The sequence below is a fragment of the Hippopotamus amphibius genome, chromosome 1 (genome assembly GCF_030028045.1).
Source record: "Hippopotamus amphibius kiboko isolate mHipAmp2 chromosome 1, mHipAmp2.hap2, whole genome shotgun sequence".
NCBI classification, from domain to species: Eukaryota; Metazoa; Chordata; class Mammalia; order Artiodactyla; family Hippopotamidae; genus Hippopotamus; species Hippopotamus amphibius.
The window spans coordinates 112548361-112620449 of record NC_080186.1 but is presented as its reverse complement, the minus strand read 5'-3'; the positions used below and the strand labels follow the sequence as shown (position 1 = coordinate 112620449).

The 72089-nt window shown below is 43.7% G+C and overlaps 1 protein-coding gene and 2 non-coding genes across 3 annotated transcripts; 2 read left to right on the top strand and 1 right to left on the bottom strand.

The window, feature by feature from the left end:
* Positions 1-25404: 25404 nt before the first annotated feature.
* LOC130835810 (putative neuroblastoma breakpoint family member 5) lies at positions 25405-46388 on the top strand. The gene is made up of 3 exons (XM_057707701.1): positions 25405-25536; positions 27613-27811; positions 46321-46388. The coding sequence occupies exons 1-3, from the start codon at positions 25405-25407 to the stop codon at positions 46386-46388; spliced, it is 399 nt and encodes a 132-aa protein (XP_057563684.1).
* Positions 46389-46769: 381 nt separating this feature from the next.
* TRNAQ-CUG (transfer RNA glutamine (anticodon CUG)) lies at positions 46770-46841 on the bottom strand. Its single transcript has one exon. It is a non-coding gene; the product is annotated as a tRNA-Gln (tRNA).
* A 10053-nt stretch (positions 46842-56894) lies between these two features.
* TRNAQ-CUG (transfer RNA glutamine (anticodon CUG)) lies at positions 56895-56966 on the top strand. The gene has a single exon. It is a non-coding gene; the product is annotated as a tRNA-Gln (tRNA).
* Positions 56967-72089: the final 15123 nt, after the last annotated feature.

Below are 72089 nucleotides of genomic sequence, written 5' to 3'. Positions count from 1 at the left end.
AGAAGGGATGACAAAATAGGACAGCATATTTAGAGTAAGGTCAGTACACTATTTGGAGATCATAATAGAATAGAAATAGGAGATCTAGGCTAAGCATGAGATGGCATCTGGAAATCATCCCTTTCACCATGTGGATTCAAAGCTCTCAGGTGCTGCCGTGTAGACTGACCCCCGGTGTAACTGTGACCCAGCTGTACTGACCCAGGTCAGGTTGTCAGGCCCCTGCCATCACTCTTCTGCAGGGCACTGCTGCTCAGTGCTGTGCTTTTAGATCTGCCATGGAGCTCCAGTGTCGGGACCACATGCTCCACTGCTGGGGAGCAGGGCCCATCTCCCCTGAGTTGGCCCTCTGGGGGTAGGTGATGAGGGGTGAGAAACGTGCTGTTGCTGGTTCCCATGCCCCTGGGGTGCTCACAGGCAGTGTCACAAGGTCCTTACACACTGTGCCTGTTTTGCTTCGTGCTGGGCCCAGTGGTCCTTGGCTGGTTATTCCTCAGCCGCAGGAAAGCCCCTCTGCCTTTCACCCTGCCCCAGCAGGCCACATCTGTGACTCCTTCCAGACCTTCCAGCAGGTGTGGAGGAGGGGGGCCCAGATCCTCCTCAGCAGACAGGGAGCTGTGAAGAAGGGGGGCAGGCCCCTCCTCCTGCTGTTTGAAGGACCTCCGGTGGCTTCGCTTCTTGCCTGGCTCCTGGAAGGCAAGGGTCACAGGGCTGGAGTGCGTGGCAGAGCCCTTAGGGATTTCACCTGGAGGCCAAAAGAACACAATCAAATTAAGAGTCCACTATCAGGCCCTGCTGGTGGCTGAGGCTGGAGCGAGCGCTGAGTGGTGACAGCAGCCAGGAGCACGGTGAGAGCCTGTCAAGAGGATGAGCTGAGGGGTGGGCTGAGGTCTGGAGGAGCAACTGGTGCCACCAGGTTAGAGGACAAGCTTCCCACCACCTCCTGTGGTCATATCTCTGCTCAAAGCCACTGCCCACCAGGTGGCCAGATCCTACCTCACCCTCTTCAGGGGCCAGTTCACTCCAATTCCCTTTGGAGTAAAAGGATGGCTTTGTGATTTCCAAGAAAAGAAGTGCTTAGTATGAAACAGGCACATATAGACATCCTGTTGTAGGAAGGAGAGGACATCTTGCATGGCGCTCCCGCTGTTACATTCCCGTTCTGTTTACCTGATGAGGAGAGGGAAGGGCCCGGTCAGCAGGGACCTCAGAGATCATCTAAGACTAGTGCCCCGTCTTACAGATGAGGGTCTGAGGGCTCATAGAGACTGGGTCCGGCCAAAGTCACACAGCCAGTTACTGAGAAGCCTGGGATTAGAACTCAGGCCTTGGGCCGTTTCCAACCACCTAGGGGAAGTGGGAAGGATACTTCCAAAGTGGGGAAGCCAGCGGGTACCAGAGGCTTTTGGGTTACCTTCGCTGAGGCAGGAATAAGGTTTTACAGAGGCAATCTTGTAAGTACTCTAAAAGGGCTCAGGAAAGAAAGGCATCATCAGAGGAGAAAAAGGAATTCAAAAAAAAAAGGAAAGAAAAGAAAAGAAAAAAGAGAAACAGAGTTAAATCATGGTCCAACCCATTTTCACACTGTGGGCTCAACATTGTCTTATGATACAATTTAGGAACAGTCCTACGAAAATGCTCAATTGCTGATGGCAAAGCCTTAAAGTCCAAGGTAAAAGGTTTAGTTTCTTTGTTTTTTAAAAGTTAATTAATTAATTAATTGGCTGCGTTGGGTCTTCATGGCTGCACGTGGGCTTTCTTTAGTTGCAGAGAGCGGGGCTGCTCTTTGTTGAGATGCGCGGGCTTATGGCAGTGGCTTCTCTTGTTGCAGAGCACAGGCTCTAGGCACAGGGGCTTCAGTAGTTGTGGCACATGGGCTCAATAGTTGTGGCTCTCGGGCTCTAGAGCACAGGCTCATTAGTTGTGGGTGCAGTAGCTCCACTGGCATGTGGGATCTTCCCAGACCAGGGCTGAAACCCATGTCCCCTGCATTGGCAGGCAGATTCTTAACCACTGTGCTACCAGGGAAGCCCAAAGGTTTAGTTTAGTTTCTGATCTTTGAGCCATTCTAACACCAAGTTTTCTCCAAAGTGCTTGCTAGAAGATGTGTTAGTGTTTTAAATAAACATAAAGAATATCTGCCATATAGAGAAAATCTTTCCCTTTAAGCTTCAGTTTTTTACCAAATCCTCTTTTAGATCAATAAGACCTAACAAACACTTTTGTGCTGTTGCTTGAAGAAAAAGATATATAAAATCAAATTGCAATTCTCAGTCCAATAGCATGCAGTGAAATCATTTTATTAGGCCATTTCTTGCTATGATTTTTTCGTAAAGTGGTATAGGAAACCACAGAACACATGACCTTCTTAGGATCCCTTCACTGAAATCTCATTCAGAGGCAGACCCCGTCTGTCCTCTGACCCTGAGAATCAACTGAACTGCATTTCTCCCCACTCCTGACCTGGCATAAAGGAAAGAGAACTGGGGTAAAGAGAGAAGATTCTGGCAAAGTGAGAGTCAACTGAGAGGTCAGGGGACATTGCCGATTGGAGTGGGAGGGCTGATGGGGATGTGATCTAGAGGGATGCACATTGAGGACCTGTGCTCCTACAGATGGACCAGGAATCTCCTCCTGGAAGGTCAGAGCAGGTCAAGGATCACCTGCATGCTCTGATGACAGATGGTGATGGTTTGCTCTGACTGGTGTAGTGGTTTCCTTACCTGCAAATTAGTCTTTGCCTGCTTCAAAACATCATGTGTCCTGGTCACTGGAACAACAAAACAGTCCCCAAAGGCAGAAATTACCAGTGGGGCCCATACCTGCCTTGGCTGTGTTTTCTAAAGCTTGTCGTTCTGGCCACTCAGCTCAGGGTCTCCTGCTGCCCCCACCCCCTCCTCTGCTTCCATGTTTACTGATGGCACAGGAGGTTCAGGGACATCACATCAGTCTCCCCCAGCCCCTAGCCTCTCTGGTCACTGTCCATTCAGAGCACAAGTGGGGAGCCTGGAAGGCCCCTCCATTCCCTGTCCCATTCCCTGGCCGGGGGGCACCTACACTGGCTGAAGATGAACTGCTCCAAGCTCTCCTTCTGCTGGTTGGTGGTCTTTAGATGTTCAGCTGTGCTCTGAAGGAGACTCTTCTGTTTGGATAGTTTGGTTCTCAGTTCCAGAAGCTCCCCTTTCGTGGACTCTCCCTGGGAAGAAAAACAGGCTCTCTGTCAGAAGGCCTAAGCACCCTGTGTTTCGTGGCTCTTTACAACTCTAAATAGGATTCTACAATCTTCTTAACTATTTCTGGATCAGATTCCCCTCGTTAAAGCCTCTCAAACCCTCCAGCTGGTGATGGCTCAGGATGGGCCATGAGGTGGGAACACAGAACCTGGAAGCCCCCGTACAGATTAGCACAGGCTACACTCCTGTTGCTGCAGAGAACCTGACTCCAGGCCACACTGAAACTGCCAGCTGTGAACAAGAGCTCCGATTTAATGCTGACATGGTTATATCACTTGGGCATCACAAGTAAGACTAGGTCATTAGGAATATTATTAAAGAAACAGTACACTTATGGGTTACCAGGGCTCTCATGTCTCTGCCTCCTCCATGTCCTTTCCTTTTCCTCTTTGATTACTTCTCCTGGGGGTCAGAGGTGGGAGGAGAGGGGATGGAGTCAGAGCTGCACTGAAAGCAGCCACTGCGAAGGAGAGGTCTTCCTCCATCCTGACAAAAGAACCAAGGCAGAAGGAAAGCCAGCTTATGCTGCCAGGGGAGGCAAAGTGAGAGTCTGCTCACTATATGCTCACACTCTGGGGAACGGGAACCTCTATCTCTGTGATGCCCTTGATCCTCTGATTTAATGTGGTCCACCTTGGTTTTAGGGAAAACACTCTGCTTTGTAAGGCCCACTCTTTTCTAAGTGCTCACACATCCTCTATGTGATAATCCATTCTTGACTTTTGCCAAAGAGCAACATCAAGATTTCTTGTCTACTGTTTTTAGTGTATATTATTTTCATCATTGCAAAAATTGGGACATCTGTTCTTTCCTGGTCTGGCAGTGTCTCTCTAATCTTCAGGATTTCTCAAAGGCTGTGGCCAGGGACTCTGAGAACAGGGCTCTGGTGCTGTCAGTCGTCTGGGGTGGAATCACCTGGGCCTGGCAGCCTGAGCTCATTTAAATCTTACTATCTTCTCACCTGTGAGGTCTGTCCTGGTCTTTCCAGGCACACAGTGGTAGTTTAGTAGTTCTGCCTTCTCGCTCATCTATGGCTTTTGTTATCTTCCCAAGCAGTGATCACTCCTCTCACGCCTTGTTGCTCTGAGGAAGCTAATTAAAAATTTCTTGATGTCTCTTTCCTTTTCCACAAGCATTCTTTGATTCTGGGCTTAATCATTTTGGCCATTATTGTCTGTCATAGCTATTCAATACATATTTGTAAATAAAAATAACTTGTTCTTGATGTTTGGATTTGATCAAGTCAACTAACACTATGGTCAGCTGCCCCCCAGGCCACACAGGAAATGATGGCCACATGTAGATGTCCACAGACTAGTGTTGGGAAAGCTCTGGAGGATGTTTTACTAGCACCTCCAGACACAGAGTCATGAGGACTAGGAACCAAAGAGAAGCCCTGAGTGTATGAGTAGGGAGGCAGTGAGGAGATAGGGAGGTAGCAGATCAGCACTGGGAGGGACACAGAGAGCTGTAGCAAAATCTGGAGAAACCTGAGAGAGCACATAGGCTTCATGTTCTTTCCTTTCCTGGGTCCAAACTAGCTATGAGTTGTGTGCAGGTAGAACAGGCACTAACTGGTATCCAGTTGGATAGCTAATGACTGAATATCTGCACTGGATTTACTAGAGCTTCTCATCCTTGGAGCCGAGGTATCTGAGGGCCCATGGTTGGGAATTGTCAGGAAGTAGCCCTTTCGAGGCTGGTAATAGCTCTGGGAGTTTGGGGTTGGTGGGTCTGGGTAGCTCTGTTCTCTCCACCTTCTCTCTTTGCCTCTCAAATTGGTGATTGGTGTGGCCAGGGAGGAAAGGGGACCAGGAGTGACCGCCCACCTCTGGAAACATGACTGAGCTGAGCCTGAAGGCTCTGGTCTTCTTCCCTAAGGACTTTGTTCTCATTGCAGAGCCGAGGTGTGGACTCCATGCCCGGCTCATAGAAAGTAGAGGTGGGTCCTGTCCCAGGACGTGCAAGCAGGCAAGTTGCATTTGTGTAACAGAGCCTCTCTGTGTTGCTCACTCTGTATCTCCAGATACTGCTTCTGCGTGTAACCTGAGAAAACCCTGAGGACTCGAGCCCTGGGCCTAAAGCCTGTTGGGCCGAATGCCTGGCCTTCGAGTGGCTCCTCTGCATGGGTTCTTTCCATGCATTTCACGTGCCCTGGCTGCAGCTGTTCAGGAGACTCTTTTCCCTAAATAGCTGCTGCTATGGTGTGGGCAGAGCAAGGTGTGTGGAAGGGAAAGCCTCGAAGTGTCAGCAGCCTGGGGAGAGTGCGGGGAGGAAGGCCACCTCGGTAAGCAGCTGGGGGAGGCCCTGCAGACCTGGCTCTACCACTTGCCAATCACAGGACAAGGGCATAGAAGTCGGAAGGCAGATATGAGCAGATTAAGGATGGATGAGAAGTCAGAGGATTCTGGGGACCGTAGCTGGTTAGATGTGCAGTGAGGAAAGCTACTCTCCGTGCTCAGATGCAGCTACAAAGGGAGGAGAATAGTACTTACCATCCCTGCCTTGTTGACTGTAAGGAGCAAGTGGAGGGAAGCAGACCAAGGTGCTTTGAAAATTTCGAAGCTCTGCCCAAGGGTAACTTTCAGATTCTTGCTAATTTATGACCAGGAAGAGGAAGCAAACGGCCTCTCCTACTGCTTCCGAGGACTGTGGAGCTGAGCCTCTGTTCCAGCTGCTCCTGCAGGTGGTCGTTAATGCAGATGGACTCCTCCAGGCGCTGACACAGATTCTGGATTTCACCAAGATGCTCTTCTAGCAGGTCAGTCCCTGCAGCCACCCAGCAGTACTGGAGGAGCTAGGAGATGGAGAATCTTGACATCCTGACTGTGGTGCCGACATGTGGGAGATGGGAGTCGGTGGGGGGGTGGGACAGGTCAGCCAGCAAGATCCCTAAACATAATGTCCTCTCACAGGGGCATCCAGGAGCTCAGGTGACTTGTTTAATATGTAAATTGTCTTCAAACCAGGACAGCTGATGCTAAGCAAGCCCCATGGGCCTCTTCCCATAGAGGGGTGTGTGTAAAGGACGTATAACTGTACATGCACAGTTACCAGGGTAACTGGTAAGTGTAAGGGGTTTCACATGCTTTCAAAAATAACTGAAGGCTATGGACCTTGGCCTCGCACCTGGAAAGGTGTGGCCATTTCCTGAGCTGACTTCGAGTGTCATAGGGAAAGCCTCATTCTACCCTAATACCTTTTCTTTTACTGAGCCTTGACTGAACATTTGTTGGCAAGAGACAAGGCCCTTTCTCCACCCTTAGAGAGAAGGCATAAGGTAAAAGTTAGTACCTCACGTCAACTCATCCTACATAGTCAGTGACTGGTATTCAATGCTTCCCTCAAATCCCTTTTAACATGGAAGGAAGAAAGCCCACTTAACTGTTTCCACAGGGACATGTTGGGTGGTCTTCATTGCAGAGGAGCAGGAGTGATTGTACTACTGCCTCTCTTAGTGTTTCAACGAACCATTCCATTGCCTCATCAAGGCCAGTGCCTTTGGTGGCTGAAGTTTTCAATACTTGCCATTCTTAGTCCTCCAAGCTGGTAACCCAAGTGAATATGCCATCTCCAAGGGAGACATGGCCTGGCCCATGTCTTTTTTACTAGCAAACAGCTCTAAAATGGCTTTTCTCTGCTCTTCTTCCTCCAACACAGAAACTAACTCTGATTTAGAAAAGCCAGTTAGGTCTCGGTGACAACTGTCCACCACACAAATGGCTGCATCTGTGTTTGCCTAATAACATCTCCAGTAGGGCCTGCTCCTTGTCAGTAGGGCACCGATCCAGGGGTCTGAAAGCTGATTAGAGAGTTGGGAAAAACACCCCCAAGAAAAGAAAAAGGATGCAGAAAAGAGCAGTGGGAGGGGTGCCAATGACAGACTACGTCAACTGCCTCATTTTGCTTTAGACACAGCCTTTTTCTGAAGATCACAGTTCTCTTGCTGTTGGCACTGAGCTGCATCCCAGCGTTCTCCCGTACAGCTACACCTGTCCAGATGGTGAGATGCCTCTTGGACCTGACCAGGGGAGCTAGGAGTGAGAGGGAGAGTTTGAATTGGGTTTTCTCCACAAGACATGTTTATGGGGTGGGGATCTGTGTAGAAACGCCTCCCTTTCTGTACAACTCCTGACTGATGGAAGAATGTTCTGTGACTGTGGGTGCCTGGCATTCTGGAAGGGTCTGAGAGTGGGCTGCGAGGGGCCCAGGCTGCAGGGACAGAGAAGGACATGAATGTGAGAGCACAGAGGTGGCCGCGGACTTGCTCCTACCCCTGCTCAGCACCGAGGCCCTGGGCAGGGAGGATAACGGATGCACTCAGGAAGGACTAAGCACTGAAAGGGCCCTTTCCTTTTATCCCCACGCCGTGAGCCAGACACCAGAGGAGAAATGGAAGAGCCGCCCAGGTAGGAAAGGGGTGGCTCCTCAACGAGATTTCACTTCACAGACTGAGCTGCTCGGCTTTGTGCTTTACCTGTGGGTTTGGATCTGGGCTGATACCCGCAGGAGCCCGGGTAGAGGTCCCCACATATGCTCTCTGCCGGAGGCCACATCCTGTCCCATGGCCACTGCTGCCCAGCACTGTGCTGCCCCTGGAGGAGAGTGGGGCTGGGCGGGGTTGGGCCCCCATCCTGGGAAAGGAGACACTTCTCCTTGAGAGGCCACCTTGCCGAGGGACGTGCTGTACTTAAGCTGCGTCATCCTTGTTGCCACTGGGGATTCCTAGGCTGTTTCTTTAATGGTTCGGCCTTTCCTTGCACGAGAATCTCCTTCAGATTTTTGTTTGAAATGCAGTTTCTTGTGCCTTCTCCCCAGAATTTTTTAACGGGATCATACTGACCGTGATGTAGTATTCTATAGGGTGCAGCTAGTGCCCAGGGATTGGAGCCTGTCTGCTGCATGATATCACAGTTACTCATCCAAGGTTAATACTGCTTTCTCTGTTTTACTCTGTACAGTGTTCTCTATTAAACTTGTGGTCCATATGTTCAAAGAGGGTAATGAAATCACCATGTAAAGCAAGCTAGGTGCATGGTGGAGTTGGTATTTGCATCTTGGACTGCTTTTCCTAGGACTGTGCTTTCATTGCTTTCACGTAGACTTAGAGAAGAATCTGATTGGAATTAGGGTAGAGAGTAGAGGACATTGGTAAAAGTTAGTAACTCCTGGTAACTAGCAGTACATAAATACGACTTGACAAGTATTTACTGAATGTTCTATGTGGCAGGCTCTTGAGCAGGCACTGGGGAGGAGGGGTGAAAAAGGCACACAGAGCACCTGCTCTCAGGAAGATGACCTCTAACACAGGAGCCAGATGTTTATAGAGAATCACATATATATTGTTTTTTTTTTATTAATGACTGTGATGTATTTAATACTCATGTGTGCCTTGGTCCCATTGTGTCAGCCAGGATTGATAACTGAGTATCAACAGAAGACTATTGAACAGCCATAAAATTGTTTTTGGAGAGTGTCCTTCAGTTTGTTTTTAGTTACTTAACTTATTTTGTGGCTGCATTGGGTCTTTGTTGCTACTCACGGGCTTTATTTCTAGTTGTGGCTAGCGGGGCTACTTCATTGCAGTGCGCGGGCTTCCCATTGCTGTGGCTTCACTTGCCGCAGAGCACAGGCTCTAGACGTATGGGCTTCAGTAGATGTGGCTCGAGGGCTCTAGAGCAGAGCCTTAGGAGTTGTGGCGCACCGGCTTAGTTGCTCTGCAGCATGTGGTATCTTCCCCACCCAGGGATCGAACCCGTGTTTCCTGCATTGGCAGGTGGATTCGTAACCACTGTGTAATCAGGGAAGTCCCCCTTCAGATATTTTTGTCTTACTAATGGAAATACGTATGTTTGATCTAATGTCCCCTGAAATTCAACCATGGGTTCCTGGTGCTTTTGGACAGAAAGGCTTATGGTCAAGGTTTGTGTGGTGACTCTGCTGCCACCAAGTGGTGTGGGCATGTAGGGAACATCTCCATACAGATCGCAGCTTCCTTGTCAGTAAGATAAGGTTATTCAGGTTCTCCAAATTCCCTTCTTGCTGAATTTTTTTCCGAGTGCACAAGAGACTGAGATGCATGTTAAATGTGTGCTGGGATCCGCAGCCAAGAGCTGACTTTGGTCCCTTCTCTGTGTGTCTCCTACAGGAGCCTCAACTGAGTTCACACACCAAAAACACAGAAATGAGGGAGGAGATGGAAGAAAGAAAATCAACAGGTTTGAAGGATGAGAAAAACCCAGAGAAAAGCAAGGCAATGGTATGGGAGGTGGTAGCCAAGGGAGGTGAGAATAAGGACAAGCTGAGTCCAGAAACATCAAGGGATAGTGAGGCGTGCACAGAGCATCATCCAGGTCCTCAAGGAGCACCTCAGCTGAGCAGGGAGGACTGGGAGAGTAAGTTACTCCACAGTGAACTTGTGCACCTGCCGAGGAGATCCACAGGATGGTTCAGGGTTGGCTTATACTTCTGGGAAGCACCAACTCCAGGGGGAAGAGGATGGAACCTCGATGCTCTGTCCTAGACCCCCCAAACTCAAACTTGGAGCTTCCCAGTGGTGGATGCCCTCCCAAGTAAGTGTTCACTAAGACGGATAAACAATGTGTGTAGAAGAATTCGAGATATTCATTCTTCCCAGGGACCAGGCTAATGGGACCCTTGTTTCTGAAGCAGAGATAGTAATAATATTCTTCTGCATTTACCGTTTCAAAGGCTTTACATACAACATCTCTGAACTATATGTTGAGTGCTTAATTTGCCTTATGTTGTGTTAACAATTTGGAGTTGGAGTTCCTATATGAGTAATATTTCCATGAGGAGATTAAAGCAGTGAGAGGAAGAATACAAGTGCATAGTTTCAACAAAATGTGGTGGCCCTCAGTTGGGATTTTGTGGCAGCCCAGAGGATGGGAGGGGAGGCCAAGGACTTCTCTTCCTAATGACAGAGTGAACCATTGAGAGGAATCCCTGAGGACAGTTGTGTCTTCATCAGAGTCACCACAGGCAGGTGTCCTAGGATGAGGATAGCGTAGGGAAGGCTCCTATTAAGGAAAGGGATGCTACATCCTGGGAGAAAGCAGAGCATCCCTGACAGGACAGTTGGACAGAAATGTCATTAAGATGAGTGAAGACTTGCAAGCATGTTTATTCAGTCAGTGAACAAATATTGCCAAGAGCCTCCTCGGTTCTTGACTCAGTGCCAGGAGTCATGCACACAGATGAATCAAATGTTGTCCCAAACTTCATGGAGCTCTCCATCGAGTAACAACAAAATCATGAGAGGTGTAGTGGTGGTGGGCTCATTGGAAGAGATGATCAGCGCTGCTTAGGGATGACCTCATGGGTGGTCCTGGTCCCCCTTCTCTTTTTTCCAACAGCTACATGGTCTCTCCTGGCCCAAGAACCCTGGTTCTCAGCCAGATTTCAGCCTCTCAGGATACAACTCACACCTGGGCTCCATGTTGGCTCAAGGCATTCAACACTGTCATGGTCTTCAGAGATAACTGCTAATATCTTAGCTACTGACTATGTCCTGGGCAGCTGGAGAGACAACGAGGCAAGTTCGATTTGTCTTATAGGTTCATCCTTGTCATCATGATGCATGATTAGCTGTTTTCTCTCAAAGTTAAATACTCTCCAGTCTTCAAGATTCTCTCTCCATATCAAAAATCATTTAAATATCAGCCATATTTCTAGACTTGTAGAATTTGGTGTTTTATCTCTAATTTTAGATCAAATAACTAAAGTGAAAAGGAGTAAAGCAAACTCCAAGTTTGCAGTGAGATGTAGGATGGTCTGGGACTGAAATCCTGGCTTTTGCTATTCAGATGGTTGATAAACCCAATGACGTTTGCTTTCTTAAAAACAGAATTACCTAACACTCCCGAATTCCCTCCTCTTCTTTGTCCTATCAAGTTCTATGAAATATAACATTTCTGCTCGTCTGGATAACGTGGATTCTCAATTAGTTGAGCTCCATGAAAACATTACTGAGCCCTTGTGAGTAAATCACTATGGTCATTCCACTGGAGGATACAAAAGGAGGGTACATAAATCTTTACTGAAAGGAGTTTAAAGGTGATGGTTCCCAGCTCAGCCTGGGAGTCTGTAGGTGAGAACATCAATAGCAGACAGCAATAGCCTCATCCTGATCAAAGGGAAGATATGAACAGGGGCAATGACAGCACCTGGCTTTCTACCTCCTAAAAAGTCAGGTCACAAAGCACCTAGAGAGTCTCCTCCAGAAAGTTTCCTGGGTACCAACTGTCATATTTGACTGTCACAAATTCTTGGCATGGGCTCCCTCACTGTGTTTCCTTTCCCAGATTCTGTTTAGATGGTAGCAAATTCAAGAGAAAAAGCAGAGGGTTGGACTTGAAAAGAATGAACAATGTGTGGTTGGGCAATGAATCTTTAAAAAGATCAAGATCCCACTCAGAAAGTGAGGTTTTAGGGAATGCAATGCATGAGTGGGGTTTAGTGTCATATAGTGAGAGAAAATTTATTGCCTTTAGAAGCATCTAATGACTTGCGAAGGCAACACATTCCTCAAATAACCCAAATGATGACCCTTCCTACCAAATAACAAAGAGAGCCTTTCACTTCCACTGGTCTTATGGAAATAAGGGGCCCTTAATGCACTTAAATTAAATAAGCTTGAAAATGGCTCTTCCTCTAGGGCCATGGAATAAAACAGATCCCATGGTCGGTGACCTAGGAAGAGGCAGAGCAGGTTTTATGACAATGGCCACAGGTGGTGGAGAAAAATGCCTTGAGCTTTTGGAGCTGCAAATGAGTTCGCTCAGAAGAACCTTCCATGTAACAAAAACATGTTTAGCAAAATTTTGTATCCCATGGACACTAACTGTTTAGCCCATTATCTGCAATCATCCTGTACATAAATAATCTGTATTGTCTTGGACCACCAAGGACCTTTGAGAGGAGTTCAGGAACCTGCACATCAGCACAAATACCTGAAATGGAAATGGAATATTTTTTTCACAAGCTAAAAATAATAAAGTTATTTCTCATTTTCAAATTATAGTCTTTGACCTAACTGAAGAGTTGACTACCAAAATATTAACGGGTAATCATGCTCACTAATATGCAGCTTTACACACAGCTTATGATGATTTTGATAAACAACAATGTAAAGCAATTGTTTGTACAGATTGCCACAATGTCATCCTGGAATGTCAATGGAAGTAGTGAGTGACATTATACCACCTGTCAGACACCCAACAGGAAACAGGTAAAAAGGACGGGGTCGGCCAGCCGAGTGTATACAATGGTATGTAATGTACATAACTATCAAATTGGTTGATCATAAACCAATGAGAATAAATCTATGTTTATACTGAGTTTTGGGTCCAGTCAAATAGGCAGAACATTCAGAAACAACTGTTTGGACTGTGAAAAGAATGGAAATAAATTCTTTGTTCACGAGTTAGAAGACTCACTATTTTTGAGGTGTCAATTTTCCCCAGTTTGATTTGGTGCAATCCAACTAATAAACACAGTGAGCACCTTTGATGGTAACTGATCAGCTGATTTTAAAATGAATTTGTAAATGCACAAGACATAGCAGAGTCAAAACACTTTCTATAAAATGAGGAACAAAGTTGGATGGCTAACTCTACCTGGTTTCAAGAACTATTTTCAAGTTGTAGTAATCAAATCACTATGGTATTCTGTAGTGATCAGTCAACAGATTAATGGAAGAGAATAAAGAGTCCCCAAATAAACCCATATTTATGAAGAGCCTGACCTTTTTTGACCAATGAAAAAAGGTAATCCAGAAAAGATACTCTTTTCAACAAATGGTGAAGAAATCTTTCAAATGGTGATGATCTCTTTCAACCTTTTCAGCTAGTGGATATCTATATCCATGTGAAAAGTAGTTAACTAAATGAGCAGAATCCATATCTCACGCCATGTACAATAAGTAACTCAAGATAGATCATAGATCTAAATATAAACCTGAAAACTGTAAAACTTGTAGAAGAAAACATCGAGGAAAGTAGTTGTGACTGTAGCTTAGACAGAGATTTCTTAGCTCAATACCAAAGATATAATCAATAGAACAATACATTGATAAAAAAGACTTCATAACCATTGAAAACTTTTGGTCTTTAAAAGGCACTACGGGGCTTCTCTGGTGGCCCAGTGGTGAAGAATCTGCCTTCCAATGCATGGGACACAAGTTCAATCCCTGGTCCAGGAACTAAGATCCCACATACCATGGGACAACGAAGCCCACGAGCTGCAACTACTGAGCATGCAAGCCACAACTAGAGAGCCAGTGTGCCACAACTACAGAGCCCACGTGCCATAACTACTGAGCCCACACACCACAACTAGAGAGAGAAGCCCACATGCCACAACAAAGAACCTGTGCACCACAACAAAAGATCCTGTATGCCACAGTAAAGATCCTGTAGCCCCAGCTAAGATCCAATGCAACTAAATCAATAAATATTTAAAAGTCACTGACAAGTAATGGCAAGTCAAGCCACAGTTAGTAGAAAATATTTATAAATTGCATATCTTATAGAGGGCTTATACCCAGACTATACAGAAACTCTTAAAACTGAAAAAGAAGACAAAGAGATCAACTTTACATTGGGGAAAAGATTTGTATAGTAATTCTGGAAACAGGCAATGTAAGTCATCCACCTATACTCTTCTTTTGTAAAACTGCTTTGATGAATCAAGAACATTCAAATTTCTGTATATCTTTTAGAATTAGCTTATAAATGCCTACCAGAATATTTTCTGGAAGTTTGATTGGGTTTGTAGAGATCTGTTCATTAATTTGGTGAGAATTGACATTTAAAACATTGTCATCTAATCTACAAGTTTTCCATTTATTTATTCTCCATTTATTTAGTTCTTTAATTTGTCAAAGTAATGTTCTGGGTTTTCATTGTACTGTTCTTACACCTGTTTTGTACGATAAGACAGTGCAATAAAAAAATTGGTCAGGGGTTGGGGTGGGATGAATTGGAAGACTGAGATTGCCATATATACATTACTAATAAGAAAAAAATTATCAAATTGTACACTTTAAATATATGCAGTTTATTGTGTGTCTATTGTACCTCAATAAATGTTCTAAAAAAAATTAAAAACATTAAAATAAAAAAAAAAAGAATTGGTCAAAAGACCTGGTGAAAAATGAAGTTTTTGCTGAGTGTCGACAGTGTGGGCAGAAATGTGCAGACGTGCATTGTCATGCAAGATTACCATGCCCTCGGATAGCAGTCCTCTGCATTTAATCTGAAGTTTAGGCTTCAGCTCTTCAATAAGCATCTCACTGTAATGAGCACTGTTGATTGTTGAACCTTTTTCCTGGTAATGTTCCAATATTGGCCCTTGAGAATCCCAGGAAATTGTAAGCATCAATTTTCCAGCTGATGGTTGAGTTTTGAACTTTTTCTTGGTCAGTGGTTGAGGGTGTTTTCATTCCATACCCTTCCAGTTACTCTGAAGCTCAAAATGATGAATCCACAGCTCATCACCAGTAATGATTCTCTTTAAGAAACTTTCACCTTCCTTAGAGTATCAGTTCAAATTTGGTTCGCAGATATCCAAACACTTCTGTTTATGCTGTTCCATGAGTTGTTTTGGGTACCCATCTCACAGACACTTTTTTTTTTTTTTTTTTGAAGATCTACTACGAAGCTTCTCTTCCATGTTCAAGGCTCTGTGTAAGGATGCTTTATACATTTTGTATATAATTCTTACAACAACTCTGTGGAGTATGCCATTAATCACAGACACTTTTTGAAACCTAAGTCTATCATGGATTACTTTGTTTTGAGGTGTTAAAGTGGCCTCCCTATAGTTCTGATCTTGTTCCATTGAACTTTCACCTGTTTGGTCCCCTGAAAACATCCCTATGAGGATGAAGATTCACTTCTGATGAAGAAGTGAAGACAGTGGTGCATTCGTAGCTCACAGCTCAGCCTAAAACATTTTTTAATGAGGGAATATGAAAGCTTGTTAACACACGGACAAAGTGTATTGAAAAGCAAAGAGATTATGTTGGAAAATGATGTATTTGTCTTTTCTAAAAGTTAAACTAAATTCTACAGCCAGAACGTGGATAATTTTTGACTCACCTTCTTGATGACTCTACAAAGCTACAGTAGTCAAGACAGTATGGTACTGGCACAAAAACAGAAATATAGATCAATGGAACAGGACAGAAAACCCAGAGGTAAACGCACGCACATACGGGCACCTTATCTTTGACAAAGGAGGCAAGAATAAGCAATGGAGAAAAGAGAGCCTCTTCAATAAGTGGTGCTGGGAAAACTGGACAGCTACATGTAAAAGAATGAAATGAGAACACCAAACACAGAAATAAATTCGAAATGGACTAAAGACCCAAATATGAGGCCAGACACTATAAAACTCTTAGAGGAAAACATAGGCAGAACACTCTATGACATAAATGACAGGAAGATCCTTTTTGACCCACCTCCTAAGAGGAATGGAAATAAAAACAAAAATAAACAAATGGGATCTAATGAAACTTGAAAGTTAACAAGATGAAAAGACAACCCTCAGAACGGGAGAAAAAATTTGCAAATGAAGCAACTAACAAAGGATTAACCTCCAAAATATACAAGCAGCTCATGCAGCTCAATATCAGAAAAACAAACAACCCAATCCAAAAATGGGCAAAAAAACTAAATAGACATTTCTCCAAAGAAGACCTACAGATAGCCAAGAGGAACATGAAAAGATGCCCATCATTTATCATTAGAGAAATGCAAATCAAACCTGCTGTATCACCTCACACTGGTCAGAATAGGCATCATCAAAAACCCTAGGAACAACACATGCTGGAGAGGGTGTGGAGAAAAGGGAAAGTAAACTGTTGGTGGGAATGTAAATAGATACAGCTACTGTGGAAAGCAGTATGGAGATTCCTTAAAAAACTAAAAATAGAACTACCATATGACCCAGCAATCCCATTACTTGGCATATACCCTGAGAAAACCATAATTCAAAAAGATACATGTACCACAGTGTTCATTGCAGTACTGTTTACAATAGCCAGTACGTGGAAACATTAGCACTGTTTACAATAGCCAGGACATGTGTCATGTCCATTGACACATGAATGGATAAAGAAGATGTGGCACATATATACAATGGAATATTACTCAGCCATAAAAAGGAATGAAATTGAGTTATTTGTAGTGAGGTGGATGGACCTAGAGATTGTCATACAGAGTGAAGTAAGTCACAAAGAGAGAAACAAATACCGTATGCTAACGTATATATATGGAATCTAGAAAAATAATGCTGGTGAATAGCGTGGCAGAGTGGGAATAAAGATGCAGGTGTAGAGAATGGACTAGAGAACACAGAAGGAAAAGGGAAAAATGAGGTGTAGTGAGAGAGTAGCACTGACATATATACACAACCAAAGGTAAAATAGATAGCTGGTGGGAAGCTACTGCATACACAGGGAGATAAGCACGGTCCTCTGTGACAATCTAGAGGGATGGGATAGGGAGGGTGGGAGGGAGGCTGAAGAGGGAGGAGATATGGGAATATATGTATACATATAGGTGAGTCATTTAGTTGTATAGCAGAAATTAGCACAACATTGTAAAGCAATTATACTCCAATAAAGGTGTATAAAAAATAACCAATAAAAAGAAAAGATGCATGTATAAACAGAGCTGATATATTCATGCAAATGGAATACTACTTAGCAATAAAAAGAACGAACTGTTGATGCATATAGTAAGATGGATATACTTTAATCATTATGCTGCATGAAGGAAAGCAGAAAAGGGTACGTATATGGATCCACTTATATAAAGTTGTTAAAAAGGCAGATTCATCTATTCTGGCAGTGGTTGCCTGTGGCTGAGTTGAGGGAGTGCTGGACTGCAAAGGGGCACAGGAAAGTTGTGACAGAAGGGAAATACCCTGGATCTTGATTGTAGCTGTAGATTTAATAGTATATACATCTATCAAAATGCATTGAATTGTATACTTTATTTTTTTCAGCATCTACCCAGAAGTGAAGCATGTCACTTCCATGCATATTGCTTTGGCCAAAGTAAGTCATGCAGCTGTTCCAAACTTTTTTTTTTTGGCAAAAATTTATTTATTTATTTATTTACTTATTGGTTGTGTTGGGTCTTCGTCGCTGCACACGGGCTTTCTGTAGTTTTGGTGTGTGCGGGATACTCTTCATTGTGGTGTGCAGGCTCCTCATTGTGGTGGCTTCTCTTGTTGTGGAGCACAGCTCTAGGTGCGCGGGCTTCAGTAATTGTGGGACACAGGCTCAACAGTTGTGTTGTACAGCCTTAGTTGTTCCACAGTATGTGGGATGTTATTGGGACAGGGATCGAACCCGTGTCCCCTGCAATGGCAGGCAGATTTGTCACCACTGCGCCACCTACGAAGTCCCTTATTGTATACTTTAAAGTGGTGCAGTCTCTTCTACCTGTATCATATCTCAAGAGGATCCATATAAAAATCTACTGCAATTCTTTCTTCATACTAGCAGTGTTTAGAAAATGAAATTTGGTGAAACATAATAGAGATTAACATCTATAATCATTAAATGCTTAAGAACACATATACTGAAGACTCCTGAAAACCATTGCTGAGAGAAATTAAAGACCTAAATAAATAAAAACATATATTATATTCATAAATTAGAGTCAATATTTTTAGAATGTCAAATCAATGTTATTCCGAATAATATTGCAGCAGGCATTTTGTGGGGGAATTTGCAGGCTAATTATGAAATGTATATGAAGTCAAAGTATGTAGATTGGCCAAGACACACTGAAGAAAAATTAAGTTGGAAGACTTACTCTACTGGATTTCAAAATTCAAGTGAAAACTATAGTAATTAAGACACTATACTATTGGTGTATGTAAACACAACACAATTATATCAATGTGAAAGAGTAGAGAGTAAAAAATTTACCCACATCCGTATGCAATTATTTGATTTTTTAAATAAAGTCACCAATATGCATAGCGGAGTAATGAAAAGCTTTTCTGCAAAATATGATAAAACAAATGACTATTCATTTAGAAATAATTTAATATTAAAAATCACTTCTCTCCATATACTAAAGTTAATTGGAGATGTTCTTTTTAAAATTGCAATGCTTTTTAAAGATTGACGGAATGTTTTCTTGACTAATGCATAGACAAAAATTTCTTACACAAAATGCCAAGGCACTCACCACAGATTAAAAAATTGAATAAACTGGATTTCATAAATTATTAAATCTTTAACTTATCATAATTTACCATTTAAGAAGTGAAAAGGCAACCCATAGACCCGCAGTTATTACTTGCAATACATATATCTGACAAGAGACTTCTGTAAAATACATAAAGAACTTTTATATATCACAAAGAAAATTACAAACAATGTAGTACATTTTTGAGCAGGAGATTTGAAGCAGCATTTCTCAGTAGAAGATAGCCAAATGACCAATCAGCTTTTGGAAACCGAAATGGGAAGCCACTATAGACATCAGAATGGCTAAAATTTAAAAGACTGAATATATAAAGTATGTGGGAACATACAGGAACTGGAACAGCTCTATATTGGGGGGAGAAATGTAAAATGACGCAACTATTTTGCAACCTCTGTGTCAGTTTCCATTCATTGACCAAGCAATTTTCTTCTTAGGTGTATGTACCTAGGAGAAACACGTGGATATGTGGACAAAATAATTTGTGCACCATTATTCATACTTACTTTGTGCAGAGTACCCAAAAACAAATCTGTTTATTACCTGAAAAATGAATAATCCGGTTGTGCTATAATCATAAAACAGAATATTTCTTAGCATAAAAATAAAGCCAAATTATCGACGTGGCCAATTAAGATTGAACCTCAAAACCAGATATCGTGTGAAAGAACCCAGAAAGAAGAGAACCTACTGCATCATTCCATTCATATGAAGTGCAAGAGTAAACAAAATTATCTATGATGAGGAGATCGAAACATGTGTGTCTTTGGCAGAAGGGGATGGACTGGCAAGTAATGCAACAGAACTTTGGGGAATGGTGGGGAATGTTCTATACCTTGATCTGGATGGTGATGATACAATGCATCCATATGTTAAATTCACTGATCTGTACTCTTAGGTTTTGTGCATTTTGTTCTAGGCAAATTATACCTCAATATAGAACTGAAGGCATTGAAAAGAGGGCTGACAAAGGGTAAAACAAGTGATAAATGACAGAAAATAGATAAGAGATATTCAACATGTAAATAACAGGCTCCCTTGAGAAGAAACCCAAAGCAATTGAACAAAACAAACACTCAAAAGTATACTTAATGAGAAAAGTAATAAAACTTAAAAGTCCAAATGATATTGAAATGACACACTGCCCCCTTGGGAAAAATCACCCTAGAACAACAAATACAGATGTAGTCTTGTAAAAGTACTGCCATTCAGTTTAATATAAAGGTACAGGGTTGCCTTTGAAGGACAAATTGAAATGGTTTCTAATGATCAAACCTCTCCTTGCCAAATTTTGATGTCAGGAAGTTTTATAACCATTCTGAGCTTTTCTGTCATGAGGAAAAGAACAACACCTGACTTATAAGATTGTTCAGAGGATTAAATATGATCACTTGAACTATAACAAGTGCTAAGAACATACTTGACTTTGTTCTCTTTTTTTCACCTTAAACTGATAGAATGCAATTGGCAGAGAACACATAATGTGTTCTAAAATAACTATTTTCCCACCATTTCTAGAAAGAAGTCCTGTTAATAGTAGAAAGAATTGGAGAGGGACAAGAGCCTTTTGAACAGCCATCCTTCAACCCCGGAGCATGGCTAGTTTCCTTCTAAAAGAGAGATGAAAGTCTTGACCAGGGCTCACCCCTGCAGTCTTCCCTGTCTGGAATGAAATGAGGAAGTCCACTATAGCTTTAGAACAAGCTCGACTCCCAAGTGTTCCTCAGAAAAACAATCAGTTGTTCCACTCTAAAGATACTGAACAATTTTCGAAACCAGGAGGGGTCAAGGCTAAACTGAACCACATCACCAGAACTCTTACTTGAATCACAGCCAGGATATTAATACGGTTTCCCAGATCGCTGTTATAGCACATGAAGGCTCCATTGCAGTGGGTGACAAGCCTGTGTATATCAACCAGGTCTGTCATTGTATATATACAACTGTATTGTATATATACAATGAATGTATATATATTCATCGATAGGAAACAAAATTCAAACATGTCCCCCATCCTAAAAGCCCAAGGAAGTTCTCATTCAAAGCAATGCGTTGGAAAACACCCAGGCATAATCTTTGTGATCTTTGATGAGGTAATGATTTCTTAGATGACATCTTAAGCAAAAACAACAGTGAATAAATAGATCAAAGGATTTCATCAAAATTAAAATCTTTTGTGCTTCAGTGGATACTAATAAGGAAGTGCAAAGACCATCCACACAACCAGAGAAAATTGTTGCAAAACTTATATCTGACAAAGTGTCTAGTATCCACAAGATGTGAAGAACTCCCTCAATTCAAGAGGAAAAGGAGAAAAAAACCTAATATATCGATGGAAAAGGGATTTGAATAATCATTCTCCTTAGAAGACCTAAAAATGGCCAGTAAGCATGGGAAAAGATGCTCAACACCATTAGTCATTAAGCAAATGGAAATGAAACCCACAATGAGATACCACTTCACCCCCACTAGTATGACTGTGATAAAAACATACACAGGAAGATGTGAAAGGTGTACAGAAACTGGAATCCTCTTACACTGCTAGCGGGTATATAAAATGTTGCAATTGTCTTGGAAACAGTTATCAGTTTCTCAAGTTCAATATAGAGTTGACACTGACATACTGGGAGCAGTTCCACTCCCAGGTTTGTACCCAAGAGAATTGAAAACATATGGTCACAAACTTGCACCTGAATACTCAAAGCAGCATTATTCATAGACGTCAAAAGTAGAAACAACACCAAATGTCCACCAACTGAGGAATGAATAAACATAATGTAGTAGAGTCATAAAGTGAAATATTATTTAGGTGTAAAAAAAATAAAATAATGAGACATGCAAAAACATGGATGAACCATGAAAACATTATGGTAATGAAGAAGCCAAATACAAAAGGCCATATGTCTGATGATTCCATTTTGAAGATATGCCCAGAAAAGGCAAATCCATACAGAGAAAAAGGAGATTAGTAGTTTCCAAGGGCTGGAAGAAGGTGGGAATAGAGAGTGACTGCTAATAGGACCGAGGATTATTTGGGACGTAATGCAGTTGTTCTGGAATTAGATAGTGGTGGTGGTTTCAAACCTTGTAAACAGACTGAAAATCACTGACTTGTACACAACATGAATGTTATGGTGCATGAATTATGCCGCCATCATCATCATCATCAACAAGGCATCTTTGCAGGTTCCATGCCCTGTAGTTTCATTAACCAATGTGTCTCAAATTAATAGCCAGTGGCCAGAATGTGATGCTGTTAGCCTGTTGAGAGGAAAGATATCAGAAAAAACAAAAAGTAAATTTAGACAGTTTTTGGTAGAAATGCAGTATAGGTGAAGGAAACACCTACTTGGAAAGTTCTGACAAAAGATTGAACTGGACAATGTGGGATGGGATTTTGGGGTGGAGGGGCACTCTACCTGGGTTCTGGCTCCAGCACTTACAGCAAGGGGGCCTTGGCCAGTGATAGCCCCTCTCTCTGCCTCAGTTTCTCCATCTGCAAAGCAGCAGAGAGTAATGATCTCTGCACAAGTCAATTGTGAAGACTAGAATTACTCATATATATGATATAATCATGCCCACAAATTATAGGAAGGTCACTGAAATCAGTGGGTAAATCTAACTGCACATCTGAGGAACTTTATCAAATAGATTCCAGGTCCCACCTCAGCCCAATGAATCAGGATTGCTACAGATGAGGACTGTGAACTTGTATGGGTACTAACTCTCCCAGGTGATTCTTACAGGGATCAACTTGAGGGCAGAACACACCGAGCTGCATAAAATTTACCCAAAACACAGAAGTAGGACAGAGCAGAAGAACAAAGATATTTCCAATCCAGTGACTAAAGCAGACGAGAGCTATTGGAGGACTCTAGAATTGAAGGGACCTGGCCTATCTGACCCCATTTTACCCTTGTCCAGTTTACAGTGGAGACATAAGCCCTTGGGGACACATGGCTGAGGCACCTGACCACCCACCTTGAGAAAAGTGAGAGCCCTAATTTCAAATTCAGGCTGGTTTCGAGTGAAAGTTCAATTTACCTTTTCTTTTTCCTTATTGATGGGACCAGTCTTCTTCAAGCTGCCACTTTACACAAATAAATCGTATTGCTATAAATGCAACCTTTTACAAAGATGTTTGTTAGAAAACCTTATAAATATTCTAGCCACCTAACAAGAAACCAGAACGTTAGCAGGTGCATTCAGTTTCAGCACAGGTCAGCCCAATAGACTACAGTCCCTGAGATTTGAGACTCCCAAGTTAAAGGGAGATGATCCCTTTCTGTCATGGGACATCATGTCAACTTCAAGGAGGTGGGAAAGCAGCCATTCTAAAAGATGGGCTGCTTTTGCCTCCAGACTTTGGTGTCCTGACACCTGTAACCACTTCAGGGAGCCTTTGCAAGGGCCCAGCCATCACTTCTGCATTGGACTGTGTATAGAAATGGTTTCGTAAGACAAAAGTAGGGGTCTGGGAACAAAGCCAGGTCACAGAGGAAAAGAGGAGAACTAAGTGGCACAAATGAAGGATAAAGACGAAAGCAAGTTTCCTTTACTTATAAAACACAAAGCAATAGCTTACTTGCTTTGGTAAATAAAAAGCATTTTCTTCAATTCTTAATTTGGCCAGATAGATTATTTAATGTCCTCTTCTGTACGTTTCTTATTATTTACTTAGCACAATCATATTACCTTGGATGATTATAAGGAAAATAAAATATCATAATCACAGGATTGTACAAATTGCCTGACCCCAATATCAGTCAATGAACTAGAAGCGTTGTGATAACTTTTATTAGCACTGTAAAAGCTAATCCGTGTTTGACTTCAAGTATGTCAGGTACCTTTTGTGAGCCTTCCATTTCATGATTATTTGAATGAAGGAATGTAATGCATTTTTCTTTCCCCCACAGAATGTGAGGCCCACAGACACCAGAAAATAGGTTTCCTTAATGCATTTGCTTAATCTCACAAACCAGTCTCATTAAGAAGGGTAGGGGACTTCCCTGGTGGTGCAGTGGTTAAGAACCCGCCTACCAGTGCAGTGGACATGGGTTTGATCCCTGGTCCAGGAAGATCCCACATGCCTCAGAGTAACTAAGCCCATTTGCCACAACTACTGAGCCCAGATGCCACGACTACTGAAGCCCATGTGCCTAGAGCCCATGCTCCGCAACAAGAGAAGCCACCACAATGAGAAGTCCACGCACTTCAACCAAAAGTAGCCCCCACTCACCTCAACTAGAGAAAGCCCGTGCACAGCAAATGAAGACCCAACACAGCCAAAAAGATATAAATAAATACTTTTTGTAAAAAGGTGAGAATTAAAAAAAAAAAAAGGGTAGTTGGAGTATGGCTTAGGGTGTGGGGACGAGGAACTTTCATAACTGGTTGATCCAGTCCTCCATCCTTTACCTTGACACATATGACCCATGCTCACATCCATTTCACCCTCAATCCAGGTTAGACCAGCAGCTAAACTGAAGAGACGGATGTTGCAAAGGGGTCTCCCAAGTCACAGGCTCACAAGACCCGGCTAGGAGCAGATGCTGAAGGAGTGTGGAGTTGGTTCAGAACATAACTCCCTTCGGGCCTGCCTGTCCCTCTCTCCTCAACCTCAGCTTTTATGTCACTGAACACATCCATATGTTCCCTGTGGATCATCAGCCATCCCTGACCCATGATCTTGAACTTAACCATATGCTGTTTTGGGAGTACAACCACAGGTCAATGGCAGGAGGACAACTCAAAGAGATCTATCAAGCAGTGTCCCATAAACTCCGCCCTGGATCCCTGGTCTGTTCATGATGTGGGTGAATTTAATCAACACAGATCAATAGCCTCAGGCTCCCAAGTCTTTCCTAAACAGATGGTCATGCCAGGTAGCCAAGGATATACATGTAAACTCTTTTAATCACTTTGACAGCTTGGAAAGAGCTCTTCTGGGACTACAATGAAATCCATAAGCGAAAGTATGAACTGTCCTGTTTAGTGACATTTAAAAAAAAACACAAGTAGAGCAACCCACACACAGAGGAGGAGCTTAGAAGGTAGGGATGTCAAACTTAAGTTTATTCTAAAGCCATCATGCTGCCCAGGGAAGATAAGAATCTGATACAACACTGTGATGCAGCAAAAGAATATTACATTGGGACAGAAAACATTTTAAAAAATTAAGTATGCATTCACATAGCATTATACTCTGCTTTTTGTCCTACAGATTTCAGGATATAGACAAACCTGGAGAAGACCCAGTGAAGAACTTCATGACAGTCTCAAAGTTTGACATCTCTCACTTGTGGAAAAACCTTAAGATCCATGTAAAGAGAAGGTGGGATGGCTTCATGACAGCCCTATGGAAATTAAGACTTGTTGGCAAACTATTTCTCTCATGAATTTTTTTTATGCACAGAAGAATGAACAGGGAGAACTCAGCTTAGATATGTTTTGGAAGGAGACGGGTAAGTGGTATCAGGACATGTGTGGACAACTGAAGAGTGGCTGCTGAGGGGTTGGGTGCTATCCGGGGTGACCTTCACAGGACCCCAGGCAGCCTTGTGTACCAGCATGGCCAAGGCAGCTGGAAGGCAGGGGCCCCCAAGATTCCGTGACCCGCCCCCACCTACCAGTTCTGTTATTGCAACTCCAGATGGTTACCTGGCACACTGGGTCCCCTTCCGTCACTCCTGTCTGAGTCTGAGCTACAGGCAGTACCTCTGGCTCTGAGCTCTGGCATCTTGAACCTTATTTTTGCAGTTGTGAACCCTCCACTGTTCCCAACAGTAAGTTAAGAATGCCAGTTTTTGTCGTCCCTCAGTCCTGAGTAAACCTATGTGATTTCACCTGATTTTAATCCAACATATGTTTGGCTTTCTTTTCCCCAGCCCCTGGCTCTATCCCTTCTACCACACATCACCATGGCAGTATCTCTTGGCCCTTTATCTGATCCGAGGGCAGAACTTACACTGACGGAAATCAACCGGGAGCTTCAGTTGCAGCTGGCAAAGAACAAGCAGGACTTCCGAGACCTCACGGAGAAATTCCTTGTATCCCAAGCAACTGCCTACTCCCTGGCCAACCAGCTGCAGAAATACAGTAAGTCCTAGGGGTCATGGTCACCAAAGTGATGAATGATCACCGTCTTCCCTCCAAGAAACTAAACTCTCTAGACTTTATCTCCTATTTCCTTTGTCATTTTGAATTTCATTCTGACCACAATCCAGGAAAGGTAGAAGTGGCTGTTTTACCCTCAGTTGCCTGAGGATGGGAAAACTGAGGCTCAAAGAGTGTAGTCCCTTTTCCAAGTTTGTGGTGCGTTGTAGGGTGAGAATCGAGTTAAAATTCTAGACATTGATTCCTGATGCAGTCACAGAACCGCCTGTTTCTCTCAGCAACAAGCTAAAGTGTGTCAACTGGAATCTTTTCTGTGCTGTATCTGATCCTGCATCACTGTTGGCTAAACATCTGGCACTAATGAACTGTATCAGTCCCAGCTCCCCTGAGGTCCCTCTGGCAAAGCCCTGTGCTTGTTACACTGGGGTCACGTGGTGGTTACACACTGGGGAAAGCAGAGGATAGTATCTGCTTTAAAGGAGCTTAAGGGTGAGGCTGCTCCTCACTGAAACTGTGGGCTACTTGTTTGAGTTGTAATGAATAATGAAGAAATTCTGTCAAAGCTCTGAAAATAGTGCCTGTCACAGTGTAAGCACAGTACATTCACACTATACTATTTCTAATAACAAAAGCTTTCATAGTGTTTGGGCACATTTTTTTCTAGGTCCTTATACTTTCGCATATTCTATTTCACACAAGTGTATCCAGGTGAGTTTTGACTCAAAGGTGAAAACCTTTGAGACACTTGTTCATTAGTAAATCCCAGCAGAAGGGAACCATCAGGCCTATAGTTGCATGGACCCCATCAGGGGTCTTCCCGACCACACAGCAATCGCCACCTCACGGCCCTGTTCCGTGTGTCACCCAAGAGGCTGCAGGTCTTGGTAAAGTGGCCCAGGATTCAGAGGCAGTCTCAGGGGATGTGAATTCTGACTTTGCCAAATGCCAGTTCATCTTGTCTAGTTACTTTCTGGGCCTTGGAGCTTCTCTTTCCTCAGTTCTCAAACAAGAAGTAACCGAAGGCCACGCAGTTGGGAGGCTGAGGGATCAGATGTGGAGATCGCTGCATAGAGCCTGGTATTGGAGTTACATCTGCCCCTGGGGTGGACCCTGCCTCCTCCCTTGAAAGCCGTGACCACAGCAGCAGGTCCAGCTTTCCCCTGAGGCAGCGTCTCTCTTTCCTCAGAGTGTGAAGCCTGTAAGGACGTCATTGAATCCGTGCTGGGGGAGAAACTGTCGTTTGAGGCGCTGAGGCTGGCAGAGAAGCTGGCAGAGAAGCTGGCAGAGAAGCCAACGCTCGATGAGAGGCTGAGGTAAGGAGGGCAGAGATGTGCGTGGCAGGCACATGGGCACAATATTTGTCAACCAGGTGGAGGACACCAGCTGGTGAATTATGGACTCTGATTTTATTCAGGGCTTCAGTTACTCTGCTTTGACAAACACTATTGACTTGAAATCACGTATCATGCATGAAATTCACCAAATTCAAGTGAACAAGTCAACTCAGTGGCATTTGGTACCTTCACAGTGTTGTTCAATCAGTACCTCATTGACCTTTAAATCACAATGTCCTCCTGACTGACTACAGCTTGTCAACCTTTTTTGACCCTGTTATTCTCTTGTTCTTTCCAACTCACACCTGCTGTACCTGTCCACGCTGTATGTGGCTGTGTGTCATCCACTGTACCATGCCCTCTGTCTATTTTTATATGGAAATGGGCATGGCTGAGTGAGGAAATGAAGAGACATCTTCATGTAGGTTTAGAAAGACCCTAGGTTTTGTTTACAGAAGAACAAGATGAATGGGCAATCTTATAGGAGCACGCCCTGTCTCAGGGGAGTCCTTTGTTGTCCCTCTTTCTCTTTGGCACAGGCTGGCCACCAGATATGGGCCACAATGCTGCTTCGATGGCTCCTTGAGGATGTTCTCACAGGAATCCCTCGCAGTCATCATGCAACTCTTTGCATTTTAAAATTATCTTCTGTCCCACCTTAGGACGTGTGATATCCTAATTCGAAGTCAGGCGCGAGAGCTGACCCAGTTACGGCAGACATTACGGGAAGGGAAAGATGACTCTGTTCTACTCAAGCAGCACCTCAAGGACCTCCTCACCCACAATGACCTTGACAACCACCAGGGGCAGGGCTTCCGAGAGCAGCTGACTGAGGGACATAGGCTGGCAGAGCGCCTTGCCCGCAAGCTCAGCCCAGGTAAGGGGCCCACAGAACCTGATAGCACTGAGCCACTCACAAGAGACTCCGCACCTCGACTAGGATGTGGTTTTCTTTTTTCTCAGCTTTCCTGTTCCATGGCCCATTTGGGGCTCTGATAGGAGCAGGACTGGCTGAGTGGGAGGACGGGGAGAAATGCACATGGTAGAGGGCATAGTATTGCAGCTGATTCCTTCCTGATGGACCATGGCCTTTGGGGCAGGAGGCAGCATCCGCCCAGTGTTAAAGCACAGAAAGGACGATGTGACAGGAGGCAGCTTGTGAGAGTGGAAAGAGCCCTGGACTAAGCATGAAAGTTTCCAGGTTTAGCCCGAGTGCTGCCTTCAGTAACAGTGAGCGAGTGATTGACTTTTCCTCTCTTAGCGTCTGTTTCCTCCTCTGTAAAATAGATCAAATAATCTGTTGATGGTAGCTCTAGTGATAAAATGAGGAAATATGTATGAATGCACAGCAGAAAAAGAAGCCCTTCACTGTGTGGTGTCCGATAAGGTACTTGATATAGTCAGCCTTGGTGCTGGGAATGTTGTTTAGACTGGACCCCTTTCCATAGAGAGACTTTCCCTTGATAACACATAGAAGCCACCTTGAAGAGCCCAGGATGTTCCCAGGTGGAGGGATGTGGGACGTGGTTGCTCTCCTCAGAGGAAGGAAGGGATCTTGGGAGAGCTGAGAAGGTTTAGAGAGCCTGTGACGTTGGCAGAATTTGTGGCAGGATGGATGATGCAGATGTAGAGGTCGAGATGGAAGGTGGACAAGTGTGCAGTGATATAAGGAAGAAAAGACCCTTTAAATGTCTGCCCAGTTGCAGGCAGAAGGTGCCATGATGGTGATCCTCTGGTCTAGAGTCAGACGTCCTGATGGGTCAGAAATCCATGCTGGGGGCGGGGTGTGTAAAGACAAGGCACTAGAACTTCCGCACAGTACCAGTTCACACACAGACAGTCATGACTCTACGACCATATGGGTTGCTGTGTTTGTCGTGGGTGAAGTGGCAAGAAGCTGACTGGATATTTCTGAATTTGCTTGTAGAAACTGATGAAGATGAGGAAGATGAACCAGCAGAAGAAACACTCACGCCCAGGTACCAATGAACCGTCAGGAGCAGGTAATGTGTAGGTAACATATGGACAGGGTCACAGAAAGAGTAAGTGAGGTCAAGAGAGTCACAGATGCCAGATGCAAGCATAAGCAAACCTGCAGGCTGTACTGAGTTACTTCACTCAACCCACCTGGAGGTGGCCTGGTAACTTGGTTGTCTGTGGTCTCTGTGCTACCTGTATGTGTGATCCAAGCTGAACGCACCACCCCTAGGATTTCCTGCACACACAGAGGATAGCTGTTCTCTCCTAGAGGAGCTCCAAGGGGAGATGAATATCTATTCCTACACAGTTGTTTTAGGTCCTTGGGAGGAAGGTACCTAGCAAAGGAATTAGCAGAGAAGTAACTAGAGAAACTAAAGATCAGGAAAACTATCTAGACAAAACATTGGTTGCTATTTCACAAGAGTAAGAGAAAGAGGCCTTGGAGCCCTTTCTATTCCTAAAAAGAAGGCCTAACGTCTCTGAGAGTGTATACTGCCTTAATAGCAGTATTCACTTGACTACTTGATCTTACATTGAACATGGCGTAGGACCAGGGGGTAGCACCTGGCGTGGAAGCTGATTTGTGCTTCATGTTCCTGAAGGTACCATCCTGGGAGGGTTGAGTCTCATTCCTCATCAGAGGGTATGTGGCCAGTGCACGGAGCACCTGCTGGTCTCCCTCTCCCACCCCATGGCAGCCACACTCCACTTCACATAAGCAGGATAGTTCCTTCCCTCTCTAAGGGGACTGCCCTTTTGCTTTCTGTGACCACTCCCTAGGCCTCCCATCAAAACCAACCAGGACGGCAAGGGGTCGGATCCTTTTTGTTTACTTCTCTGTCATCCCTCTCCCACCTGACACAGCTTGGAGCTGCAGGAGGTTGCAAAGGAGGCAGTGCATCAGGAATTCCAGGATGAGTGTGTTTTGACTCCTTCGCGTCTCCCAGGAAGTTCTGACAGCAGCCTGCCTTGCAGGGATGGCAAATTCGCATGTGATGCCTGGGAGGTGGGCCCTGCTCTGGACGGAGCCTGTGGTTGCTCCCATGCTGCAGAAGATGGAATGACAACTGATCTGCCAGGTAGCCTCCATGTTCTCTGCTCCCCACAACCTGTGTAGACTGAGGAAGCTCGTCTCTGAAGACAGGCCCTACAGACACATCTTGGTTTAAACCAGGGAAAAGGACCTATTAAGACACACAGACATCGGGTGGACCAGGGAGCCTTCACCCCTTTCTAGGCCCTGGTCATGCCTCTGTCACCCTGGCCCCAGTGTCAGGCGTTTGGACGCAAATCAGTGTGACAACTCTCACCCACCTCGGGTGGACATCCACAGGAGGTGTCTGTCAGACTTGCTTTAGATCAGATATGCCTTGTCACCTGCAATGATCTAACTTTTGTTTTTGTAAATGTCCCTGGCCTTTCTCTTCTGATCCAAACACAATGGCAGACTGGCTTATACCTTAGGAGAGGTGATTTCTCTTTTTGGTATCACTGCTCTCAGCCCCAGTCTCCATCTTCTCTATGTTGGCTTCTCTTAGCTAAGCAGTCATCTGAAAACCAGGACAGAAACAACTGTACCATTGTCTTGCCTGGATGTTTCCATGAAGCAAGGCTGGCCTCTGGCAGTCCCTCCAGCCTTGAATGCCATGGTTTCTTTGTAGCACCAAAGATTCTTTTTGGTTTGAGGGTTTATAAAATTCATCCATCACTCTAGTGTTAAGGATAAATTTTTCTAAAGTATCAACAGCAACAAAATCTGATGGGCCTAACCAAGATTGTAGAAACAATTCTAGAAAATAATTCAGCTCACTTTCTAGGATCACTGGGGAAAATTAACTATTTCCACAGACTCAGAACAAAGGATATTGGGAGAGCGCTCCTGAGAATTTCCCTGATGGGTCTGGAAGTGGTCCCCCCTGATTCTAGGAGTTAAGTGTCGTGGAATATCTCCGCCTATGTATTATGTTCTTGCACTGAGAGTATGAATGTCCTTGTGGTAAATGTGTTCACTGAGTTGGTACGTGTGAGGTGTAATTTGTTTCTTGTGACCCACTGTGTCTGAATTTCTTACTAGACAATCAGCATGATCATGTGCAAGTGGATGGACAAGAGCCAGTGTCCCCCAGGTAATTCTGAAGATCTGTGGGCTGTGAATGTCAACAGTGACATCAGGAGACCTCAGATCCAGGGGGGATAAATTACTAAATATAACTCTTTCATCCACTCAGTCAACAGCCAAATATCCCTTTTGAGAATGTTGTCTATTTTCACTTCAGAAGTTGTGTGTGTTTCAATTTCTTAATCCTTCAAGTACAGTGAGGTACAGTGAGTTGACCCAGGTGGAACAGGCAAACTTGGGAGCTCCTGTAATCAAGTGTTCTTCCCCGTGTGGTTAACAGTAGGGCGAGAGTCACCTACTTTGCGCCTGTTTGGCGTCAGCATGTTGGTAAATACTTGACTGCAAGTGAAGAAGCTAGAAAAAATTCATGTTATAACAAAATATTGAGAAAATAGTTACTGAAGGGAGAATATCTAGACTCTGTAATTCCTCAAAAGCTGTATCACTTTGACACTGCAAGTACAGATCAATACAAAGCATGCAAAAGAGTTGGAACCACTGTCTTAGTTCTCCGTGTGTGCTGGGGGTCATGACTAGAGCGTGCAGGGAGCGTTCATTCTCCTCCTTCAACAGCCGGTTGTGTGGCCAGTGCACTTAGCATCTGCTGGTCTCTCCCTCTCCCACCCCATGGAAGCCACACTCCACTGCACACACAGAAGGATAGTCATTTCCGTCTTTAAGACCACTTCCCCTTTGCTTTCTGTGACCACTCCCTTTGCCTCCCATCAAAACCGGCCAGGATGGCTTGGTGTCTGATCCTCTTCATTTAATCTTCTGTCACCCCTCTCCCACCTGACACAGAGTGGAGCTGCAGGAGGTTGAAAAGAAGGAAGTGCTCCAGGAATCCCAAGATGAATGTGTTTTGGCTCCTTCAAGTGTCCAGGAAGGTGCTAACTGCTACCAGCCTTACAGTGATGGAAAATCTGCATTTGATGAAGGGAAAGTGGGGTCTGCTCTGGAAGGAGCCTGTGGTTGCTCCCATGCTAAAGAGGATAAAATTCCAACTGGTCTTCCAGGTAATCTGCATCCTCTTTGTTAGTCTACTTGAGAGAATGAATCTCCTTAGATAGACAGTATACGAACATACTGAAGTTCAAACCAGGCACTACAATGGCATTTAAAACAAGACATTCCACAGGTTAGTGAAGTTTTCTCAGTTGCTAGTCATGTACGACCCTGTGGCAAATCACTGGACCCAAGGTGGTCCTGCCAGACTCACATGTACCACTACAATTGTGGCACAGGAAGTACCTTTCAGGCCTCCTAATTTTGAATGAATCTTTTATATCACATGAAATGCTCTAATCTTCATTCCTGAGCAATGTCCCTGAGTTCCCTTACCTGTCCGAGGCTGTTGGCAGTCTTGTTTATACCTATGGAGTTGTCACTCCTTGGTTTCACTTCTGTCAACCCATATTCCAGCTCCTTTCATTTGTATTATCTTGTCCAGAGTTTTCTGAAACCAGAACGTAAGCCCCACTGTCATCTTTGGTATGTTTCTCTGAAGCAAGGCAGGGCCTTGGAACTTCCCAACCTGACGAATGGCCACTGTTTCTTTGTAGCTCTGAAGATTCTTTTGACTTGATGGTGTATGGATTCCACTCCCACCTAATCTCAAAGTATAATTCTTCTAACCCATTAACAAACAGCATTTCAGATAGAAAAAGCCTGAATGTTACAGCAGTGCTCTAGGTAGCTCGGTAGTTCCGCAGGATCTGTGGGGAAAGGATTTGTTTAGCTGTTTGCACAGACTCAGGACATAGGATACTGTGCTGATGACCTGTCATATCAAGCAGATTTGTCCAATGGCTCAAGAAGGAAACCCAGCGCCTTCTTATGAGGCTCTATCTGGGGTCTCTTAGGATATTTCCCTCAAAGCCTGTTAGGACAGTGTGAAGGTTGGCATCGAATTGGGCTTTTGTGAAAGGGTTTTGCCCCATGTAATTGTCCTGTTAATTTATTTGCAGAAAACCAAAGTGATCAGGATGACCTGGAAGGACCAGAGGCTATTGCCCCCAGGTAGTTATGAATATTTGTGGGCTGTTCATACAATGATGACACCTGCAGACCTCTGATCCAGGGGAAAGCAGAAAGTGCTGAATATTTTGTATCATCAATGTTGCCAACCATGAATTATCCTTTATCATAATGTCTTCTGCTTTCATTGTGGTACTTACACTGTTTTCCATGTCTTTGTAACATCTCAAGTTCATAACCCAAGTCAGTTGACCCAGGTGAACTAAATGAGAGTGATTTTCTTGCATAGACTTGTTATCTCCAGGATGGTTTAGAGAGTGAGTGCATAGCTCTTTTCTGCCTGTTTGGTATTAGCATGTTGACATGTATGTCACAGTAAGAAAAGTGAATAGATAATAATATTATTATATAATGCTACAATATTTAGAGAGGCCTTGGTGGCATGAGATGTCTGGGATAGCAGAATGCCCCAAAAGCTGTATGCCTGTGGCCACTCCATGTGGCACTCAATGCAATGTAAACGAGAAGGTGAAAGGCACTGTTACGTGACCCTATATGTTGTGAGTCATGGCTGTACCATCTGGAGATAATTCAGCCTCTTTCTTCACCAGCTTGTTATTTGGCCAGAGCACTGAGCACCTGCTGTCCTTTCTAGCTCCTGCCCCTGTAGAAACACACTCTGTCCCACACCCAAAAGGGAGTTGCTCCATCTTTAGTGGATCAGGTCCTTGGCTTGCTTCACCACTCCCGTAAACATGCCATCAGAACCAGATAGGACTCTAGGATAGCTGATCCCTCTTGGGTTAATCGTCAGTCCTCCCTCCCCCACCAGGCTCAGCGGGGAGCTGCCGAGGATGGGAGAGAATGGTGTCCCACGGGACTCACTGGATGACTACCATTTGACTTACTCAGTGCTTCCTGGTCGGTCAGACTCCTTCTGGCCTTATAGGAGCACCGCCATCTTCTCATGTGAGGAAGTGGATGTCCCCTATGCTCCAGATGTAAGCAGTGAGTATTCTCTTGCCAATGTGATAAAACTCCAACTGGACTCCCAGGTACACTCTGAATTCCTTTTACCCCACGCCTCAGGTGGTGCTGAGATTTTTCCCCACTGTGTACAAGCTCCGTAGACAGAGTGATCTGAATCAGGCTTTATGATAGAGTTTTAAGCACAGACATCAGGTGGGTCAGGGAGCAGTGTCTCTTCTTCATCCTGGCCGAGCCTGTGGGTCAGGCCCTGAGTTAGATCACTGGACCCGAGGTAGGTGTGACAAACTCACTCAGTTGCAAATGTGCAAGTGCGCAGGGATGACTGTCTTCTTTCCTGATACCCATGAAATGTCTCTTCTTACCCCAAATGCTCCCATTTCCATACCCCCAAACATCCCTGGATGTCTGTGCCTTTCCAGCGATGTTGACAGCCTTAACTCCATCTTTGGATCTGTTGTTTCCCTGGTGTCACTGCTGTCATCCCCAGTGTCTGTCTCCTCTAAGTTGGTCCTCTTAGCAAAACCGTCATCTGGATATGAGGATACGAAGACCCCTACCCTCACCTTGCTTGTATGTTTCCGTGAACCAAGGCAGAGCCCTGGCATTCCCCCCACCCACCCATGAATGGCCAAAGATTCAATGGAGCAACAAAGATTCATTTTCATGTGAGGTTTTGTAGATTCCAATCATCATTCTGCTAAACCAGCCAGCATATGATGAGAAAAGGCTGAATATGATTCTGCTAGAAGGCAGGTGGACTGTTCCCCAGCATCTGTCTAAGATGTGTTTAAGTTTTTACGCAGACTTGGAAGAGGATGCTGTGGTGGGGATCTGCCAGGTCAGGGTCTGAGTGTCCGTGAGGAGGATGAGTGATGCTCAGACACAGGTCTCACGAGTGAGATGTGTGTGATGTGGCCCAGCCCTGCCAGGCCCTCATTCAGAACGGGCCCAGAGAGGCCAAGTCACCCACACAGATGGGCTGAGAGGAATGAGTGGAACATCTAAATAATCCACGGATCCATCCTGTGTCTGGGTTCTGATGATAACCTGAGAACAGTGTGGATATAAGAGTGTGGACAGCTGTGATGCAGTGGTGTGGGCACAGGTGGTCATGTCTGCCCCACCCTCTCTGTATAAGGAGAAACCCTGTGGAAACAGTGCAAACACTATATTTTTAAGTTACAACATGAGCTTTTCTTAGGGGCTCTTCCCAACATGCCAAACTAATAATATTAGGCAATAGTGTCGATGTTTGATGAAATGTTTGTCTTTTTCCCATGCAAATGCAAAGAATATTCAAAGCATAAATTTAATAAAGCCCATTAGTCTGGAGAAGAGGGTAAGGAGTGATCACTGAAAACAATCCTAGGGACTTCCCAGGTGGCTCAGTGGTTAAGAATCTACCTGCCAATGCAGGGCACATGGGTCCAATCCCTGGTCCAGGAAGATCCCAATGCTATGGAGCAACTAAGCCCGTGCACCACAGCTACTGAGCCCATGCGCAGCAACTACTGAAGCCCTCACACCCAGAGCCTGTGCTTCGCAACAAGAGAAGCCACTGCAACGAGAAGCCTGCACACCACAACGAAGAGTAGCCCCCACTCGCCACAACTAGAGAAAGCCTGTGCACAGCAATGAAGACCCAACAAAGCCGAAAAAGAAAAAAAAAAAAAAAACCCACCAAAAAAACCCTTCAAAACTACAACTACAACAACAAACCATCCTAGGCCTTGATTGAAAATCACATTGGAGAATGGGGATACCTGGTTTTGATACATCTTTCACCCACCTAATTTGTTAAATTAAAAGGTTTGGCCCATTTGAACTGTGAATTACCATATGATCTGATGAAGTGTCCTAACATTGATGATTAATGATTAAAAAACTCTGCCTGGAGGAAATATGAAGGGCACACCAGGCTAAGAGAAGTGCTTGTGAAAAAAGCCCTGGAGGCTCAAAGAGGCTCCTGGTGCAGGGCTGGGGTCAGGGAGGGGCCCGCCTGAGTCTGGGAGGATTTGTAGAAGGGAGATGTGGGAAATGATTTTGCAGAAGAAAGAGGAGCCAGATGACAGGAGGACTACAAAGGCGTGAGGGGTGCAGAGCTCGTGTAGTAGAGAAGGGAGGATGAATTTCCATAAGCCGAGGAGTGTGTGATGAAACAGGATTTGGGGGTAATAAGACAGGTGACCTTTGACAGTGCGGAGAGGCCAGAATCAGAGAAAGCAAATAGAATGAGATTGGATGAATCATTGTTGAGAGTCAGACATAGATGCTCTCTGGAAGACTCAGTGGTAACAGATACATGAGAGACACTTTAAAGAAACAGTTAAACAAACCTTGTTGAGGATGCGGATGTATAGGAGAGAGGCCAGACAGGAGCCTCACAGCAATGTGGAGCAGGTCCTGTGGGGCACAACCCCACCTGAGCCTGACCTGGACTGGATGAGGGTACTTGATATCTTTGCTTAGCCCACGTTCTGAGAATATGTATTCATTTCACAGGAGAAATAGCAAGATATTTGCTTAGGGGCACTGCCCAGACCCCACTGGAGGGGTGTGTAATATAAGGATTGTGCATTGTGTTACATTGTCCCTAAAGAAGCAAACACTCTGATTCTGTAGTCCTTCTGTACCTCAGCTTCCAATAAGGGATTCGGGCCTCTGCTACAACTGCTTCTATCTGCTGATACCATCCACGCCCACTCTGCCCCATGTGGCAATAGAATATATATATGTATGGATGAGTGGAAAGGTAGACAAAAATTACAAGTAAGGAAGTTAAAAGGTTCCAGAACTGTGAAGCATTCTCTTAACTTGGTTCATATACTGTCGTTACCCAACTCACTTTTCTAGTGGTACCTGAAGCCTTTAGGCCATACTTCTTCCCCTGTTCTTTTATTCTTGTGGGTAGATATCAACAACTCTCTCCTCCATGCCTTCAGGCCTGCCTAGAGCTTTGTCTGTAAGCTACAGGATTAAGTTTAGTAATAATTCAGTAATAGATGGGACCACACCTGCCATCCAAAACCCTCTAGACTCAAGTGGGTAATTTTTCATTTCAAGGATGTTGCAGCCTAGCAACTGCCATCCCAGCATCTGCCCAGCCAGAAACATGACCTCTCCTTCATGGACATGATTTCTGCCTTTATTGTTGGGTCACTGGATGGTCTCACTGATAGGAAGGCACATCAGTTCTGGGAGGGATTAGCAAAGGAAAACTTGGATTGGTCCTACCGCACCCTCTTTTCCTTTCAGGTGACACATGGGAGGACTGTCACCGAGGGCCTGTGAATTTCCAAGGGTCAGAGGTGCAAACTTCACAAGCACAGTTGCAGAAAAGCACCCAGGATACCAATTATCTGCAAGTACGGCTGGACCAGGATTTCGTTTGTGGTGACAGCAAATCCTCGCTTGGTCTTTCCTCCACCATCTGGGGCTTTAACACCAACACTGATTCTGTAAACCAGGGACCACTCTTCCTAGGTAAGAAAAAAACAAGGATTAGAAGCTCTAGTCATCACAGGGTTGTGGGTGGACGAGGCAATGGGGCCTCTCCCACACCTGCTGTAGGTCAAGTTGAAATCTGTGATGCTCTAACAGAGTGAGTGAGCAAGAACCTGGAATTTAGGACCAGCTCTGCCTCAGGTCCTGGGTTTGCAAATGCCTGGTGTTTAACTGGTGTCTCCATCTCACATCTCTCATCTGAACTCTTGAAGAATTCTATCTTCATTCCAAGGTTGTTGAGAATATTAAGCAACGTAATGTCTAGAGTGCATGATTCAGTAAAAATGGTTTCAGAATCACTATGAATATATAATCCCTAACCATTAGGTCTTTCTGGTGCTTAACACTTAGTAAATGCTTGCACGTGCATTGTTTCTCCTGTGGTAGCATAGTTTTTATGATCTCCATTTTCTCTGGACCCCATCTACCTTTGCTTTTTCAGAAAGGCATGTTGGCCAATATTTTTCTCTCCCTTCAACATCTATGCTCAAGCCAAATTTTCCCTGTTAGATGCTCTCAGTAACAGTGTATTAGTAACATTCTGTAGCAATGTAAACAGGGCCCCACAACTCACACTCCTGTTTGCTTTTCATATCCAGGTTATTTTTCTCATTTTCTTCTCTTTTTAAAATAAAGGGCCACCCTCATCCATAAAGTGCACCAATCAGTCTCTTTGATGACACTCCCTGTAATTCACCCTCTTCACTCAGCTCCGTGGCCATGTCCTCAGTTTTCTTCTCCCCAGGATCCACCACTGCTCAGATTGTCTTAAAAGAGCTTTGAAACCCTCACATCCATTTCACCTGGGACGAATGTATCCTTACCCTCCACCTCTCTCCACATCTGCACCGGAGCCTGGGGCTGCCTGGGGCTCTCCCCTCAGGTGATGGCCTCATCTGAGAAATGAGCAGAGCCCCACATCCTCGGCGGGGGTGAGATAAGAAGGAGCGCCCCTGTGGCACCAGGGAGAGTCTCATAGAAGGTGCTCAGGGAGTGCAGGGATGCGCAGCCCTGCCACGTGCCAGTAGGTCTTGTGGTATTTAGTTGTCTCCTCTTCCCTCTAGTCTCTCCTTTTCTTGTGCTTGGCTTCCCCCATTCCCAGCCAAGACCTAACCCCGCTGGCTCAGTCACTGTCTCCTACTCAATTTCCACAGAGGCCTCAGCATAAATCCAGGCTTCGCATCAGACTTTGCAGCAAAGGATAATCTTCGTGGACTTTATGTTCATACTCCTCCACCCCGGGATCCCCGCCCCCCCATATATAACAGTTCATGTTTCCCACCAGAGCTTCTCTTTTTCATTCTTCTTTTTTTCCTCTTTGCTTTCTCAAACTCAGCTCATCAGGAGGCCGTTAGAATGATCCAGTCGATATCTCAACACCCTCATGCATTTGTTCCTTTATACACACACACTTGTGAGTGTTGTTGCATTGTATCATATCTTCCATGCCTTATTTAGATTGACTATGTATAAATATTACACATAGTATGTGTGCATATATATGTGAAATATATATTGATGCATATTTTGAAATTTTCCAGTTTTAGACTTCCCGCATTCTTTTCTATCTCAAGGTTTTCCTTCAACTGTGACTTTGCCTGATCTCTACACTCTCTTTCCTCCAGAGAGTACAACCTGTATCTGGAATGATTTCCTTGCCTTTACCTTTTCTAGCTAGGAACTTTTTATCAATTCTATTTTTCTTGACTTTTTTTTATTATTTGGGAGCATGTTTGCCTACTGGCAGTCTTACCATTTATGGGTAGTGTAAGGAATATCAAGAAAAAAGAAAATACTCGTGTCGCCATTGGCTTCACCTGACCATGGCCTTTCAGGTGGCCTTTCTTGTTCCTGGACACTTTCCTTACTTGCTGTCCCTCTTGGGTGGGGGAATAAGTCATAGGAAGGTCATGAGTAACAATGGATCCTGTTGTCTGTGGTTTTATGTCAGAGCTGGGTTTGGATGCCTCCATCGGAATGAAGACCCCTCCCAAGCTGGAGGGTGAGGGCTCAGCTGCCAGCAAGCATGAGTGTCTGGTCTGCAGCAAGATTCATGCCTTAAGTGTCCTGAAACAGAAGATTATCAGAAGAAAACTGCTGTTCAGCACGTGGAGACTAGCATGCAGATTCCCTGGCCTTCAAGCTTAGGGTACAGAGGTAAGCACACCTGAGGCTCTTCCACGCACTCCTGCCTTATACTCTTCATCTAAGGTTACAGCTCAGTCTCACACTAATTTTCCTCTTCCTCCTTTTTTCCCTCAACAGCTGATGCTACCTCGTCTGGTCTTTGCTCTGTTTCCCATGGGGGCTGCCTCCCTGCCAGGCCCTTCCATCTCCTTCTCCTGTTTGCACTCTGAACCCTGTTCAGTCTCTGTAACTGCTCTCCTGATATTCCCTCTGACCATTCCTTTCAGCCATAGGGAGGCTCAGATCCATGGTCCTCCTCATCAGAAGAGCATCATTTAAGACACTGAAGACATGATGCTTTGCCTGATACCACATATTCTCTTGGTTTCTTCACCTTCCTTTCCTTGCCCATCCCCCCCAAATCCACTGCCTCTTCCTTCCAGGATCGCGACTGAATGAATTACTTGCATGTGGGTTGGCTTTTGGAGGACCCAACCTCGGACAGCCCTTAACCCTCAACTTCTCCACCTGAATAAGAAATGCTGAAACTGAGGAAAAGAGCCCTGATTATAAAAACTAAACAAGAGCCTGGGTCATAGGTGGGAGTCCTGGACTGGCCTGGAGTCAGGGCTCTCCTCGACTCCAGGTGGGCAGTTCTGTGCTGATGTGCATGGGGCTTCCAGGGACTCACTGGAGCTGGCAGTAGTTGGAGGACAGTAGATGGCACGCTAAAGGGACAGTGGCCAAAAGGAGATGCAGAGGCCAGGTTTTCAAAATGCATAGATGTGAGGTGCATAGGCATTCAGACCTCTCCCTTTTCCCAAATGACTGCTTCTACATGTTCAGTAAGAATCCAGAAAAATGAACTGAGTTGGAATCTGAGGCCAGGGAATGGAGGAGAGCATTGGAGTGAATTACCTTTGGGCCAGATGTATGAAGACCCAGTTAGATACACAAGAATATAAGATAATCATTGCTTCAGACAAATCTAATTGAGAAGGCAAGTTATTTATATGGGAATGTTGGAGAAAGGCCAAAAAAGCTTTAGGGCCAGTGGGAAAGAAGTCCATGGTGGACTAGAAGGAGAGAAGAAAAAGAATGGTATGAAACAGTGTAGGTCTAGTGAGTAGTTCTCAATCATGCAGTTAGAAAACAAGAAGTGGGTGAGTTTTGATCTAACTTGAATGCCTTAACCCAATCTCTTCAAATTCTGATTGAAAGTTCTGTGGTGAGGTTTGGGTATCAGTATTTTTAAAAGCTCTGCTAACATGCGTCTAGGGATTAGAAGGACTATGGATCTGGTAGGACGTCAGTAACCAGTATGGCAGTGTCCATCGTGTGGCTACTTCATAGAAAAGCTGAAGATCAGCCATTAAGGGAATTAGCATTCTTCTCTCAACAGAACTATTTGTATAGCTCAGAGCAAAGAGAAAAAAGATAGATACATAGGTTAGATATATAATCTCTCTGTTTGGATCCAATGTTTTTTACAATTTTTATAGTACAAGATACAATAAAAAATACACATTACATAGAAACCCACAGTATAAAATAGTACCTCCCCTTACCACAATAATGAACTGGAGTGTTTTCATTTCTACTGTTAAAATGCAACTTGCAGTTCACTATTTACTAAATGGATTTCACAGCCTACTAATTGGCTCAGAACTGCAGATTCAACAAATGCATTTTTTAATTAAATTCTTTCTTTATGCAAAAGCCCCATAATGAATCTTAGGCCTCAGTCTCCTATGTGTATCCTTTTTCATGCCCTTCTGTACACTAGTGTAAAATACTAGGAGAGACTCTTTCTTTGGGCAAAGTTAGAGAAAACAGTGATGAGAATCTAGTATAACTAAAACTAATGCTTTTTCCCTTTCACTTCAGAGTTGTGTTTGTCTAGAGGTTGAGAACGTTTCTAGCAATGCTCTCGGGGGATCCAGCATGAAATCACCTTCATAGACTGTTGGTGTCCATGGGATGCAAAGGGGTTGGCCACCGTTACACTCCCTGCTCTCATTTTGCTAATTTCATTTTGAGTTCTCCCTGTTTCCATTCTTTCCTCAGCCCCTCTGGAGCAGGATTTCTCTGTAGAGCCTGATCCCTGTCCAGGAGGGTGACCAAACAGCCTCTATTAATTGCTGACACCTCCACATTGGAGCCTCTCCTCTCTGTTCCCCCAAGTGTATGGAAAGGGCCTGTGGCCTGGGTTCTAGAGCAGGGTTGGCAACCACAGGCCACGTGGTTTTAGTTAGTCCTTAGTTCCTTGGCACCAGAGCTCCTCATCTGTAAAAGGTGGAACTGGACTTGGATACCTTCTGAGGTCCCTGTTGGCTCTCATATTGCAGGGCTCTCCCTGTAGCCGGTCCCTCCTCCTCAGAAGGCAGGGATGTAGAGGTAGAAGAGAGTGTATTTCTCCAGCAAGCATCTCTGCTCCCATAGCAGTCCATTTCTGAATGTGTACGAGGGATGCTAAGTACATCCATCCCTGGTACATGTGGGAATGTCATCATTCGATTCAGATGAAGGGGTTCAAGAGTAAAGTGGCTGCTGCGGATTGGGTGGTAGGAAGCTGGCTAAGGCTCTGCAGCAGCTTGAGCTGCAATATGACCAAGCACTGGTGGGGTGAGGACAGGGGTCCCTAGATTCTGCTCCACAGGCTGGATGAAAATTTCAGGAGCTATTTCTGCTAACTTATGCATCTCACTTTCCCCTTCAGCCAGCCTGTGGCTCCCCCTTCAGCTCCTCCTGTCAACAGGAGCTCAGCCTGCCCGGGCCTCTGTCATCATGTAGCCATCCCTCCAGGCTCAGGTATCAGCAGGACCTAGGAAAACTCCCATTTCATCTCTCTCTCTCCCTCTGTCTTTTGCAGATACCAGTTTCCCTAGGAACTAAGAAAAGATATTGCCAGTTTGGATGAAACCATATTATAAAATGTACCTTTTCCATTTGATGAAAAAAATCTACAACAGCAAGTCAAGTTCAAGCCTCAACAGAATATTGGAGGGATCCTTTCCTGAGAATCGACATCGCAACCAACAGCCACTTTCCACACTCCAAAAGACAGATTTGATGGGAGAAATCCCAGTCATCAGCCTCCAAGTGTGATCAGTCAATAGGAGACCAATGCTTTGATGGACACACATTTTGGAGAGACCATAACTCTTGTTCCTCTCGATATGCATCCTCCACACACCAGCATTAGGAGCAACTGGAAGAAGGCAACATGTCAACCTGGTCATTCTTTGCCACTAGATGGACTGGACCAGGAGTAGATGGCATTAACTATGCAGTGTTCTTGCTGAAAATGTTTAGCCTGATTTTCATTACAAGGTAGTGATTAGACAACTGCAGAATTTAGGCCACTGAGCAAGACAGCTGGCCAGTCTTTCTTCAAACAGTCAATATCTCCACAACTAAGACCGCAAAAAGGAGAAGAGATGTTTTGGGTTCCAAAGGCCTAAAAAGATTGTGCTGCTATATTTCTCTAGTCCTTGGGAACCTCAAGCCTCTCCTCACCTTTTGGTAGCTGTCTTCAATGGTGGTGGCATTGACTTGTTTGCAGAGGACAGGTCAGTTGTCTGGCTCAAAGGTCTACAGTTTGCCATTGTCTGATCATTTCCTCATGATTAAATTCAGGGGAAACCTTTTTGCCAAGAACACCACCTAGTGCATGCTGTGTGCTTCCTAGTGCAGCCCCTTTGGAGGCTGAGTGTGTCCACTTTGCCTGTCACCACTATTGTCATTTTAGCATTGGACACTTTGTTGTGCAGGGCTTCATGAGATCCATTCATTGGAAAGACATGTTTGCTGTCTATAATCAGTAATTTGATTAGTGGTGCTTTAAGAGTGTATGAATATCTTATTCTATGATGCTTTCTCTAAAATTTTACCAGCCCTTATTGATCCCTGATGTGTGTCAGTTATCTTTGTGCTCCTCTATGTGCAGAGTCTTTGCCGGTTCCTCTACTTCTGTGTGGCTCCCACACCTGGCTAAATACAAACCAACTGGAGTCCACGGTGTCCTCTGGCCCTTGGTTGGGGCAGGGTTATGACTGGTGTCCTTGACTCTCTCTGTTAGTCCCTAGGCCTCTGAAATGCACGTGGAGAGTTCCTGCTGCCATTATCCTAGGTGGACCTGTGCTCTCCTATCATTCTTTTTCAAATGCAGGTTTTCAATAGTACACAAAATAGAATTATATAAGAACATCCCCATCTTTGTTAGCCACGACCAACAAATATCAGCTTATGGCTGCACTTGTTTTACTACAAGCCACCCACTTACCTTTCCCTATATTCTGTAAAGCAAATCACAGATATCATATTTCGTCTGTCATTTTGCCAGTATGTTTCCCTAAAGGACTCTTTTTGAAAGTATTCTCATCATAGCATTATAATTGTTCATAAATTAATTCAGCATCTTTAATGTCATAAAAGAGTGCTCAAATTTCCCATTATTGTTTTTAAGTTATTCTTTCTTGGGACCCAAAGAAAATGCACAAACTGTAATTAGTAGGATATGTGTTGAAGTCTTTACACACATATTTACTCTGGGTTTCTTCCTCCCTCCCTCCCTTCCTTTCTTCCCCTGCCTCTTCCTTCCTCCCTCCCGTTGTCCCTCCCGCCCTTCTTTCCTTGCTTCCTTCCCTCTCACTCTTGCTCTAGCTCTCTTGGTCTCTTGCTGTCCTTTTCTTTTCCTTTCTTAAATCATTCATTTGTTGAAGAAATGGAGTTGTTTGTTCTGTAGCATTCCCACAATGTAAATTGTATAACTGGGTGTACTTTACTAAATTCTTCCGTCCTCCATACTTTCTTTTTGGTGGTAGAATCTAAAGCAGTGCTGGAATATAATGAAATTGCAAACCACATATGTAATTTCAATTTTCCGAGTAACCACACTGAAAACTGAAAAGTATAAGCACACAATAATACAAATATTATCTTCTACACAGCTAATTAATGCTGCACATTAAGGGAAACACAATTCTACCAAAGCTTTAAAGTTGTGTTTAATAGAAAAATGTTGTGCATATCTTCAGCTTTTGTTTACATTCACATGAATTATAAATTAAATATAATTAAAATCCAGTTCCTTAGTCGTCCTAGCCACATTCTAGGTATTCAATAGCCATATGTGTCTAGTGGCCCCTATTTTGGACACAGTAGATACAGAGGCAGATGAGATTGTGTTTGGTATCCTGGCAAGGGCACCTCAGAAGTGGTGTGTGCTCTCTGATCAGGAGGCACATCAACTCCTGTGTGTTTCCTCAAATAATGTTAGCAGCCCTTGGAGTTCAAGGCCTAGATCCGTGAACTAGCTATGTGGTGCAAAATGGTGATATTCCATGGCCATGTGTTATTTAGCTGGTACACTTGCATAAAAAAAAACTTCCCCTTAGTACTAAATACTGTTTAGTTACTTAGTGGTTCCCTCTGTAAAGAAAACTGCAGCTTAATGAGCAATTCCCCAAGCATCCTCCATGGTCACCAACTAGTTTCTTTTATTTCTTTTTTTTCCCCCTGTGCTAATATGAAATCAAAGTTTCAAACACATTGAAGTATTTCAATTCATTGCAATAGAGTCCTTACTGATACTCCAATGATCCTCTCTTTCAGCAGTGAATGTGCCTTTAAGCTGGCTCCTTTCTCCTTTTCATAAGATTTTAATAGTCTTTGAGACCTTTGTAGATATCACTATGACAAGGTGCTTCTGTTTCATCTGCCCCTGACTGGGACTCAGTCATTTCTCTCAAAATCTCTGATTCATTTTTGTGAAAAACATTATTCCCAAATCAAATTTTGTAACCTAAAGACACTCAATGGAATTGGTTGAATTCTAGACCTTTCCAGTGGACAGAGCTAGCAAATACATACTCATATTTGTATGTGTTCATGCATTCACATATATTCACATTCACAATTCAAACTCAGAACTACAGGCTTTGATTGAATGTCTGTCAACTGAAACTCTTTAATACCACTAGTTTTGTTTTTAAGGGCACTGGGAGTAATAGAAATACATCTTATACAGCCTCCTTTGCTTTTTCCCACACTATATTGACAAAAGAATAAAGAAATACCAACAATGCCAATCATAACACAATTGATGAAAGCTGTTTTTAAAATTTTGTCACTGTTCTGGGGTACACATAAATTATTATGTTTTATACTCTCTTCGGCTAGTTCTTATCCATGTGGTTGTTCCACAGAAGGCCTTGCACAAAAGGTTTATGTGTTACATTGTGTTTTCCATATCCAGAGGCAACATTTGAAAAAGGAATTTAAGTTTATAATGATAAAAAAACGAATGTGGTTTCCAATCCAAATCTAACCAAACAAGGGATATTCGCTACAGGCTAGCCTTGATGATAAGCTCTGCAAGTGTCTCAAAGGCCTGGGTGGAGAGGGGTCAGGGACCCCTGGTCTCCCCAGACACTGGAATCCTTGGCCTTTCTCCTCTTTCTGGCTGAGCTTGGGATGAAAGCACGGGACTTCCTGGGGTCAAGATTGAAATCTCAGCCTAACAGCGGCTTTTCGTGTCCAATGGAGACTTAGGAGCTAGAAATTCTGAATAAAATCGGAACACAGTGGAATAGGATCAATCAAACTTCAGAATAGAATAGGCACCTAAATACAGCACTACCCATTCGGGTCTGGAACCATAAGAGGCTGTCACCCTGTCTGACCAGCGACATCACAGCCCCCACAGCGACCCCTGACTCACAGGGACAAGCGCGCAGTTACGCCTGCGGTGTGACGCCCCCTCGCGGGGCAGGACTCAGGCGGCGCAGCCTCTGCCTTTTACCCCCGAGACGCAGGGGGCCCCGACGGCGGGGTGGCACTGGCTCGGTCGCTGCGCCGCTTGGCGGCGGGGCCGGGCCTCCGATGGCCAGAGACGGGCTGACCGCCCGGGGCCAGCGGGGACACCCCGGGCTCGTCCCCCACCTGCGCGCCACCTGCCCATGTGGACCGCGCAGGTCGGAGAAGCCGGTTTTCTTGAGAAGGAGCCGGCAGAGGTCAGGGACGCGGCTGCGAGGTGCCTGCGGTGGCAGGAACAGGAGCCGGAGGAACGCGGGCTTCGGCAGGAGACTGAGTTCTGGCTGCGGGAGTAAAAGACGCCGGCGCGGCCTAAAGGGAAAGGTCCCACCGAGACTCGAACTCGGATCGCTGGATTCAGAGTCCAGAGTGCTCACCATGACACCATGGAACCGCCGCAGGCCCGCCCCTCCCGCCGCGGAGCCAGGCCGCGCGCAGCCCAGCGGGCCCAGCGCCCGCCTCCCGCCGGGCGCTCTCGTCCCCCCGCCCCGAGCCCGCTTCCTCCGCGACGCCAGGAGGCGCCTGACTCGCCTGCCCTCAGGTTTGTACGTCGTGGAAAGACACGAAGTCCATTCGGGAGGAGCGACAGGGGAGGGCTTGGCGGCCTCCCCCAAATGCGCCTGCTCTGCCGGCATTTCTAGAGTTTTCTGCCCTGAGGTAAAATTCCCTCCCGGAAAAAAAAGAAATGTTCCTTTCCTCTTCTTTGCAATTGTCCTCTCCCCGCTGCCCTGGGAGCTCTGAAGAACATCAGAACAGCCCTTGGAACTTCGTGGGATGTCCCCTACCTGGGACCCTAGGCCCAAGGGTGGAATCGCAGGGTGCTGCTGGCTTCCTTGAGGGATGGGTACCCAAGGGGCCGCGGCCGCACACGTGGCACTGTGAGCACCCATGCTGCTCACACCCTGCCTGCTTATATAACACAGGTTCGTGTGCTGGAGGCAGGTGAGGTCAAACACAATGAAATGCTGGAGTTTGAAACAGACAAAAGTTTTCCGCAGGGCCAAGCAAGAAGAAAGGGGACTCCTGCTGGAAAGGCCCAAACTCCCTGATAGGTTTCGGGAAAGAGATTTTAGAGGCAAAATTTGGGGGGAGGGCTGTAGGTTGTGTGACCTTCCTCATTGTGGATGGTGGTGAGGTAATGGGTGGTATATTCCTTGAGGAGGAAGCTGGACCCTGCCCCATGGCTGCATTATTGTTTCTCGACTGCCTTTCCTATGTTTCTGCATTCCCTCACTCCTCTAATTAGTGACTATTATATTTGAATCCGCCCTTTGGAACTCAGTGAACACCTAGAAGGCTGAAACCTTTTTCCTACAAACAAGAAATGGGGGACATGGAAAGGCTTTTGTACATGGGAGAGCCCCACAGGGTCCTGCTCTGTTTCAATGCCCCCTTTTCTTTGATACTCTTCAATCCTGAGAGGAACAATGGTGTTGTACAAGGAAAGGAATAATATTTTTGATAGAGAGGTTAAACATAAACTCCCCAGAGGAACTTGGTATTAAGGGGACTTGGTTTCAAGGTGTGGTTGGGTGTAATCCTATTTTAGGATTTGGGCTTCGGTTGGGTGATTTGGGGGAAGATGGGAGGAAGTAAGGTTTGCTCCATAAAGAATACTGTGAGCACGGACAATTCTATGATTGGAGTAAGGAAGTTATGTCTTTTCCTGATGGAAAGGGGAGGATGTTTGAAATTTTGTAGGTTACATAGTGACTTTGTTTTTCTCTGTGACTGCACAAAATTATGAGGTAGCCTTCTTCTATCTGATTTTATCAAGGTCTGGAAAAAACCTTGTCTGAAGTTGATATTCTGTATCTGAGATTGTTTATTTCCAACATGAGAACAAATCAGTCAGGCTGTGAGTGTCAGGTCATTTCAGGACATCAGTGGCTGGTGATATTTTTCTTTCTCATTGGAAATCCCTGAAATAGAGAACAAGAAAAGAGAGCCTTCTGGTCTCTCAAGCTGTAGGTGCAAACCTGACTGGGTAACAGTGTGACTTTGACTAAGTTTCTGGAATTTTCTGTGGCTCAATTTCTCACTTAAAAACAGGACAGGGCTTCCCTGGTGGCGCAGTGGTTAAGAATCCGCCTGTCAATGCAGGGGACATGGGTTCAATCCCTGGGCAGGGAAGATCCCATTTGCTGCAGAGCAATTAATCCCGTGCGCCAGAACTACTGAGCTGTGCTCTAGAGCCCATGAGCCACAACTATTGAGCCCACGTAGCACAACTACTGAAGCCCGTGAGCCTAGAGCCTGTGCTCTGCAGCAAGAGAAGCCACCGCAATGAGAAGAGCAGCTTCCACAGCCCCTGCTCGCCACAGCTAGAGAAAGCCCACATGCAGCAACCAAGACCCAACGCACCAAATAAATAAATAAATAAATAAGACAAACAGGAGTTCTTCCTGCATGGGTTGTCCTAGGTGTTTTTTTCTTTTTAAATAAATTTATTTACTTATTGGCTGTGTTGGGTCTTCCTTGCTGCGAGTGGGCTTTTTCTCTAGTTGCAAGAGCTGCGAGAGCGGGGGCTACTCTTTGTTGTGGTGCACGGGCTTCTCATTGCAGTGGCTTCTCTTGTTGCGGAGCACGGGCTCTAGGGCTCTAGGCATGTGGGACATGTGGGATCTTACCAGACCAAGGCTCGAACCCGTGTCCCCTGTGTTGGCAGGTGGATTCTCAACCAGTGTGCCACCAGGGAAGTCCTGTCCTAGGTTTTAAATGAGATGTGCAGGTAAAGCATTGAGCCCAGTGCCTGGCACATAGTAAATACATGTTAGTTTGTATCAATCCATCAGCATTTTTATCATTCGCCTTGTCTTTTAAACAACTGCGGACCCTTTGAGGGTATGATTGGATTATTATAAATAAATGTTCTCCAATTGATGGACATGAAATTGGCTCCAGTGTTTATTTATACATATAATCCTGCTGGGATATCTACATATCTGTATCTAATCCAGTCATATCTTGGTATACTCCGTGGATTTATTCCAGGACCCCCATTGATACTAAAATCTGCAGATGCTCAGGTTTGTTATATAAAGCGGTATAGTGTTTGCGTAAACCTGTGCACATCCTCCGGTATACTTTAAGTCATCTCTAGGTTACTTAAAGTAAACCAGATGCCCAGAGGGCTAACAATTCCTCCATCATTGGTTGTGTAAGTATTTCTCTAGTATATATTCCTGTAAAGGGAATTGCTCAGTTTAGAAATATATTTGTACATACATATCTAATTTTGCTAATGCCTACCCTATTTCCTTGAAAAGATGCTTTACCAATTCATATTTCCAATCATTTATGAGAATAGTCTTTTTCTCCATACTCTTGCCACACTGAATAGCTTTTGTACCGATCATTTATTTTTGCCAACAACTAACCCCTTATTGAGAGATTTCTTCAAGTCAGTTCACACTCATTGACCTAAGCAACATCCTGGAAAAGCTTAAATCATATGATTTTTCTCCATTCTCTTCTATTTTTTGACTAGTCTGTTTTCTCAGGTAATCTGAGCCAAGTGCAGCGCAGACATATCACTGTTGCTTGGTGGGTGCTGCTACCTGCTGGGTTCACTCTTTATTCTGAATTTTGAGGGTGAGGGATTTTTTCAAAGAAGAGATTTGAGGTTGGACAGACTTGATTGCCTTTGACAGAAAGCCCAGGCTGCAGCGAATTGGGAACTCGCTTACCCTGAGGTGTGAGGTCTCCATGACTGGGCTTGAGCAGAATAAAAATTGGAAAACAGAGATATTTAAGTTTAAATTTTCACTAGAATAGGACTTTAAAAATAGATCTTTAATTTCAGCCAAAGTAAGAGGAGAGATTGCATTCAGAGTACTATGTTTGGGAGAACTTAGTAACAGTAGCTGTTCTTTTGCTCTCCTGTTCATTCTATGCTGATAACTGGTACTTGATATAAAACCTTGCCTGGTGAGCTCAGGAGTACAAGAAGCTAAAAAATATGCCATTGGAAATAGAGATAGATGATGGATTCTTGGATAATGTTATGTGTAATTAAGTATTGTACTCTATTCTTTAGAGATTTGGTTCTTGACATTAAAGAGACATTCCTCCAACATCTGAAATGCCCTTGCAAGGGGTTGGAAACTGTCACATGAAGGAGAGTACAAGACCTTTACTGTGATTCTTTGATCTTTTTTGGGTTCTCTGCTCACAGAATTGGTCAGTATGTCCTCCCCACCTGGAATAGGGCTGATATTGACCACGTCATGGTTCTGACTATCTCCCATGAGGGGCTGCCCTTGTAGTCTCATGCTCCTCTGGGATCCTCTTTATTGACCTGAATTCTTTTTTTTTCTTTAAAAACTTTTATTGATACAACTGACATACAATAAACTGCATATATTTAAAGTGTACAATTTGATATTGTTTTCCTTATTAGTGATGTATATATGACGATCTCAATCTCCCGATTCATCCCCCAACCCCCTCCCCCGCCCCCTGCTTTCTCCACTTGGTGTCCATATGATTGTTTCTTCTCTACATCTGTGTCTCTATCTCTGCTTTGTAAACCGGTTGATTTGTACCATTTTTCTATATTCCGCATATATGTGTTAATATACGATATCTGTTTTTCTCTTTCTGACTCATTTCACTCTGTATGACAGTCTCTCGGTCCATCCATGTCTTTACAAATGTTCCAATTTTGTTCCTTTTTATGGTTGAGTAATATTCCATTGTATATATGTACCACATCTTCATTATTCATTCATCTGTTGATGGACATTGAGGTTACTTCCATGTCCTGGCTATTGTAAATAGTGCTGCAGTGAACACTGGGGTGCATGTGTCTTTTTGAATTATGGTTTTCTCTGGGTATATTATTGACCTGAATTCTGTCAGTCATGATTTCTTTCAGCTAATCTGAAGAAAGGTAGCTTAGGAGAAAGTCTAGAACTGTGGAGCCCCATAACTGACCTCTGCCATCTCTTTCTCCAAGAGGAGAGTAAAATAACTGAGATCTTCATAAAAAAAATGATTCATATGAGGGCTGAGATGCCCCATTGATTGGAGCAGAGAAGAAAACCTAAAAGACAATGGAGGCACTAAAAGCCCAGACTAGGGAATCAGGGTCCACTTTGTGTCCTACCTCAGGTGGGCACCCTTCCTGGAAAAGGGGACATTTTCCTTTGAGAGGCCACCTTGACAAAGGTCTTGCTTTGATTAAGCTGAGGCATTCTTGTTGCTGCTAGGACTTTTGGAATTTCCATTCTAGACTGTTTGTTTTTTTTTTTGTTTTTTTTTAAATTTTTTTTTATTTTTTGGGGGGTACACCAGGTTCAATCATCTATTTTTATACACATATCCCCGTATTCCCTCCCTTCCTTGACTCCCCCCCGAGGGAGGGGGGGAGTCAAGGAAGGTAGACTGTTTGTTTAATGGTTGGGCCTTTTCCTTACATGAGATTCTCCTTGGAATTTCTGTCTGACACGCAGTTTCTTGGGCCTAATCCCCAGAGATTTTTTTCCCAGAGATTTTTAATAAGCACTACAGTGACTGTGATGTAGGTGTTCTTTACCTGTGCCACTAGCGCTCAGAAATTGGAGCCTGTCTGCTACATGATATCACATTTACTGATCCAAGGCTGATGCTGCCTTCTCTGTTACATTATGTGTTCTTCTCTATTGTATATGAGATCAATATGCTCAAAGAGGGTAATGAAATCACCATATAAAACAAACTAGGTACATGGTGGAGTTGATATTTGCATCTTGTACTTTTTCCTATGGCTGTGCTTTTATTGCCTCAGCACAGACCTGGGACAGGATCTGACTGGGAATATGATTGGGACTAGAATGACAGTAAAAATTAGTTATTCCTGGTAACTGTTACTTATCCATTTGGTATTTATTGAATATTTCACCTGGCAGGACTTTTTTTTTTTTTTTAATCTGGCACACTCTTGAGGGTGCATTGCGGGGACCGGGTGAATAAGACAGGTAGAGTTCCTGCTCTCAGGAAGATGACCTTCTAGCACAGGAGCCAGACATTTTACAGAGAATCACATAAATACTATTTAATTGTGGCTTTGATAAATTTTATTTGTATTCATGTGTTCCTAGGCCCATTGTGTCAGCCAGGATTGAAAACTGAGTATAAATAATAAGACTAAGGGACTGTGATAAAAAGAATTATTCAAAACAAAAGCTCTTCCAGATATTTTTAACAGTGGAAATACTGATGTTTGATCCAATGTCCCCTGAAATTCAGCTGTGCATTCCTAAAACATATATTACATGCTTTGGACAGGGAAGCTTGTGTCCAAGGCTTTTGTTGTGGCTTTGCTGCCACCAAGTGGTTTGGAAGCTTGGGAAGAATCTCCTAATCTATCTGGGCCTCAGTTTCCTCATCAGTAAGATAAGATTGTTACTCAAATTCTCCAAATTCCATCCTGTTCAGTTTTCTTAGAGTTGCACAGGGGACTGAGATGCGTGTTAAATGTGTCCTGGAACTGCAGGCAAGACCTGACCTTGGTCCTTTGTCTGTGTGTCTCCTGCAAGAGCCTGAACTGACCCCCACACTCAAAACACATAACTGAGGGAGCAAATGGAAGAAAGAAAATCAGCAAGTTTGGAGGATGAGAATAGCCCAGATAAGGCCACGGAAATGGTGATAACCAAAGGAGGTGACAATAAAGACAAGCTGAGTTCAGGAAAATCAAGGGAAACAGAGGAATACATCTCTGTATGTATCATCCAACTCTTCAAGGAGCAGCCTGAGCTGAGCAGGGGGGAATGGGAGAGCAACTTACTCCACAGTGAACTTGTGCACCTGCCAAGGAAATCCACAGGATGGATCAAAGTTAGTTTATACTGCTGGGAGCACCAGTTCCAAGAGGAGGAGGATGGGACCTTGAGTCTCTGCCCTAGACCCTACCCCTACCCCCACGCCCCACCCCACCCCCCACCCTGTCTGGACCTTTGAGCTGCCCTCACAGTGGATGCCCTCTAAGTAAGGGTAGGCTAAGAGGGATAAATGATGTTTGGAGAAGACTTGGAGATAATCATTTTTACCTTAAACAGTTCACCCTGTTGGCCAGAAGGGGCCAGGGTAAGGAGACCTTTGCATCTGAAGCAGAGATAGTAGTAATATTCTGCTGCATTTGGAGTTTGAAAGGCTTTACATATAATATCTCTTAAATATTTGTTAAGTGCTTCATTTTTGTTTTTATGCTGTTTAAGAACTTGGAGTTCAGATATCAGTAAGATTTCTCTGAGGAAATCAAAACCATGAGAGAAAGAATACAAGTGGATAGTTCCAACAAAATGTAGTTGCTCTCGTCAGGTGGGGTGTTGTGGCAGCCCAGAGGATGGGAGGGGAGGCCAAGGACTTCTCTTCCTAATGACAGCATGAACCATTGAGAGGAATCCTTGAGGAGAGCTCTATCTTCCTCAGAGTCACACCAGTGAGTGTTATGTTAGGCAAAGATAGTGTAAGGTAAGCTCCTCTCTAAGGAAGAAGATTTGCTACATCCTGGAAGAAAGCAGAGCATCCCTGTCAGGACATTTGGAATGTAGTTGGAGATTTGCAAACATTTTTATTCAAACAGTGACTGATCATTGCTGAGAACCTCCTCTGTGCTTGACTCAGTGCCAGGAGTCATGAACACAGAGATGAATAAAATAGTCTCAGTTTTCACGGAGCTCTCAGTCCAGTAACCAGGAAGTCGTGAAAAGTCTAATGGAGATGGGTTCATTGGAGGAAGCGACTAACGCTGCCTAGGGATGACTACAGTAGTGGTCCTGGTTTCTTTCTTCTTTTTTTTTTTTTTTTCCCAGAAGCTGGCCTTCCTGGCCCAACAACCCTGGTTCTCAGCCAGATTTCAGCCTCTGGTGGTGCATTATAAAAAAGAAAAGAAAGAGGGGAAGCCAGGTGACATATCAGAAACATCTGTCCTTCCCAGGCTGAGAGAGGTAGTCACTTGCCCACGCAGGTCTCACTGAGTTCAAGAATCTCTGGTGGCAAAGGGGGAAAGCGGTGGGGGGGAGGTAGTGGGATGAATTGGGAGATTGGGATTGACATATATACACTAATATGTATAAAACAGATAACTAATAAGAACCTGCTATATAGCACAGCGAACTCCTCATCGCTGTACAGTAGAAACTAACACAACACTGTAGAGCAACTATATACCTCAATAAAAATAAATTAAATAAAAAAATAAAAGCAAACAAAAAACCCAACCTCTGGTGGCACTTCTGCAGTGAAGGAGTAACCTAGTCCACTCCAGTCCCAGTGGAATGGGACAGATCTGAAAGGAAGAGTTCTCAGTTGATTAGAGCCTTAATCCTCATTAAATCTTGCTGGTCCTCAATTCAGTTTGGCACTTGAAAGGAATGAGGCAGTTTTTTCCAGAGCAACTTAGAAGGGGGAACAGGAAGGTTTATCTTCCAGGAAAACATGTCCCAGAAATGCCCTTCAAGAACTTACTTAAACTCCTGAATATACTAAACTGGTCTGCTACTAACCATTAATTGTCAGAGGAGAGTGAGAATGCAATTCCCCACTACCACAAATTATGCAGTCATGTTTCCCACATTGTGGAAGTCAGAAAGGTCACACATCTGGATTGCAATGAGTAAGCCTCACACTAGGAATATCACCTGTCTGATCATGATATTTTCCCTGCTCCTGTATTCACTAATACAAAATACTCATAATAGAGGAAATTGTGTGAGGGAGAACAGACCATATGTGAGAACTCTGTAATAGCTGCTCAATTCATCTGTAAACCTAAAACTGTTCTAAGAAAAAATGTGTATTAATTTTTCTTAAAAGGATGTAGCACCTTCAAATCACAGTGTTGATGGCATCCTGCAACTGCTAGTTAATACTGAGTGTTGAGGTGCACCAATCTGGAGCCTGACCAGTTGGTGATCTCCATGCTTGTGCCTTCAACCTTTGCCAGCCTGGCAGTTCCCCTGGAATCTGGATGTGGAATCATGTAGGTCAAAGTGGCTGGGGAGCTCCAGATGGCGCAGAGAGACCACTAGCATGTGATAAAGGCAAGGAGAGACCATCTCTCTGTGAATGAATATCTGTGATATTCACAGAGGCAGAACTCTGTGAATATCCAGAAGGAATGAGATTCCGCAGCTGCCCCACCTGCACCCACAGAGCAAAAGAGAGTGAGGACAGGACATGAGAGCTACAGGATGAGATTGCTGCCCGAAAGACAAAAGTAGCCCGTGTGGCTCTGGCAAATTTTGAGAGTTGGAAGCCAGAAAAGGAGTTGAAGACTAGAATGTCCAGTGATGGCCTTGAACCACCAATCTTTCAATCAAGAGCAGTAGGCGCTGCTTGTACCCGTGAGAACGAGGATTATCAAATTTTACTTGATAATCTGTTGTCACCGGGTGAGAACTTGCTCCTCAATCCCTCCCTTCTGTGCTGAAAATACAAATAACACAGCGCTGAACACATTGAGAATTGGCATGGGGCACATTAGGGCATTGATACCAGGGAATGGGCCAGGCCGCCTGCTCCTCGCCGCCTCGGGAGCCTCCGCTCAGGTGACAGGGGACCGCCACAGCCTCTGGGGCTGCAGTCCGCCCTGTGCCCCTCTTCCCTGCGCGTCCCCCTCCGCCGAATGCGACGCTGTGACAGGCTTTCAAAAGTGGCCAGCGTTCAAAACTTTAAAACTGGCCGCTGAACCATATAAACGTCCGGAGGCTGGAAACGTCGACGGGGAGCCCGTGGGCCGCGCTGAGCTCCGCTCCCAGGACCCAGCGGCCGCCTCAGTCTCGGGGACGCGGGTGGGCGGAGAGGGGGTGAACCCGGAAAGCGGAGGAGGAGCACGAAGGGGAGGGAGGAAAGAGCCCAGAAGAAACACTGTCAGCTGCTCACACCCGACCTCACCCCTCAGGGCGCCAGCGGCCTGGGTGCTCGCGGTGCGACGGGTGGGGCCGCGGCCGCTTCGGCTCCCATCCGGTTCCCAACAGAGAGAGGACGCGCCGTCCCCCGACGAAGCCGGCAGCGCCCCGCGCTTCTACCCTTGCACCTGGGTCCCAGGGAGGGGACACCCCACGACGTGCCTAGCCCTGTCCTGAGGATGTTCAGAGCTCCCAGGGCAGCGGGGAGAGGACAACTGCAAAGAAGGGGAAAGGAAGTTTGGGGGTTTTTTGGCGTTTGGGTTTTTTTTTTTCTGGCGGGAATTTTACCTCAGGGCAGAAAACTCTAGAAATGCCGGCAGAGCAGGCGCATTTGGGGGAGGCCGCCAAGCCCTTCCCTGTCGCTCCTCCCGAATGGACTTCGTGTCTTTCCACGACGTACAAACCTGAGGGCAGGCGAGTCAGGCGCCTCCTGGCGTCGCGGAGGAAGCGGGCTCGGGGCGGGGGGACGAGAGCGCCCGGCGGGAGGCGGGTGCTGGGCCCGCGGGGCTGCGCGCGGCCTGGCTCCGCGGCGGGAGGGGCGGGCCTGCGGCGGTTCCATGGTGTCATGGTGAGCACTCTGGACTCTGAATCCAGCGATCCGAGTTCGAGTCTCGGTGGGACCTTTCCCTTCAGGCCGCGCCGGCGTCTTTTACTCGGTAACCGGAACTCAAATCTGCTCCCGAAAGGGAATTCACGGAAACCAGCTTCTCCGACCTGCGCGGTCCACATGGGCAGGTGGCGCGCAGGTGGGGGACGAGCCCGGGGCGTCCCCGCTGGCCCCGGGCGGTCAGCCCGTCTCTGGCCATCGGAGGCCCGGCCCCTCCGCCAAAGGGCGCGGCCACCGAGCCAGTGCCACCCCCTCGTCGGGTCACACTGGGTCCTGCCCCGCGAGGGGGCGTCACACCGCACGTCTTGTAACTGCGCGCTTGTCCCTGTGAATTAATGGGCATTGTGAGGGGCTATGTCGCTGATCAGCCAGGGTGACAGCCTCTTATGGTTCCAGACCCGAATGGAAAGTATTGTATTTTATTCAGTACTGTATTTATGCCCTATTTTATTCCGAATTTTAATTGATCCTATTTCAATTTATTCCGATTTTATTCGGAATTTCTCGTTCTTAAGCCTCCGTTGGACACGGAAAGCCGCTGTTAGGCTAAGTTTTGAAACTTGACTCTAGGAAATCTCATCCTTTCCACCCAAATTCAGCCAGAAAGGGGAGCCCGGGCCGCGGATTCGGACGTCTGAGGAGACCCCAGACCCGTGACCTACGGCGCCCGGCCGGGCTTCTCCGGGCCCGAAGGGGAGACGGAGCCGGAGCCTCGCGGGCGCCCCTTTGTCCCGCCGCGACTGCTCCACCGAGAAGACGCCCCAGGACATGACCGGATGGAAATACGTTTGTCCTCTACTGCTTGGTGGAAGAATTTGGTCAGGAGTTCTGAGGGACCTCATATGTAGTGAAAATGTTCGCCCCCAAATCTTAGTTTGGGAACTTTCTGTTCTAAAAGGACTGTAAGGTACAACTTCGGAGGGTCTGAAAAAGGGAGGGGGGCGTGGACGGTAGCTGAGGGAGGGAGGGAGGGAAGTAACTGGAAAGAGGAGGCGGTGAGGAGAACGGAGACCGGAAGGAGAAAGGGTGGTTTGAAGGAGCCCGCAGTTCCTGCGGTGGTTCAGTAGCCGCCTCCGGAGACCGAGGCTCCTCTGGAGGCTTCCCACGCGCGGTTTGAATATCTTAACAATCACACGAGAGTTTTGGCTCTACCAGGAAGGCCCGAACCCACTTGCCTGGAATTTATCCTTGAAAAATTTCTTTTTATTATTTGGAGGGTCAGGGTAGGAAGGTAAATAGACTTACAGATTCTTGGGAACCAAGTCAGGACCTTGTTGAATTCCTTGGAGTTAACTGGCACGTAGCCTTTTCCCGCATCTCTCCCCTTTGCAAGGCAACCGCCTGCAGGGTAGGGGCTAGGCACCCAAGACCATAAAGATCACCAAGGACTAGTCCTGGCTGAAGATGCGGTGGCTGAGCGGATTGTGCACATACAGGACATGGGCTCTGGAGGTCTGGCCAGGAGAATGAGCAAGGGGGCCAGTCAGGGTTAATCAACAGTCTTTCTCCACAGCATGGCAAACATTCCCTTTTGAACCCCGCCTCCTATCAGATCTTCTGCCTCCTCTCCATAAGGACCCTTTATTAGAGCTATTCTTTTAATGGAACTGCAAGTTTATACATAGATTTTAGTTCCCTTATCTGGCCAACTATCTTCAGCTGCCAGTGGTGAAGGTTGCCTCACTCCTTATCAAGACCCAAACTCTGGACTTTGCTTCAAGAAGATGCACCTTTCTTTCTTTTCCCACCCAAACTGCCCTAGTTTAGGCCCAGTCTCTGCCTGATTATAGGACATCCCCCTCATCAGTCTCCCCAAGTTAGAAGGATATATTCTCCTCAACTCCTAGCCCCTCTGCAGCCCCCCACAGGTGTCTGTAGCTTCAGCCCATACAGGCATATCCAAGGCCCACATCTCTCAAAACTCCATTTCCCTCACCCTGAATCCATCCTCTACTACATACACCCATCACTGACTGATATGGTTTTTTGTGTGTCCTTGTTGTTGCCCACCCACCACCCCAGCATTTTTCTTCTTTCTTTCTTCCTTCCTTCCTTCCTTTCTTTCTCCTTCCTTCCTTCCTTCCTGTCTGTCTTCCTTCCTTCCTTCCTTTCTTTCTTTCTTTCTTTCTTTCTTTCTTTCTTTCTTTCTTTTTTCTTTCTTTTTCTTTCTTTCTTTTTCTTTCTTTCTTTCTTTCTTTCTTTCTTTCTTTCTCTCTCTCTCTTTCTCTCTTTCTTTCTTTCTTTCTTTCTTTCTTTCTTTCTTTCTCTTTCTCTCTTTCCCTTTCTTTCTTTCTTTCTTTCTTTCTTTCTTTCTTTCTTTCTTTCTTTCTTTCTCTTTTTCTTTCTTTTTCTTGCTTGCTTGCTTGCAATTACTGCTCCCTCTTTGGATTATGTCTTCCTGAAGGTGCCCTGTCCTCATTTACTCAAGGAGAGGGCACTTTACCCAACCTAAGCCAATCAAATTTGGTGTTTCTCTGGAATGTGAAAATGGGGGTGGGGGGTGGAATAAGGAAAGATTAAATAAACCTCTGATTTATCCATCTGAAAGAGAGTCCCTGAAGACGCTGGTCTTTTGTTCCTGCTGTTTATATCCTGTGTGGCTGAAATGTGAATAGAGGTTACAACATTAATGTAATAATCCACCTATCAAACTATGATGCAGATATATTGGAGGATAAGGCAAGGGAAGGAGTGTGTGGGTGTGGTGGTGATAATAAAGGAGCATGTGAAAGAGAGAGAATGTCTAAAATTTGAAAATCAAGGACTAGAAATATTTAATTAGGGATAAGAACATAAATAACTAAGTAATTGGTTACATATGATGAAAATTTGTGGGTATACCTCAGGGGACTGCTGTTTTCCTAAACAAATTTATGACAGATAAGTAAGTACTATCCAGCTTTGGAAAAAAGGTAGAGAAAAGAATATTTTTGTAAAACATTGAGAATATGACCTGCTACACATTCTTTTCAGTGTAATTAGGTGAGAATTAGCAAAATTAGAAATGAGCAAATGTTTTTAAATTTTTTAATACTTTTAATTGAAATATAGTTGATGTATATAATTATATAAATTATAGGTGTACAACATAGTGATTCACAATTTTTAAATTTCTATACTCTATATTTATTATAAAATATTGGCTATATTCCCTGTATTGTACAATATATCCTTGTAGCTTATTTTATACATAATAGTTTATACCTCTTAATTCCCTACTCCTGTCTTGCCCTTCTGCTCTTCTTTCTCCCCACTGGTAACCACTAGATTGTTCTCTATATCTCTGAGTCTGTTTCCTTTTTTTTTTATATTCACTAGTTTGTTGTATTTTTTAGATTCCACATAAAAGTGATATCATACAGTATTTGTCTTTCTCTGTCACTTAGTATAATACCCTTCAAGTCAATCCATGTTTTTGCAAATGGCGAAATTTCATTCTTTTTTATGACTGAGTAGTATTTCATTGTATATACCACATCTTCTTTATACATTCATCTGTTGATGGACACTTAGGTTGCTTCCATATTTTGGCAATTGTAAATAATGCTGCTATGAACATTGGAATGAATTTATCTTTTTGAATTAATGTTTTTGGTTTTTTTGAATATATACTCAGGAGTGGAAATGCTGGGTCATATGGTAGTTCTATTTTTAGTTTTTTGGAAAACCTCCATACTGTTTTCCACAGTGGCTGCACCAATTTACATTTCCACCAATAGTGTATGAGAGTTACCTTTTCTCCACATCCTTGCCAACATTTGTTATTTGTGACTTTTTGATGATAGCCATTCTGACACATGCAGGCTGATATCTCAATGTGATTTTGATTTGCATTTCCCTAATGATTAACAATGTTGAGCATCTTTTCATGTGCCTGTTGGCTATCTATATGTCTTCTTTGGAAAAATGTCTCTTCAGGTCTTCTGCCCTTTTGGGGGGGGGGGTTGTTTTTGTTTGTTTGTTTTGATATTGAGTTTTATGAGCTGCTTATATATTTTGTATATTAACCCCTTATCGGTCATATCATTAGCAAATATTTTCTCCCATTCAGTAGGTTGTCTTTTCATTTCGTTGATGGTTTCCTTTGCTTTGCAAAACCTTTTAAGTCTGATTTGGTCCCATTTGTTTATTTTCGCTTTTGTTTCCTTTGCCTTAGGAAACAGACCCCCAAAAAATATTGCTATGATTTATGTCAAAGAGCATTCTGCCTAATGTTTCCCTCTAGGAGTTTTATGATTTCCAGTCTTACATTTAGGTCTTTAATCCATTTTGAGTTTATTTTTGTATATGGTGTGAGAAGATGTTCTAATTTTGTTCTTTTATGTGTAGCTGTCCAGTTTTCCCAACACCACTATGGGAGATTGTTTTTTCTCCATTCAATATTCTTGCCTCCTTTGTCATAGATTAATTGACCATAAGTATGTGGGTTTATTTCTGGGCTCTCTGTTCTCTTCCATTGATCTGTGTGTCTGTTTTTGTGCCAGTACCACACTGTTTTGATTACTGTAGCTTTGTAGTATAGTCTGAAGTCCGGGAGTGTGATTCCTCCACCTCTGTTCTTTCTCAAAATTATTTTTGGCTATTCAGGGTCTTCTGTGATGCCATACAAATTTTAAAATGATTTGTTTGAGTTCTGTGAAAAATGCCCTTGGTATTTTGATAAGGATTGCATTCAATCTGTAAATTGCCTTGGATAGTATGGTCATTTTAACAATACTGATTCTTCCAACTCATTAACATGGTACATCTTTCTGTATCTTTGTATCATCTTCAGAAATCAGCAAATACTTTGATCTGGCAATTCCATTTCCAGGCATCTATAGAGAAACAGACAAATGATAACCAATTATGTATAACAAGGTCATTCCCTGCAGTAGTATTTGTAATAATAAATATTGGAGCCAATTTCATGACCATCAATTAGACAGTGTTTGAATAATGATCCATTTATATCAAAAAAGATATTAATTAAAAAGAACAAAGCAGATAATGAAAATGCTGATGGCAATGGCACTGATAAGAGTTAATGAGTATTGAACATTTACTATGTGAGAAGCACTAGGTTCAGGGCTTTACCTGCTCATCTCATTTGAAACCTCATTTAAACTTTGGACAACCCAAGTACTCCATTTGGCTCATTTTACATTTAGAAATGGAGGCATGGAAGTCAAGTAACTTGTTCTACTGATTAGGTTTCCCACCCAGAGCCTATGGCTTCACCACAGGTGTGACCCATGTTCTCTTGTTCTCCATTTTAGGGGTTTCCAGTTTTCCAAATATGCTAAGCTTTAAAAAAAAAATCTAGCCTCTGGAAAAGTATTGGAGGATGTATAGTGAATATGGGTTCAGTAGACTCTGGAGTTCCAAAACAGACATTTTGCCCAAGGCAACATTCTTTGCTAGAGATGCCTGAGGAACTAGAGCCTTGAGAGGAGAAGCTTAAGGGTAAAGAGTCAGTATCCCAAGGAAAGATGGAAAAAATAACTTTACTATAAATATAAGGTGCCTAGGTGGGTTGGAACCACTAACCTTCTGGTTAACGGCCGAACATACTGAACAACCGCTCCATAGAGACACCTGCCTGGGGCAATAATGAGCCGTCAGTCAATTGTATTATACATATTCCTCTCATCTTGTATGGTGTCCAAAAGGCACAAGCTTCCTGTTATAAAAAGTACTGAGAATGTAATGTATAACATGATGACTACAGTTAACACTGCTCTATGATTTATTATTATTTATTTATTTATTTATTTATTTATTTATTTATTGGCTGTGTTGGGTCTTTGTTGCTACACGTGGGCTTTCTTCTAGTTGTGGTGAGTTGGGGCTGCTCTTCATTGTGATGCACAGGCTCCTCATTGCGGTGGCTTCTCTTGTTGCAGAGCATGGGCTCTAGGTGTGCGGGCTTCAGTAATTGTGGCATGTGGGCTCAGTAGTTGTGGCTCACGACCTCTAGAGCACAGGCTCAGTAGTTGTGGCACAGGCGCTTAGTTGCTCCGTAGCATGTGGGATCTTCCTGGTGCAGGGATCAAACCCACACCCCCTGCATTGGCAGGCAGACCACTGTGCCACCTAGGAAGTCCCTCTATGGTATAACTGAAAGTTAAGAGAGTAGATCCTAAGAGGTCTCATCACAAGGAAAAAACGTTTTGTTTGTTTTTTTGTATGAGATGATGGATATTAACTAAATTTGTTGTGGTAATCATTTCACAATGTATGTAAGTCAATTCATTATGATATACAGGTTAAATTTATACAGTGCTGTATGTCAATGATATCTCAATAAAGCTGGGAATATGTATTGTACATAATGCTCTTATTGTACATAATCCTCTTATTGTACAGAGGTCCAGAGAAGTGTTCTCTGCCCCCAACTCTTCTGTTTTGCCTAATCTCCCTCCCTGCTTCAGAAAATTAGGGACGCGGGAGACATTGAGGCCAGGAGTTGTAGGATTAGCCACGTTTGGGCGCTGGCACAGAGCCCAAATGAGTGGAGGACTCAGAGGATCCAACGCCAGGCCCCCAGGTGACAACTGCAGCCTCTCTGTTTGAAGTCATTCATTTTCCAGTTCTCTCTGCTTCGCTTGTTGTCCTCCTTGCGAATCCCCCACCCCTGCCCCCCACAGATCCCAGCTGGCGGGCGGGCGAACGCACAGGGAAGACCAGAACCTGCTGTGTCCCTACAGCACTGCCCGCCTCTATGCCTCTAGATGTGGACTGCACCCTGCATGGGCATTGGGTTTGTGGAAACTCCCAGCCTCAGCTCACAGCTGGGAGGGCACACCTACATAACCTGGGGGAAACACAACAAGCCTCCAGCCGCAAAGGCACCTGCGTCCCCCCACCCCTAACCCCAGGTTGTCTAAGAGCCTGACAAGCTGTGAGGAAGGAAAGGCGACCGCAGAGACTGTGCACCTGGGACCACTAACTTTAACTTATGCATAAGACTAAAGAAAAGCATCCAGCATTGCCTTGGAAAGTGAATTCTTATGAAAACTTTGAGCAGCTGACCTTCTAATAGGTAGAAGACAAAATCCTGCTTTTCATCATGGAGCTTGCTCAGTCCATAGTGCACAACTTCTATAGATGTTTTAGTCATATGGTGAAATTGACTTTTTCTTTTCTTTAGGTAAAAATTCTCCATAAGTTTTAACTTACAGGCAGATTTTTGTAGTCACCACTATAATCAGATTACATAACAGTTTCATCTCCTCAGAAATCTTCCTCCTGCTTTCTCCTTAGTCACATCTCCCCCACAAACAGCCCTGACAACCGCTGATCTGTTCATCACTGTAGTTCTTTTTAGGAATATCTTAAGAATGGATGTATATAGTATGTAACCTTTTGAGACTGACTTCTTTTACTCAGCAGAGTGACTTTGGGATTTGTCCACAGATTGTTGTGGACAGTTCCTTCCTTTTTATTGGCAAATATTCCATCCAATGGATATACCACAGTTTGTCTATCAACTAATTCCTTAAAGAATATTTGATGATTCTAATTTGGGGCTATTACAAATAATGCTGTATGAACATTCCTTTAGAGATTTTCATGTGAACCTATTTTCATTTCTCTAAGGTAGATATATTGCCCAGAGTGGGCTTGCAAAATCATATAGTAACTGTATGGTTAACTTTACAAGAAACTGTCATGTCTTTTCCATACCGTTTTGTATTCTCACCAGCAACGTATGAGAATTCTAGTTGCTCCCTATCCTAGCCAATGGGTATTGTCATTCTAATAGCTGTGTAGTAGTATCCCATTGTGGTTTTTTTTATATAAATTTATATGTATATATATTTATTTATTTATTTAATTGGCTGTGTTGGGTCTTTTTTGCTGTGCACAGGCTTTCTTTTAGTTGCAGTGAGTGAGGGGCACTCTTCATTGTGGTGCGCAGGCTCCTCGTTGCTGTGGCTTCTCCTGTTGTGGAGCATGGGCTCTAGGCAGGTGGGCTTCAGTAGTTGCAGCACATGGGCTCAATAGTTGTGGCTCACGGGCTCCAGAGCGCTGGCTCAGTATTTGTGGTGCATGGGCTTAGTTGCTCCGCAGCATGTGGGATCTTCCTGGAGCAGGGATCGAATCTGTGTTCCCTGCATTGGCAGGCAGATTCTCAACCACTGCGCCACCTAGGAAGCCCCCTATTGTGGTTTTAATATGCATTTCCCTAAAGCCTAATGATGTTGAACATATTTTCATGTGCTTATATCTTCTACTGAACTGTCTATTCATATCTTCTGCCTATTTTTTTAATTGTTTTTCCTTATTGTTAATTTTAAGATCTCTTTATATATTCTGGTCACAAGTTCTTTGTCATACTTGTTATTTTCTAATTTTTTATCTCAATCTGTAGCTTTTCCTTCTCTTAACTGTTTTTTTGCAAAACAAAGTTTTGGATTTTAACAAAACACAACTTATTTATGCTTTCTTTAATGGATCACTCTTTTAGTGACAAACCTAAGAACACTGGCTAACCCCAGGTCATGAAAATTTTCTTTTTTGCTTTCTTCTATAAATTTTCTAGTTTTACATATTACATTTAGTCTGTGCTCCATTTCAAGTTCATTTCTGTATAAGTTGTGAGGTTTAAGTGGAATTTTTATTCATATGAATGTCCAATTATTCTAACACAATTTATTGAAAAGAAAAAATAAAAAGTTTTTCTCCATTGAATTTGAAGAGGAAAATTAGAAGTTTGCACTCACCTAGAAATAACTTCATGCTTGCCCTGCTTCTGTAAAATCTGCTTGCTGCACTGAGATAAGAACAAGATGACCTAGCAATCAACTGTAACCTTAAGATGTTCTGATAAGTATGGAATGTTCTGCTCCTGCTCCTGCTCCTGCAAGTTCTGTTTGGAAATCCCCTTCACGCAACCCATAGCAACTCCCGCTCTCTGTAACTGCCTGTAACCTATAGTAACCAGGTAACCAATCAACCAATGTTAACTGTAACCATGTGCACTGACCCCTATAAAAGTAAAGCTCACCCTGAGCTCGGGGCCCCAGAACTTTAGAGCGTTAGCTCGTCTGGGACCGCCAGCTTAATAAACCTGAGTTCTCCAACACTCCAAGTGTGGTGCTTGATTTCTCGACAGACCGGGTTGATTTCCGCAACAAATTGCCTTTGCACTTTGGCAATAATCAATTAGCCACATTTCTGTGATCCTACTTCTGGGACCCTCAATTCTTTCTGTTTCATCAATCTGTGTGTTTATCTCTTGGCCTATACCACAATATTTTGCTAACTGTGGCTTTATAGGAAGTCTTAAAATTGAGTAGTATAATTCTGTCACTGAATCCAAGCTCACTCTGCTCACCACATGATGGGCCAATAAATTGGGAGATGAGGTGTTGAGACAAGGAATAGTGACTTTATTCAGAAAGCCTGCAGACCAAGAATATGGCAGACTAGTGTTCCCAGAAAACCATTTTATCAGGGTCTGGATGCCAGTTTCTTTTATAGAACAGAGAAGGGGAGGAGGTGAAGAAGTAAACTAAAAAGGTCATTTATCTTGCAAAACATCTTGCATGGCCTACATGGGGGAGGAGATGTGTTAATTTCTTCTTTTCTGCAGCCATTCAGAGGTGGGTAGGGTCAGAATGTCTCTCTGTTAGCTGAAGAAAATCACTTTAGTTTAATAGTCAGGCAGAGGGGCAGGGTTCCCTATGGCAGGCTATTTTGTATGCTTACAGCTATAGACAGTGATTATAATAACAAAAGCAACGAAAAGCAAAGGTTAAAGTAAAAGGAACAGATCCAACATGGAGTCAGAATTGGCTCTTCCCTGTTACAGTTATTCTAATTTTATTCTTCTTTTACAACAATATTTTTGGTTCTTCTAGGTCTTTTTTATTTTGCTTTTTGCCATTCCAGACCGAAAAAAAAAAAAGTTTGTTTATATCTACAAAAACTTGTGCTAATACTTTGAGTGGTATTGAAACTGTGCAACTCAGATTGGGACTTGAACCCACGGTCTTTTTTTTTTTTTTTTTTTTTTTTAATTTATTTATTATTTTTGGGGGGTACACCAAGTTCAATCATCTGTTTTTTTGTTTTTTTTTTAACAATTCAAAGTTTATTAGTATATTTAAACAATCGTGCAAGCATCACCATAGTCAGTTTTAAACATTTTCCTCAGCTCAAAAAGAAACCCCATACACACTCCCCAAACTCTCTCCCGCCCTGCCTAGCCCCACCTCCATCCCCGGGGAGCCACTAATCTACTTCCTGTCTTTGTAGCTTTGTCTATTCTAGACATTTTGTATGAATGGAATCATACACTATCTGGTCTTTTGTGACTGGCTTCTGTTACTTAGCATAACAATTGCAAGGTTTATCCATGTTGTAGCATGCGTTTTTACCTCATTCCTTGTTATTGATAAATAACATCCATTATTTTTTTTTAATTTTATTTATTTATTATTTTTTGGGGGTACACCAAGTTCAATCATCTGTTTTTATACACATATCCTTGTATTCCCTCCCTTCCTTGACTCCCCCCCCCTCGAGTCTCCCCCACCCTCCCCGCCCCAGTCCTCTAAGGCATCTTCCATCCTCGAGTTGGACTCCCTTTGTTATACAACAACTTCCCACTGGCTATCTATTTTATAGTTGGTAGTATATATATGTTTGTGCTACTCTCTCGCTTCGTCTCAGCTTCCCCTTCACCCCCTGCCCCCTCCCAAACCTCAAGTTCTCTAGTCCATTCTCTGTACCTGCGTCCTTGTTCTTGTCACTGAGTTCATCAGTACCATTTTTAGATTCCGTATATGTGAGTTAGCTTACAATATTTGTCTTTCTCTTTCTGACTTACTTCACTCTGTATGACAGACTGTAGTTCTATCCACCTCATGACATATAGCTCCATCTCATCCCTTTTTATAGCTGAGTAATATTCCATTGTATATCTATGCCACATCTTCTTTATCCATTCATTTGTTGATGGGCATTTAGGTTGCTTCCATGTCCTGGCTATTGTAAATAGTGCTGCAATAAACATTATGGTACAAGTTTCTTTTGGGATTATGGTTTTCTTTGGGTATATGCCCAGTAGTGGGATGACTGGATCATATGGTAGTTCTATTTGTAGTTTTTTAAGGAACCTCCAAATTGTTTTCCATAGTGGCTGTACCAACTTACATTCCCACCAACAGTGCAGGAGAGTTCCCTTTCCTCCACACCCTCTCCAACATTTGTTGTTTCCAGACTTTGTGATGATGGCCATTCTGATGGGTGTGAGGTGATACCTCATTGTGGCTTTGACTTGCATTTGTCTGATGATTAGTGACGTGGAGCATCTTTTCATGTGTTTGTTGGCCATCTGTATGTCTTCTTTGGAGAAATGTCTATTTAGGTCTTCTGCCCATTTGGAACCCACGGTCTTTTAATTGAGATCACATATCTGGTCTCAGGACTTAATGAAGCTCAGTTTCTTTATGTCTCATCACAGAAAGAATTCAGTGAGAGACAAAGTGATAGGTAAGAAGTGGATTAATTTAGAGAGAAACACACTTGATAGATGGAGTGTAGGCCATCTCAGAAAGCAAGAAACCCTGATATATGGGGTGGTTAGTTTTTATGGGCTAGGTAATTTCATAGGCTAATGAGTGGGAGGATTATTCCAACTATTTTGGGGAAGGGGTGAGGATCTCCAGGAATTGGGCCACCACCCACATTTTGACCTTTTATGGCTGGCCTCAGAACTGTCATGGCACTGGTGGGTGTGTCATTTAGCATGCTAATATATTACAATGAGTGTATAGTGAGGCTCAAGGTCTACTGGAAGTTGAATCTTCTGCCATCTTGGACCTCATTGGTTCTAACCAGTTTTTGTCATGTCCTTATGGTGACATCATTCTTTTAAAGGTTATGCCCTGACCCCTTTCATCCTGTTTCAGTATTGTATTACAACTATAGATCAAATTGGGGAGAACATAAATCTTCCTCTACTGAGTCTTCTAATCCATGAATGCAGTATGTTTCCTCACTTACTTAGGTGTTCTTTCATCAGTTTTTGTTAGTTGTAACTTATAGATCCTATTTTTATTTAAGAACTTCATTTGAGGGGAACAGTTTTAAATGGTATTTTTTTTAATTTTTGTTTTCTAGTTTGTGTATTGCGAGTATATAGAAATATGTTTGGTTTTATATGTTGACCTTGTATCCTGCAACACTGCTAAATTTATTTATTACAGTAGCTTGGGTTCTTTTTTTCCCAGATTCCTTGGGAGTTTCTTTATGGGCAATCATATTGCCTGTGATCTAGGGACAGTTTTATTTCTTCCTCTCAAAAATGGATGTCTTTTTTATTTCTTTTTCTTGCCTTATTACAGTGGTTAAGATTTCCAGTACAACGTTGACAGGAGTAGTGAGAGTGGACATTCTTGCCTTGTTGCCAATCTTAGGGGGAGAGCATTCAGTCTTTCACCATTAAGTATTATGTTAACTGAAGATTATTTGTAGGTACTCTTTATAGGTTGAGGGTGTTTCTTTCTACTCCTAATTTACTGAGAGTTTTTATCATGAATGGATGTTGCATATTGTCAAGTACCTTTTCTGCATCAGTTGATATGATTGTGTAGTTTTAGTTTTTTAGACTATTGGTATGGTGAATTACAATAATCAATTTCCTAATATTGAACCAGCCTGGCATTCCTGAGATAAACCCTACATTGCTGTAATGTATTAATTTTATATATTGCTGGGTTGAATTTGTTAATATTTTGTTACAAATTTTACATCTATGTTCATGATAAATATCGATCTATGGTTTTTTGCAGTATGTCCGTCTGGTTTTGATATCAGGGTAATGCTGGCTTCACAAATAAGTCTGGAAGTGTTTCTTCCTATTCTGTTTCCTGAAAGAGATTGTGTAGAATTGGTGATACTTCTTTAAATGCTTCATAGAATTCTCTAGTGAATCCATCTGGGCCTAGAGATTTCTGTTTTAATTATGACTACAATTTCAGTAATAGATATTTTACCGTTCAGGTTATCTTGAGTGAGTTTTAGTAATTTGGGGTTTTTAAGAGATTGGTCCATGTCATCAAGGTTGTTGAATCTATGTGTGTAGGGTAGTTTATAAAATTCCCTTATAATTTAGATGTCTGCAGGGTCAATTATCATTCCTTGTATTGGTAATTTGTGTATTCTCTCTTTTTTCCCTAATCAACAGGAGAAGTTGATTGCTTTTATTGGACTTCTCAGAGAATCAGTTTTTATTTATTTATTATAGGAATTAAAGTAAGAGTTGGGGAAGGGAAGACCTTTAAGGCGGAGTTTTATGATCAGAGGAGTCACCAATCAGTTAACCTGTTGAGTTGCCAAAGTGGGACAGCAAGAAGCAAGCTGACATAGAAGTAAATGGGAAGCTGTTGCTTTTCCAGTCTGAAGCCAAAAGTCTGGCGATGGGCCCAGGGCCACTGTTGGTCAGCAGGGCCAGCAATCAGGAATAAGATCTAGATGCAAAATGGAGGAGAGCAAGGGAAAGCTGGAATTCACCAGCATGTCTTCACCTGTCCATCACCACATCTAACTATGACAATCCTTAGAGATTTCCAAATAACAGTTTTCAAATCTCACACAAATTCTTCTTTCGTCTAATTTCTCTTTGAGCCATCTCTAACCCAGAAATGCATAAGCAAAGAGATTCTGGGGAACATAGTTCCAACTTAACCAAATACAGTATAAAATACAATATTGGCAAAATAGATTTAAAGACAAGGAGCATTAACAGAGCTAAAGAGGGACATTTCATAATTATAAAGGGGTCAGTACTTTAAGAAAACACAAAATTCCTAAATGTATATGTACCTAACACAAGAGCTTCAAAATGTATAAAGAAAAATTAACAGAATTAAAGGAAATCTACAATCATAGAATTTTAAAAATTTATTTATTTATTTATTTTTGGCTCTGTTGGTTCTTTGTTGCTGTGCACAGGCTTTCTCTAATTGTGGCAAGCGGCAGCTACTCTTTGCTGAGGTGTGCAGGCTTCTCATTGCAGTGGCTTCTCTTGTTGCGAGGCACAGGCTCTAGGCGCACTGGCTTCAGTACTTGTGGCATTCAGGCTCAGTAGTTGTGGCTCGAGGGCTCTAGAGCACAGGCTCAGTACTTGTGGCCCATGGGCTTAGTTGCTCCATGGAATGTGGGATCTTCCTGGACCAGGGCTTGAATCCGTGTCCCCTACATTGGCAGGCAGACTCAACCACTGTGCCACCAGGGAAGTCCCTACAATCATAGAATTTTAAATGTGCATCCTGATATACTTGATAAAACAAGTAGACCAAGAGAAAAAAATATGAAATGCTGTGGAAGATTTGAAAAATATTGAGATTTATAGAACATTACACCCAAGAGCTACAGAATACATATTTTTTTCAAGTTTACATGGAACATTCACTAAAATAGAGTACATAATCTAGACCATGAAGTGAATCTCAAAAACATCTTAAGGATTTTATTCAGAGTATGTACTTTGACCACAACATAATTACAAGTCAACAATTTAAAAAGTCTTTAAGATATCCAGATATTTTGAAATTAGGCAATATACTTCTTAAAAATCTATGGGTTAAAAAAAGTTACAAGGGAAATTAGAAACTATTTTGAACTGAAAAGGAGGGATAACTGAAAAGTAACATATCAAAATTGATAAGATGCAGCTGATGAAGTCTTAGAGGAGTGTTTCTATCTCTAAATGCTTACATTAGAAATGAACAGAAGAATAAAGTCAATGTTATGTCTGAGTTTCTATTTTGAGAAGCTGGGAAAAGAAGAGGGAAATAAACCAAAGTAAATACAAGGAATGAAATAATAAAGATAGAAACTGAAATAAATAAAATATAAAATGCTGAAACAATAAAGGAAAACAACAGAAGCAGAAGAGGATTCTTTGAAAAGATTAATAAACTTGATATACTTTTAGCAAGACTAACTATGGGTGAGGGGGAGAGGAAAATACAAATTAGCAATATCAGGAAATAAAGCAGGATATCACCACAGATTTTAAGCTATTACAATAAGATATTTCTGTGTATCTTACTGTAAGTACATATTATGAAAACCACTTATGCTAATAAACCTTGAAACTTAGATGTACAAATGAGTTGAAAAACAAATTATCAAAATTAAT

Bases quoted from the DNA above. Each gene is read 5' to 3' on its own strand.
- LOC130835810 (XM_057707701.1), top strand. From the start codon at position 25,405: ATGGCAGTATCTCTTGGCCCTTTATCTGATCCGAGGGCAGAACTTACA. The intron at 25,537-27,612 runs TCCCAAGCAACT...TGTGATATCCTA, and splicing joins TCACGGAGAAATTCCTTGTA to ATTCGAAGTCAGGCGCGAGA. The intron at 27,812-46,320 runs GTAAGGGGCCCA...CTGTCTGACCAG, and splicing joins TGCCCGCAAGCTCAGCCCAG to CGACATCACAGCCCCCACAG.